Source organism: Lutjanus erythropterus, chromosome 4 (genome assembly GCF_056507025.1).
Source record: "Lutjanus erythropterus isolate fLutEry1 chromosome 4, fLutEry1.hap2, whole genome shotgun sequence".
Classification (NCBI taxonomy): domain Eukaryota; kingdom Metazoa; phylum Chordata; class Actinopteri; order Lutjaniformes; family Lutjanidae; genus Lutjanus; species Lutjanus erythropterus.
The window spans coordinates 33875249-33938043 of NC_139320.1; the positions used below are offsets into that span (position 1 = coordinate 33875249).

The 62795-nt window shown below is 38.0% G+C and overlaps 4 protein-coding genes across 7 annotated transcripts in view; 1 reads left to right on the forward strand and 3 right to left on the reverse strand.

The window, feature by feature from the left end:
* mrpl28 (mitochondrial ribosomal protein L28) overlaps positions 1-4471 on the forward strand; it is a 5121-nt gene extending 650 nt beyond the window's left edge. The window contains exons 2-6 of one of the 2 annotated variants that reach the window (XM_084717732.1): positions 712-1006; positions 2521-2673; positions 2758-2892; positions 3023-3109; positions 4000-4471. In XM_084717732.1, coding sequence (XP_084573858.1) covers positions 722-1006; positions 2521-2673; positions 2758-2892; positions 3023-3109; positions 4000-4095 — 756 coding nt within the window. In that variant the 5' untranslated portion in view covers positions 712-721 and the 3' untranslated portion in view covers positions 4096-4471. The remainder of the gene's footprint in view (positions 1-711; positions 1007-2520; positions 2674-2757; positions 2893-3022; positions 3110-3999) is intronic. The other variant, XM_084717733.1, reaches the window with a different exon arrangement.
* A 13195-nt stretch (positions 4472-17666) lies between these two features.
* On the reverse strand, positions 17667-33801 carry relb (RELB proto-oncogene, NF-kB subunit). Of its 3 annotated transcripts, none has more exons than XM_084717735.1 (11): positions 33532-33801; positions 33247-33267; positions 31446-31609; positions 25913-26242; positions 23638-23804; positions 23376-23467; positions 23133-23264; positions 22914-23018; positions 21714-21929; positions 21536-21607; positions 17667-18581 (listed from the first exon to the last, which is right to left on the reverse strand). In XM_084717735.1, the coding sequence occupies exons 1-11, from the start codon at positions 33563-33565 to the stop codon at positions 18154-18156; spliced, it is 1761 nt and encodes a 586-aa protein (XP_084573861.1). In that variant the 5' UTR covers positions 33566-33801; the 3' UTR covers positions 17667-18153. The 3 variants fall into 3 exon arrangements, with proteins under 3 accessions (XP_084573861.1, XP_084573860.1, XP_084573862.1); XM_084717734.1 differs by having other exon boundaries at positions 17667-18578; positions 33532-33593; XM_084717736.1 differs by lacking the exon at positions 33247-33267.
* A 2806-nt stretch (positions 33802-36607) lies between these two features.
* On the reverse strand, positions 36608-52192 carry clptm1 (CLPTM1 regulator of GABA type A receptor forward trafficking). Its single transcript, XM_084717737.1, has 14 exons — positions 52060-52192; positions 48311-48453; positions 45789-45912; positions 45408-45566; positions 45073-45190; positions 44877-44962; positions 43127-43247; positions 42703-42947; positions 41893-41986; positions 41609-41799; positions 41256-41351; positions 40980-41115; positions 39758-39925; positions 36608-37864 (listed from the first exon to the last, which is right to left on the reverse strand). Exons 1-14 carry the CDS (start codon positions 52108-52110, stop codon positions 37674-37676), a joined length of 1923 nt encoding a protein of 640 aa, XP_084573863.1. The 5' UTR covers positions 52111-52192; the 3' UTR covers positions 36608-37673.
* Positions 52193-55470: 3278 nt separating this feature from the next.
* tbcb (tubulin folding cofactor B) lies at positions 55471-60536 on the reverse strand. Its single transcript, XM_084717739.1, has 7 exons — positions 60086-60536; positions 59436-59591; positions 57985-58128; positions 57058-57154; positions 56631-56822; positions 56155-56227; positions 55471-56045 (listed from the first exon to the last, which is right to left on the reverse strand). The coding sequence occupies exons 2-7, from the start codon at positions 59553-59555 to the stop codon at positions 55931-55933; spliced, it is 741 nt and encodes a 246-aa protein (XP_084573865.1). The 5' UTR covers positions 59556-59591; positions 60086-60536; the 3' UTR covers positions 55471-55930.
* Between the last annotated feature and the right edge of the window lie 2259 nt (positions 60537-62795).

Here is a 62795-nt window from a genome sequence, read left to right on the forward strand (position 1 = left end):
ACAAACAGCAAACCAGTGGCTGGGTGGTATTCCAGTGTAGAAACACTGAATTAATATTATGGACAAAATTGGCAGGACGTTGTTTATTTGTGGGGTGTATAATAAAATAGCAACTTACTCTGGCTTTAATTTATTAGCAATATTTTGATGATTAAATATGATTAGACTATTCAAGTAGGTTACCAGGCATTTATTTCTTCAAACTTTTCTTATGTAAAGAAGATAAAATAAGCAGTTAATCAGTAATGAATATAACTTTTACTTAGAGACCCAGACTATGCTACTTGATCTGATCAGGAGATAAACTTTTCAGTGGATAGTGAATGAAACTGAGAAAATTGGAAAACTGTAAACATTTGTACAGCTGTGACCATAAATCTTGCTTGGTAAATGAGCAAGACGGTGTATTACTATAAATTATCTTCTGTCAATTACATCAGTTTATCATTTTGGTACAAATCTATAGTGTACAGAAATGTTTCAGCTCTGGACCAACTTAAAATTTCTCGGTATTTACACTTTTTCTGCATGTAGAAGAAAAGTGCAAGAGCTCTCTCACTTGCAGTAATGTTTAAACAAGTACAAAGATGTTTTAAATTGGTTCAAAGCTGAGTTTTGTTGTTAATGTTGTTGGGTTTCTTTGTTTGTTTTGTTTTATTGTGACATTTCCTTGTTCTGTCTTCTTATTCTGTATTCTGTCTGTCTTGAAAGACAGTCCGTCATGCCTCTTCACAAATACCCGCCCAAAATCTGGGATGCCCTGAAGCTGAAACAAGGCATCTACGCTCGTCTCCCTCAACACTACCTCAAGTCCCTCGAACAGAAGGAACCCACCCCTGTCCACTGGAGGCCTCTGGGAGTCCAGTACCGAGCCAACCCAAAGACAGGGCACAAGGAACGGGTGCAGGATGTCCCAATCCCCATCTACTACCCTCCACAGTCGCAGGACGGCCTGTGGGGCGGAGAGGGCTGGATATCAGGCTTCAGATATGCCAATAATGACAAGGTGAGTTTCCATAAAGATCATTTTCTTTCTTTAGTTCTGGTGTGCTGTAGATTTATATCCAGCTTCATCCTTAGTCACATGTCTCCCTCTGCTTGTTGCCAGCTTCCCTCTCTTCACAATAAACTAGAGATGGAATAATATATCAAATATCACAATAAAACAATGTGTATACTATGCCAGGCTGTGATGATATCTTTGATGGTTAATTATTGTATTTTATGTATTTTATTTTATTTTTTGAGAGGTCGACTACTGACTGCTGCATTGTTTTTGTTTCGCCATTTTACAAACATAAGTCAAACATTCAATGCTTAAGACAGTTCATGCCAAATTTTTGCACATGTTCATAGCTGGTTACTTGTATTTTATTTTGTTAAAGAAGGAAAGTAGAAGCACTTTACGTTAAAAGGAAAAACAAATTTTATATGCACAAGACATTCCGTACACACCAAATTTATTATTTAATAAAGGACATTTTTTCAAGTCATCATTTTTCTTTTGTTGCTAATGTTGTATTTAATATTGTTCTATGGACTTTTTATCGTGGTGTTATCATACAGCAGGTTTTTGATATCATTATATCCCTGTGGTAGACTCTTCAATAAAGCAGAGCGATCATAAAGATCTACTTTGGTCTTAGTGGGAATTCATGTGAAAGGATCATGGATTATGTTTGCAGCCAATATTATATTTTCCAGGTACTTTCATGGTATGTTACTATTTAAAACATGTTTTGAGTGTAAACTCTATCTTTAAATAAAAACTTTCTCAAAATATTATTATAAAATATAATTATCTGTTAAAAATGTGTCCATAAAAACACACTACAAGGTAGATTTAGTTTTCACTTTGTCACACTTTTTTATTACATTAAAGGCTATGTGCTCTACTGAATGTAAATATATAGATTAAAAGTGTGTCTGACAAAGTTAATTGCATATTTAATATATTTTGACAAATATGTATCTACATTGACATGTAGATACACAGGATTAGTTCAAAATATTGAAAGTTTGGAAAACTTGAACTTACGTAATGCTGGCTTTTTCACATAATGTGGTGTTTCATCTACACAATCACTCATGTAAACCAAAAATCTTTCAATATTTAAATTAAAGCAATCACATTGTCATATTTTTGTGTTGTCTCCTGGCGACTCTCACCACAAAAAAAGGGCTGTTTTTCTGTTTTTACAATCTGCCTGACATCACAATTTAGGTGTGATGATGAAGTCTTGAAAAGTCTTTAGAGATTCTTGGTTTAAGCACCATGAAACTGCTTGAAAAGTGGTTTAATTTTACTCTTAAAAAGTTGTGCGCACCTGTGATTCAGTATTACAAAATATTAGTTATTAATCTTTTTCCCTGAACTTCACATTGTCTTAGAGATTTTTCCAACATATTCTGTCTTAAAATAGTCTGAAAAAGTACTTCTTTTAGAATTAGTTCTAGACATCTTACTTAATTTTTTCTCCCTCATGTTTTTATTGATTTCTGACCTGTCTCTTTCTGTAGCTGTCGACTCGTCTGAGGAAGACGTGGAAACCGCAGGTGTTCAAGAGAGAGTTGTACAGCGAGATCCTCGACCACAAGTTCACCATCCCAGTCACAGCTCGCACACTGGACCTCATTGATGCTGCCTACGGATTTGACTTTTATATTCTTAAGGTAAGAGAACACCACCTCTCTTTGACAAACATTATATTTTCTTCAGGGCTGTTTATATGACTGTGATCATCCAACTCCTGCCAGACATCAAAGGAAAACCTGAACTCCAAGCTGGGGATGGACCTGAAGAGGGCCATGTTGCTTCGCCTGGCACGCCGAAACACAGAGCTTTACCCCGACAACCCTGTCAAGAGAGAGGTGGTCTACAACAAATACAAGGTAGGTGGGGCATGTTAGAAATGGAGTGACCTCTGGCCAAACTAACCCTGGTGTTTATCAGCGACAGTAAAAGAGAATGAGCTGTGACGGAAAGACAAACTTCTTTTTCTGCTTCTTTCTGTCCGAGCAGCAGTTTGAGATCCCAGAGGAGGAAGCAGAGTGGGTGGGCCTGAGTCTGGAGGAGGCTGTGGAGAAACAGAGACAGCTGGAGCACAAGGTAACAAAGTCCTCGAACACAACACAACAAGTCCGCTTTACCAGCCAGAGTTAAAGTGATAAATCTAATGCTCCTGTATCACAGGCTGCAAGATATTTAAAGGGACAGTTTAGATTATTTGAAGTGGGGTTGTATGAGGTACTTGTCCATATAAATCAGTTTAAGTTTCCTCTCTAGTTAGAATATTTTGACCACTTTAGCATCCAGTCAGGCAGCCTTTTGTGATATGAAACTTCTCTTATATGAGCCAAATATCGCTCTCTCCCTCAACCAGACTCCTTTTATAAAATCAGTAATTAGACCTTGCAGAATGCAGGAGTTGCTGAGTTCTACCACTGCCTCGATCGTGTTAATAATTGTGTTATTGTGTGACTTCTGTGAATCCAAACCAACCTTTTAAACAGAAGTCACACAATAACACAGACTAACCGATCGAGGCAGCAGTAGAGCAGCAAATCCTGTGTTCTATGAGGTGAAATCACTCTAAATGTGCCATCAAATATGTTTTAACTGTTTATACATATTTTGTGTTACTATAACACTATATATATTATATCTAGTTTTACACAAGATGTATATTTGTCTCTGCTGTACATATTACTGCTGTCTAACTGACTTTGTTACACTAATTGCGGTCTACTGTAGGTAATACAGTGACTATAAATAAGTGCCTCAAATAATCCGAACCATCCCTCTAAGAAACGTGTCAATAGGAATCCAGAGTGCAAACATTCAGTGTTTTCAGTGAGAATATATGCATTCAAATCAGAGAAATACTGTAGATTCTCCTCTGCTCCTCCTCAACCGAATCACAGACTCCTGAGTGATGTTAACACCATGTTTAGTCTGTGATCTGTCTGTCCTGACTCTTGTTTGTCCTTGTCTCTCAGGAGCCCGAGCCTCTGTTCAAGGAATGCGTGGACAAGCTGGTGGAGGAGCTGCGCATCCAGAAACTCTCAGAGCCTGTCCTCATAGAGAAGGAGTGACCACCTGAAGGGTCTCAGCGGGACCAGAGGGAGTTTTGTCAGACTTAACAGTTAAGTAGGTTGAACTGTCGAGCTTCTCCAGATGGTGGTGGGAGTCACCAAGTTTCTGAAACATGCTCAGTAACAACTGTGCACTCGGGAGAACTTCCTGCAGTTTCAACTTGGGATTAACACAAAGGTGGAAGTGAAACAACTGACGAGGTCGTGTTGGAGTAATGCTTATTTATTTCCTCTTGTGTTTAAGATCCATACATAAGACAATTTGGGAATTGAGGGAGAAGCTTCCATCAGTGTAAATACTCCCCATCCAGCTGTCATATAAGGACCTTATACAGGATATCTAAAGAATAAATAATTACCTTTTTTGTAAAAACTTGTTTCTGCTTATCTGTTGTCCAATAATTATTAAATAAGTTCAGTTATTCTATAAATCAGACTCACTGCATGATTTTAGGTGAGATGACTCCTGTCTTGTAAACAAAAACAAGTTAAAGGAAAAGTTTGACATTTTGGGGAAATGCACTTATTTGCTCTCTTCCTGTGAATCAGCTGAGACTGACACCACTCTCATGCCTGTGTGGTAATTATGAAGCCAGAGCTAGCAGCTAGTTAGCTTAGCTTAGCACAAAGTTTGGAAACTGCTAGCTAAAGTTCACTATTTGATATGTTAAATCTATTTTGTTTAATCTGCACAGACCTGGTAAGACTTGGTACTTAGTTCATGTTATTTTACTGTTAACAAACAAACATTTACTAAGTATTAGTAATGCTATAATTTGTGTTTTTTTATCATTAGTTTTTGTAATATAGAATAAAAATAAAATGTTATGTCATATCTGATAGGAGACCATAACAATTACTTTCAGATTACAGTAGCTAAGTATTTTATTGTTGCACACATAACAAAACAATGTCAATTATTGCATTACCAATTATCAGCAAACACATTTATCATTTTATTGCTTGTTAACACTGAAATGACAATTAACGTAAGTTTAATTAAATATTAAATAACTATTTATTGGTGATGGTTATTATTAAATGTTACTGACACAATAATAAATACATTCATCTGTGGGAAAGAGGATTAAAATACACTTAAAAAGGTGTAAACAGATACATATAATTTTGCACGTCCTGTGAGATAAAGATAGAAATACATAGATGTTTTAAAGAGCAATTAAATCATAAAAACATAACTAATGTAATGCAAAGAGATACTACATAAATGAGGGTTGTAATGAAACTAAGAAGAAAAGATTTGAAAGTTTGAAGCAGTTGCTGTGTCTTTGTTTCCTCAATAGATGGAGCCAAAATGCTTTAAATGAGTGAAGTCGCCATTTGATACAGTGAAAGGTTACCACTTGTTTGAATTATGGAGCCTGTTTGGTTTTACGAAAATCAAATTACATCTTTGAACTCCAGATATTAATCAAGACCATCCATTAAACCAAATTATAACATCATATACGTCCACCTCCAAACAACAGTTAAATTTGATTTAAAAAAAAAACCCTGAAAATATTGTGTTTTTCAGCATTTCCTGGTTCGAGATGATCAATGATTCTGCCATCAAAACAAACAGTGTTGTAATAAACCCCACATCTGTCCATGAGGATATTATTAATGCAGCTAAGTTCCTTATTTGGAGTTCAAGTTGATCAGTGGAAAAAAATACGAAGGGGTTTACAAAAACATAAAAACAGCGGTTTCTCGCCTGGTTTCACTTTCATCACTTCTCTCTGATCAGTGTCAGTTAGTTGTGTTTGGCGTTATGTCACTTTGTGGTTGCAGCTTGCTATTATGGTACGATGGGGAGTCCCTACTGGCGTGGGGACTCCCGTGGGTGTCGTAACCCAGCGACAGAGAAAATTATACCTGCCACCTGTAAACAGAAATATTCACCCCTTATATAGATACAACCTCGGTGTGGAATTACCCGTTCATAGAGTGTAAGGAAATCATCCATATTAACAAAAACAACCTCTGAGTGTGACATGCACCAAAGCACCAAATTTGGAGAGTTTTCTGTGCTGGCGCTGTTAAGACAGATGTTACAGGAACATCTGGCTAGTTCATCTTCACTCCCCCGAGCTAAATGAGGCTTACAAGTTAGTGATGTTTGACATCATTTTTTCCATAATGATAAATCTGTGTTTGATCTGATTAGTTCTTGAGAAAGTTCCATCTATGACCATGCATGAGCTGTCTGTGTCACATTTTTCCTACTAATCATTTTCTAACGACTCACATCTGTAGCCATTTGTCTCTCGGTCCTGTTTATCTTTACATATGTAAATATTTATTGTGGCAGGTGCCTCTTTACCGATGCCCTTTCCAGTCCACCTTTGGTCAAATATTGATGTTTTTATCACAGTCAGAGGTATCGATCTTTGAAAGAAACACACTCAGTGTGTCAAACTATGACTTTTAGCCTCACTGTCAGCTTTAAGGATGGAAATGTCGGTCCGTTTGTCAGTCTACCGTTTTGGTCTTTACTGAAATATCTCAACAACTATGAGATTGATTGCTATGAAATTTAATACAGACATTCAAAGTCCCCATATTTATGAATCCTAACGATTTTTGTCAGCCTCACACGTTTCCTTGTGAGGTTGACATCTGGACTGGGTTGCACCAACAAAGGTTAATCTAAGACTAGGTCAAATCACAGTTTAAACTAGGTTTAAAACATGTAAATTCAGATTTAAGATTAAGCAGAGCTCTGTTGTATAATTAAAAAAAAGCAATGTTGGTTTAATTCAAGTTTAGTGAGGTAAACCAAAATTAAATAGTTAAATCAATGTGGAGAGGCTTGCTTACCCAAATTAAAATAAATAAATAATTCAGGTGTTGAGCGAGTAAGTATAAAAGAGGAGAGGAAAGAGTTCACTTTCCACTGTTTTGTTTTCTTAATGTTGCATTGTTTGCTAGCTATCTGTAAGATAAAAATAAGAATAAGAATGTTGTTTTGTTTTGCCAGCTAGCTAAAAAGTTGGCTTACCCACTCATGATGACTCAGCTCTTATTTCCCCTCCTTTGAGAAAAAACTTGTTGACCGAATTATAAGCTGAAGTGAAAGACAGAAGAGAAACATCATAAAATTCACTTGGGTTGAGTTTGTCCTTCAACTGTCTCCAAAGAATTTAATTATTTTTGCTCAATCCATCACAAGAAGGCAGCTGTTTTAAAAGTTTAATGTTTTTGGGCATAAAGAGAATTAAATTTAATTTAGGTTCAGAGTAAAAAATAAAGTGAGGTTTAAATGTAATCTTTCTTAATTTTAAGCTAGTTTAAAAGTATGGTGCAAAAAAATTTAAAGTAAAACCATGATTTAATCTGGTTTAAAAATTAATCTTTGTTGGTGCAACACAGCCATAATGTTTGGAGTAGAATATCAAACATGGTAAACATTATACCTTCTTAACATCAGCATGTTATATTCAATTATACACCTTACTGAAGCCTGACAGTGTAAGAAAATTACACCCCATTTACACCTGGTATTTACACCTACCTAAGATCTGAACATAATAATATATCCAGATACAGATTGCATTTTAATACCAGGTGTAAATGGGGTGTTAGAAATGTTCTGATACCTGTTTTACTGTGTGTATATATAAATACATGTGTATGTATACATGTTTAATTTCATTGATCAGGCGTAACATTATGACCACTGACAGGTGACGTGAATAACACTGATTATCTCACACGTCATGCCACCTGTTAGTGGGTGGGATATATTAGGCAGCAAGTGAAAATTTTGTCCTCAAAGTTGATGGTGTTAGAAACAGGAAAAATGGGCAAGAGTAAGGATTTGAGCAAATTTGACAAGGGCCAAATTGCACCAACTAAAGCACCAACAATGCGCATGTGAGCATCAGAACTGGACCACGGAGCAGTGGAAGAACGTGGCCTGGCCAGCGGAGGCAGTGTGATGCTTTGGACAATGTTCTGCTGGTAAACCTTGGGTCCTTCCATCCATGTGGCTGTCACTTTGACACGTACCACCTACCTAAGCATTGTTGCAGACCATGTACACCCTTTCATGGAAACGATATTCCCTGATGGCTGTGGCCTCTTCCAGCAGGATAATGCGCCGTGCCACAAAGCAAAAATGTTTCAGGAATGGTTTGAGGAGCACAACAATGAGTTTGAGGTGTTGACCTGACCTCCAAATTCCCCAGATCTCAATCCAATGAGCACCTGTGGGATGTGCTGGACAAACAAGTCTGATCCATGGAGACCGCACCTCGCAACTTACAGGACTTAAAGGATCTGCTGCTAACATCTTGGAGCGAGATACCACAGCACACCTTCAGGGGTCTAGTGGAGTCCGTGCCTCGACAGGTGAGGGCTGTTTTTGCAGCAAAAGAGGGACCAACACAATATTAGGCAGGTAGTCATAATGTTATGCTTGATTGATGTATGTATGAATGTATAGTGGTATGTCTGTGTACCCATCGGTTGGTCTGTGTAGTTATCAGTTGGTTGAGCTTACCTGTAAATGTTTCTTTAAATTAGATATTGACATAAGATGAAGGTGTAACTGAAGGTTTTTTTTTTAACTAATGGAATACAGTTACAATGAGGACGAAATTAATAGCCCCCCTATGAAAATTTCTTTTTTTTTTCAAGTATTTCCCAAGTGATTTTAAACAGAGCAAGGATTTTTTTAACACAGGTTTTCCAAACATTCTAGTTTTATTTTGGATGCTTACGTTATTTTACTTTGCACACAGAAACGAAATAATTTCACAAAAACCAAAAATTACCAGGGTCAAAATTATTAGCCCCCTGATGCTGATAGTCAATTGTGTATCCTTTTTGCTGGATAACAGCCTGCAGTTGTTTGTTGTAGTTTTCTTCAAATCTCAGACACGACTCCTGAGGAATACCAGCCCATTCTTCTTTGGCGAATCTCTCAAGCTCCTCCAGATTTGATGGTCTTCTGGCATGGACCTCGGTCTTCAGTTCACCCCACAGATTTTCAGTGGGATTCATATCAGGGCTTTGTGCAGGTCAGTCAGTAACGTTCACTTTGGTCTTCTGGAGGTAGTTCTTCAGCAGGAGTGATGCATGTTTTTGGTCGTTGTCATGTTGGAAGACAAAGCGACGACCCAGACCCAGTTTTGCTGCTGACTGCTTGAGGTTTTCTTTCAAAATCTTCACATATCCTTCTTTCCTCATGATTCCTTCCATCTTGATGAGATTCCCAGTTCCAGACACACTGAAGCATCCCCACAGCATTATACTCCCACCACTGTGTTTCACTGTGGGGACGGTGTTCTTAGGGTTATACGTCTCACCCTTCTTTCTCCAAACACAAGCAGCGTCTCTCTGGCCCAAGAGCTCTAGTTTCGTCTCATCTGACCACAGGACACTCTCCCAGTATGTATAATCTTTCTCCCGGTTGTCCTTAGCATACTTCAGTCTGGCTTGAGGGTGTCTCTTCTGCAGAATTAGTGTTTTTCTTGGTCTGCAATCTCGCAGTCCATTTCTGTGCAGGGCTCTAGTGATTGTCTTCTTTGAGACTACAATTCCCGACTTGACTAAGTCATTCTCTAGTGTCTTGGCAGCTGTTCTGGGGTCATTAGACACATCTCTCGATAGTTTTCTGTCCAGAGTCCTTGAAATCCTTCACTTCCTACCTCTGCCAGCCTTGTTCTGTACTGTGTGGCTCTCTTTGAATTTCTTGATGATTCTTCTCACTCCAGATCTTGACACTTGGAAACGCTGTGATAACTTTGTTTATCCTTCTCCTGCTTTGTGAGCATCAACAATTTTTTTTCTCAAGTCTAAACAGATTTCTTTTGTTTTTGGCATCATGCTTTCTCAAGTGACAGCTCAAACCCTTACTGAAGTTTTTGTAAATTGGAAGATAACCCTCAATTTTAACTTGATTTTACAAGCTTTGAGCATTACAAAGTTAAAGCACATCATTGCACAACAGTGGTTTGTGCTATGACTCAATAAAAAGGTCTTAAGGCAGCTAATAATATTGACCCTGGTAATTTTTGTTTTTACTTAAATTATTTTGTTATTGTGTGCAAACAGAAATAATTTATGCTTTCTAAAGAACACTAGTATGTTTAGAAATGCTATGTTGAAAATTCCTTTCTCTGTTAAAAAAGCACTCGGGAAAATATTGGAAAAAAAAACTTTAAATTTCATAGGGGGACTAATAATTTTGTCCTCAGCTGTACCTTTTTTTGTATTGTTGTCTTTGCATCCCCTTGTTTGTGTCACACGATGCTGATAAATGTCATCCGTTACTCCCCCAGCCTGGGCCTGACTCACGTTTAAAAAAACTGCCGTACTGGGACACTTCTTGGAAGTAGCAGGTTCCTGTTTCAGAGTTTAAAAATGATGTGATATCGGATTGTGCATATTGTCATTCTGAGCATGTTAGCATGCTGATGTCAGCATTTAGACACGTACAGCTTCACCGAGCCTTTAACAGGTAAACTCATGTAAGAAAGTCAGTCATTTTCTTTCTTTTTGTCCTTCATCTACAGACGTCTTGTTAACTTTCAATGTGTTGGTGTAGATCTGGAGAGATATATTGTATTTGTGAAGATATTGAAAAACCAGAGACAACAGAATATCTGTGTCTTTAATGATAAAGGACATCGGGGTTGGGTAATTGATAATATAAATGTGTTAACAGTCGGAGATTCTGCCATACCAGTCAGTTGTTTTCCTGAAATCTGTGTGACTTCTCAGTGAGTGCCTGATTAACGGTCGTGATCACCTGACAGAGGGTGTGAGCTCCAGTTTTTATGGAGAACTGCTGTCAATTAATCTCGGTGAAAGTTACACCTCGTCTTCCCTGAGGGTATACATCTGAGTTTGAATCACCATTTCTATATTTGATTTGTTTCCACCACACATGACTCATCCTGTCTGCTCAGTATTCCCCAGAGTCCCCACAAACCAGCAAACTCCTCTGCAAACCATAAACCCGAGAGGTCAATGCAGTCTGAGACTGCTATTTAGTACATCAAGAAAAACTATTCAATTGTCTGAATACCAGAATCCAGTTTGTTTTACTTCCTAAAATTAATTTTAGCAAATATGATTAGAGAATTGTTTCCTAACTTGTTTTATCCTCCTGTCTAATTCTAATTCAGGGTCATTAGGTTGCTGTAACCTTTGGATATTTGTCCAGTTTAATATTGGGCAAGCACAGATCATGTCTGGACTTTCCAAGATTATGATGATTAAAACGACATTACAGTCCCTGACAGATAAACCTCCATGTGACCATTTTACTGCCTTTTTAAGCCCAGAGTCTTCTCATGTGCCGTCTCATGGAAACAATCCTTTTAATAATGAAGACACAAGTTCAAGTTCACAGTTGCTTTTGATCACATTTATCAAACTCATTGCAAACCAAACCTCATTTCCATGGAGATCATGTCAACACTGTTTTACTGCAGACTGTAATGTTCATACTTAATGAATAGTCTCACATATTGGGAAATACGCTAATTAGCTGTCTTGCTGAGATTAGAAAATTGATACCACTCTCATGTCTGTTAAAAATAAAGCTACAGGAAACGGTTAGCTTAGCTTAGCTTAAGACGGGACTGGAAACAGCTGGCCTGGCTCTCGGCAAAAATGAAAAACGAATCTACCAGCACCTCTAAAGTGTACTAATTAACATGGTGTTTGTTTAATCCGCACAAGTATATGATATGATATATGATATGATATGATATTATAACCATACTTAAGTCATGATTCAACATTTGTGGGATTTCAAAACATTTTGTGATATGCTGACCACACTGTAAAAAACAAACAATTTGTTTTAACTTAAAGGAGCAACATATAGCCATGGCCTGTATATTAAACAGGTTAAAATCATTTTTAATATATGATTAATGATTAAGGCACAATTTAACCTTTATGAATATTTATGGCTTCTATAACATTATTGATGATTTATTTATGATTACTAAACAGATACTAACTCATTCGGCAAACGTTCTTCATTAACTTGAACTTTAATTCATGTGAAATATAATAATATAAATAATAAACAAAAAGGTGTTCTGGTCCATGCTAGAAATTTCAAAGGGGGGTCGGAAGTTAACACCTTTCCTCTAATGACATATCATATTCATTTTATGATTTATCACAGTAAATATATTACAGATTCTCCTATTAAAAAAAGAATAGTGTCCAGGCTGTATTAAAATTTGGCTAAATTTGAAATGACAAGTTGAGGTAATTTTGTAATGATTCAAAATAAATAAACGTTTCTAGTCAAATAAACTTGATATTAATTCAGTTCAGATTTAAAAAAAGAAGGGTCTCTGGAACATTTTAACTCTAACACAATGCATGCTGGGAAGTCTGCTAATATGCTGATATGTTTCTTCATGAACGTAATTTAATGAGTTGGTTGATCTACAGTATAACTCATCATTTAAAGTCAAAAGACTCATGTTTATAAATTCTGAAAGTAAAATCTAAAAAAAATAAAAACATAAAACTTGTATAATTTCATTGACTTAATGATAAAAGATAAGTTGATTGCACTAAATACCTGTTTGATTTTTTTTTTGTGTACGGCATAACATATATTGTGATTTGTTGCCTTTTTTCAACTACAACTTCAACTTTGTGAACATGTAGCTTTATCTAATATTATGAAACTGTCTGTCTGTTTATGGCACTTTGATCATTTTTATTGCAGCAAAATTGGATTGTAAAGCAGACAGACCAATACTGTCATAAAAACCTGCCAGTCCCACCGACTGTGACCTCAGCTGACCTCACCAAGAAAAACCTCAGCACCATCTAGTGGACGGAAAAAAGCATTTATTTTATTATTCAGTTTATATAATAAAATATACTTGGCATGTATCAATACAATATTACAATGCTGTGTTGCTCTGATGCTGTATGGATTTTTCCCCTCACCTCTGTTAGCTTCCCACAGTACGTGGCAAGAAGATTTTGTTTCCTTTTGATAGAGTCAGACTAGCTGTTCCAGTTATTTCCAATCTTTATGCAAAGCTAAGCAAAACACCTACTGACAGCAGCTTCATTTCCTTACAGACATGAGAGATACGGATCTTCTCATCTAACTCTTGGCAAGAAGGTAAATAAGTGCATTTCCCAAAATGTTGAACAAGGCTTTTAAAATGTTGTTTATACCATAAACCCTGGTAACGTATTGAAGCAAAACTGATCTTTCATACACATAAACCTAAACCATAAATACACACGTCCAAAGTCTTTATTAAAACACCACTTCTCTGCCTTTAGACAGGGAAGATGACCTTGTGTGAAAGCCGATAGTGTGGACATGTCTAAACAAGTCTCACTAGCAGGGTGCTGTGGTACCATTTTACAGGAAATAATGTGCGTCTCTGTGTGTACACTAGATAAAAGGCCTTGGAAACCAGCCCAGTGTGGAGTTTCCCAGTGGCTGTGAGCCATGCGTGTTCAGGTCAAGTCAACAGTGACGGGCAGAGCCTGAAAAGTGACACCTGCTTTCACCAACACGGTCCCCGCAGCAGCACATGAGGTAACCGGGCACACACACGAGCGACTGAGGATGTTAAATATTGAGCTTGCTCTTCTGCCGCCAGCGTTTTGTTTGCTTCTAATTAGAAAGTGGTTTCTGGGTGTCACTCAGCGACAGACAAGCAGGTTAAACGGCAACAGTTTTGTTATGCATGATCTATGAAGCAAAACTACCAGAATTTACCGGTTTCAGCTGCTGAAATGTGACGATTTGCTGCTTTTTTTTCCCCTTTTTTATATAATTTTGAATAGTGTATCTTTGGTTTGTGGACTGTGAGTCAGACGAAACATTCACACTGAGGACGTCACCATGGACACTAAGAACTTATGATGAATATTTTTCCATTGTTTTTTGATATTGTATTGGCTGAACAATTAATGAATTAACTGATACCGAAAATAGTAATTGAAGTTAGAATTATTGCAGAATAGGGCTAACAATATATTTCATAATCAGTTAATATATTGATTAAATTGTGAATTGAAAAATGCTCATATAATCTCCCATGGCCCAAAGGGATGTCTTAAAATTACCCATTTTGTCCAATCAGCAGTCCAAAACCCAAAGACTGTACATTTACTATCATAAATGACAGAGAAAAGCAAAAAAATCCTCACGTGTAAGAAGCTGGAACCAGCAAAATATTTTACATTTTTGCTAGAAAAATGATTGAAATGATTAATGTATTATTAAAATAGTTGGCAACTTCTTTTTTTAAATAGACTAATCAACTAATCACAGCTCCATTGCCAAATAAATCTATCTAGCACTAGCAAACACTCCTCAGGCAGCTAATGTGTCAGAAAAGAAACTAGAGTATTTGTTGTGTAATGGCAGTTTGAGTCATGGCGGGAATTGCGGACTCTGCCACCAACGATAAAAACCACAATATAGAAAGGAAATTACTGAAAGTAAATTCAACTCACATTTGCTAACAAAAAACAAAAAAACAATGCCGACCATAAATTGTGTCCGACCACATTATGGAAATGATCTCTACAGAGACGGACATTTTTTTATCGACTAGAAACAGATTTATTACTGTCGCCAAACCCACAAGACCCCATTTACAGAAACAGTAATTTTATCACTGTAAAACACACTTTATTCAAACTTGAAAGAAAAAAACAATAAAACTAACTATAAACATCTTGTCCTGTCTTTCCACTGTTCCAACAATCACCGACTCTGATTTGGTCGAAACAAAAAACTAAATTTACAGAGTTAGATGTGAAAATATTGTGGCTGTTTCACCTGCTGCTTTTGCGACGTCCGACCTCCTTCTCACTCCTCTCCCAGTACTTTCACATCCAACACAGTGAATTAAGAGTTTATTTTGACCAAAACAGAATTAGTGATTGGTAGAACGGTGGAAACGAAGAGCCAAGGCAATTTTGCTGAGTTTTATTTTGTTTCTGTCAAGTTTGAATGAAGTGCGTTACGATTATAAAATCACTGTTTCTGTAAATGGAGTTTGGTGGCTTTGGCGAGAACAATTCATCAGCTGTGTTTGGTTAAACAAAAGGCACTTTTGTGTCTAGACCCTTTGAATTACAATCTGAGCCTGTCAGTGGCAAAAACACTTCTAGTGGACGTACTTTGATGGTTCGCGACTGTCCCCAGGGTTATACTGCAGCCTGTCCGCCCTGTGGGCGGAGCAGTCTTGCTCAATATTGGGCCAGTTTCAAAAGTTACTGTCCCCATTAGTCACTTCAACTCAAATCATGGGAAAAAAGTGTCCAGGTTGAAATATACAGATGTCACATTTTCAATTGGATGTTGACATTAATGTTGAGTAATAGTGTGTTTCCCAATCTGTCTCAATCTATGAAAATTTCTTCATCGGTGTTACAATTTTCCCAATAGGCCTTACAAAAGACTGAACAGTAACCACACAATGTAAAAGGAGAAACTGAGAATTTTTTCGGCCTGGATTACTGTAAAATGTGACAGCCAAGTTTTTGAGAATAAAAAGTCTTTGTGTTGCTTGTGAGAGGTTAAGACGCTGTGACTAAAACGGGTCAAGAGGTGTCTGATAACCACAAACAACAAAGGACACTTTTCATCCGAGTATTTCTCTGTTGATTTCTTTGGCGAAGAAGTCACTCATCATTGTCCTGTGACATTTGCTGGCATTTAAAGCTCAGATGTAAAAAGCATAAAACCATCTACTTGCTGTTTCCAAGAGTCACTGTTTTTGTAAGTGAGTGAGCAGGTTAGGAATGTGTGTAGGCCGGCAGCTGAACACAGGTCACACTCAAAACTGTCCTCTTCCCTTTTTTGCAAACGATTCACATCTAAAAAATCATCACAAAAGCAGTAGTCAGTTTCAGAGGAAGTAACCACATGACAAAAATAACACACTGACATTTTATTTTCATCTATTCTGACATGTTGACACTACAGCACTACAGCAAGGGGGCGGAGTTGGTCTTGTGACAAACCGTGAGTGGAAATTTGAATGCTTTGCACGAGAGTGAAACTGCAGAACAAAAGGAACTGACACAGACAGCACAGGGACTGGTTTCTATTGCATCTAAGTCGATTAAATATTAAACAAGCCAGCTGGTGTGGCGGCCACATCAACAGAGAAGAAAAAAAAAACAATGTGAAGAACAGATCTGAAACTACTCTACTTGACACTTTAAAACTACAATCCTTTCACACTGCCGACGACGCAAAGTAGGAAGTCAGGTCGTTTCCCCCAAATTCATGTGGAAGCAAACAAAACAGATCTTACACAAACGTAACATAGATAGATAGACAGGTATTTCAGCCTTACCCAATCAATGATTTACTACATTAGACAGCAATTTGTGGAAGGGTTTCTACTGTTCCCAAGTTAAATATGTTCAAGTTCCATGCAGACTGTGACAATCACCTTCTTCTGACCTTGAAGCAGTAGTTTGAATTATGTGAAGTGGGTTTGTATGAGGTACTTATCCATAGTCAGCGTATTACCTTACAGTTTCAAGCAAAACACATTTTAGCTACTTAACAACAGGCCTACTTAAAAATAAAAAAACTGAATAATAATTTCACCGCTTTACTTTTCTTTCTGACAGCCTTTACTGCTGCCTTGATCGGTTAGTTTGTTTCTATTATTGCGGCACTTTGGTACCTTTTCCAATGCGAAACTTAAGTTTTATCGTTTGTTATATTGCTCTCTCTAAAGCAATGCAGTGGGAAAATTATATGCTGAACTGGTTACTGTTGTTCCTCACAGTTGCTTCTCATGTTCTGTCAGGCACTAACTGGCTGCTCGTCCTTGAACACACAGCTGTCCCCTTTGAAATAACAATTTCTGATAACACAAGCACATCCTGACCCACCTGATAAGAACTTCAGATTCATCTCGCCCCGAGAAAACAGATGTACATTCTTGACTCATTATCAGTTCCTTTTACACTTTCTGTGTGACTGTGTACTGATCCTTTGCAAAGTCCACTGAAACACCACAAAGACAATTTTGGTCATTGTGTCGGTCTTTAGTTTCAGATTTTCCACCACAGCAACCAGACTCCTTTGAGAAAAACAGTAGTTTTAGTTTGCAGACCATGAGAGCTGCTGGTGTACTCTGTTATTGTGTGACTTTGGTGAATCCAAATAATTTTTTTAAACACATACGTCACACATTAACAAACTAACTATCAAGGCGGCAGTAAACCAGTAACTCCTGTGTTCTGTGAGGTAAAATGACTCTTTGCCAATGGAGTTTGGTTGATTTGGAGAGAGAGATATCTGGCTTATTTAATGGTAGCTTCCCATCAAATAAAGGCTGTCTGATGGCAAGGTATAGCGGTGAAAATATTCTAAATATAGCACTTAAACTGACTGTTTCTTTTTTTAGGTGGGACGTTTTTTAAGAATCCATTGATCCTATCCACAGCAGCACATTGCTTAGCTTCTTTTCTAAACCAGAAGTCATCTTCTGCAGAAAATACACCGACTGTGGATAAATACCTACACAACCTATACAACCCTACTTCAAAAAGTCCTAACTATCCCTTTAAGCCTGAAGATTAATGCTAGCAGCATCTAATATTTAGGAATGTTAACCTTCTCCTGGTTGCTAAAGCCTCGACCAGCAAGGCATCCAGACAGAGATAAGACGGGGGATTAGAGAGAGGGCAACAGTGCAGAGTTGTGAAACCAAATGAGTCGACAAACACATTTCACATTGCAGGCAGCCAGAGTGAAGGAAGCCTTTTGCTTCGTCTTGGACATAAAACAACACAATCTCGTTTGGCTCATACTCCTGAAGTGCTAAGGGGTGAGTTCAACATTTTTGGGGAAACATGCGTTTTTGCTTCCTTGCTGAGAGTTAGTTGAGAGGATCAATACCACTCTTGTGTCTGTATGCAAGCAGCTGGTTAGCTTAGCTTAGCACAAAGACTGGAAACAGCTAGCATGGCTCTGTCCAAAGGTAGAAAACATATTTCTCAAAATGTCCAATTATTCCTTTAAGTGGACAGATAATGTGTCACATGATTCTGGCTGTCCCGTCCTCATAAGTCCTCTTCTGTCTTCACCTGAACCATGCTGGAGGTGCTGTCCTGTGCTTCCGACTGCGGCGTCTGGTTCTCATTGACAAGCCTGTTAAACTGCAAGTCGTTGTACTGGGAAAAGTCCTGAGGGTACAAGTCAAAGTTCTGGTTAAAGTTCAGATCCATGTTGGTGGAGTTGATGTTGGGCCCCTGCGCATAGCCAGAGGCAATGGAATGGATCATTGCACATAATTCATCATTGTCTAGCAGCTGGTCAAAGATGGCTGTCACGTCATTGCCATTGGTTGAGTCCGGGAGCTCGTTGTAACACATTTCCCATGAAGCGGCGACCCCAGGCTGGGCAGCACAGAGCTGCTCGTTTGGAGACATCATGGGTTGAGGCTGCGGGAAGTGGAACGGCTGCTCCGCTGCAGGTGTGCTCTCTGCTGCTGCGGGAGAGGAAGGAGATCGTGTTACAGAGAAAATTAACACCTGGTTGAAATATAATGACAGGTCAGTTATTAGGTAGACGGATTATCACATGTGATTCTTGCACTTTGAACTTTGATGTTATTTAAATCTAGTAGTTTGTGGTGCCGTTCGACTGACCCTTCTTAAGTCCTGTACTCTTTTTCTCTGGAACCTCAGTCAACTTTCTCATTTTCTGTTTCCTGTACTCATGCTGCATTCATGTGCTCCTCAGATGGTCCCATTTCCTGAGTCATTTCTTCCAACTTCCAACTGAGTTTTTTGGACATAATGTGAAAACAACATGAACACTGCTTCCTTAAACCACTGAAATATTGTTTACCTGACTTGTTATCAGGGTTAATGCTAATAAAAAACTTTTCTAACAAATTTAAGCCACTCTACATGAATAGAAACTAATGGATACAACTTAATACCATAGGACAAATTACATGTGAAAAAGAAATGTATACGGTATACGTGAATTAATAGTTATGAAGTTACCAAGGAAACGTTTATTTTCATCCACCATGTTTCTGCGTATACATCATCAGCAGACAATGAGTAGGCAAGTCCTAAAACAAAATTTTCTCGACCATCCAAGTTGTTGTCCAGTTATTCTGACACCACATGGATGGAGGATTAGATATGCTATGGCTAGGCTTGTACATGCTGAAAAGAAAACCACTTTTCAACAGTGATGTTGCTGGGGAGTCTATAAAAGTATATGTTGCATCTCAAGTTAGCTAATGTTAGGAAAATGCTAGCTAAGTACATAGCTATGATTGATGTAGATGAGCTAGCTAGTTAGCTAGCTTTCTGCTAATATTAGCTATTTAATGTAACTAGTTAGCTAACGATTGATTAGAATTAGTCAACTAGTTAGCTAGAATTTTGCTAACATTAGCTAACTTAAAATATTACTATATGTCATTTTCACAGGTGACCCTGCGACAACTTTTATCCAGCTTCAAAATGTTGTTTTCTTTTCAACATAGACAAGACTAGCACATATCTAACCACAGGAAACAGGAAAGAAAATGTTGACTGAGGTTCTGCAGGATACAGAATATGCTCTAACTGTTATTTTAAAGAATAAATAAAAAGAGCTGGGACTTAGGAACACATGTACACAAATGACCCTTTCTGTTGTTTTGTCCATCCCATATGATCATGTCTAGAAGGGAACCAAAAACTCCTGTGAGCTCTCTTGTTTCCTCATATGTATGTATATAATTTATTTAAATTTCACACTGACGCACATTTTAGTAAGTTGCAACAGAAATTTGGATTTTCATACAGAAACTGAATTAACTTTCCCCATCTTCAGCAAGAAACAGATTATTGAGGTTGTCTGCGTGTCTGTGTCGACTATGGTGACATCATCTACAGACACGCCTCTTTCTCCACTCTGAAACCACTAGATTCAGTTTAGCGCTCCACCTTAAGCTTTATTGCGTGTGACAGTTACTCTACACATCACTGCACCCTGTATGAAAAGATGAGGTGGACATCTTTAACAGTTAGACCTGACAGACATTGGTTTCTCTTCACTTCTAAAGCCTTAATTGGAAATTCACCATCATATATCACTTCCTCATCACACTGGTCCAATAGTCAAAGTCGCCCGTGCCAGTACTTACACTGGAAAAACTGCTTTTATACACCTCAACACTTAACAACACACATGAAAACTGAACACTCTTGTACCCGTAGGTCAATTTAAATCCATGATTATAAACTATTCTGTTCTTGCATGTAACTGTGTTCTGCTGTTGTCTGTTAATTGTATTAACTGTTCATTGTATTTGTTTTGTTTTCTTGTTGAATTTATTCTGTTCAAAATGTACTCTCGACATCATTGTAAATGAAGGCACTCCCTCCAGATTAAATGAAGGTTGAATGAATGAAGGATTTATACTACTTTATATTTATTTCACTGTGTTTATCTTAGTAGTATCTTATCTAATTTTATCATGACAAACATAATCATGCACAGTATTTCATTCAGTCAACTACAACATTCAGCTACTTCATTAATATTTCTGTATATTCCAGCAGCCCGTCTGGTCAGTTTTGGTAAATGTCATGTTATCATCAGCTTACTGTTCTCTGGTTACTCATAATCACGTGACATGTGATCATATGATGACGAGTAGGGAGAAGAGTCTAAAACCACATAGTCATCCTCATGTCTAATTTACTTAAAAAAAAAAAAAAAAAAAAAGTAGGTCAATGCATCTGTGTGCCAAGTAGTGGTTATTTATCAGAATATTACTTTTAATTTGCCGTGGTTCCCTCCATTTAGTATCCTCAGTGAGTGAGCAACACATAAAATCACAGGCGTAAATGATAAAATGAATGATGACTGAATCCCATTTGGCTGTTTCAGTTTCAGTGTCCTGGTATTTTGCATGATGGCTCACTGCGGCTCCATCATGGCTTACTAAGACACTTGAAACCAGGCAGACACTGTATGGATAACATGAATTTTGCCCAAAATTGGTTCATAGTCTGATTTCCCACAAAAGATCAGTTATAAACATGAGTAAGCTTGTTTAAATATTACCTATACTGCTGCGGATGCAGTCATCTTGTTTGATTAAACTTTATTGGAACTCTCAATGGACAAAACTGATCTGGGACTCTGTGATTACTTCAGTGTAGCTGATTAATTTATCTGTACAGTGTGAGGACAAATGTTGCAGGTCCTGGCAGATTAAAGCAAATAAAATCTGTCAAGCTTTAATATAACAGAATTTTTAATTTTATGAATGTTAATATTTGTGCTTTTCCTGCTATGACAAGTCAAAACGTCAGACTGCTTCTGTCACTGAATCAGTTTATTGTCTCACCGCCTCTACATACCAGAAAAAGGAAAAAAAAAAAAGAATTCATGAAAAAAGAAAGAAAAATGTCAAGGTTCAGGTCTCACCTGTCGCACAAGGTTTGTCTCTGACGCTGATGTCTGACTTGATCTTTCTCTTGCGCTTCACATCATATGGATCTGAAATGAGAACAGAAATACTTCAAATTAAAATTATCTACAAGTAAGCGTTAATTTCGCCCCGTTAAGCTGCCATCAGTAACCCCTCAGTACAGTCCTGACTGACCTGGGTCGTGCGGCAGGTACGTGAAGCTGACAGGCTCGCTCTCCATCTGGTCTGACAGCCGACGCAGGCTGACGCTGACTTCGACTTCCTCCGTGATGTCCTGGTCCTGGTAGGGCGGCGTCTTAAACACGATGGCGATCTGCCGGTGCACGTCTGTCTGGGCAAACTCCCCGTTCGCCTTCCAGGACCCTCGCCTGAAGATGATTTCTATGTCATCTGTGGATCAATGAGAACACACACAGCCATGTTAATCTGGAAAAATTAGAAAACTACCTCAGAATTAAGGATTATTTTTTATCATATCATATCATCTATTATCCTAACAAAGTATTGTGTGTGTCTTCCTTAGCTTCAAGTTGAATTCATGATATTTAACATCTATTTATGATGTTAATTTCTGTCTACAGGGTGAAGAAAATAAGAAACACTACAGAATCTCAGCAGTAAACAAGTCGAATTCTAGTTCTGCTGGATAACAAACACCGTTTTACATAAGGAAGCACAAGGTAGTTTACAGAGAAACCAAACAGCTGCTGCCTGAATTGCTGATTTATCAGTCGCAAATACTGCTAAAATCATGATGTAGCAGTTAAAAAATAACTCAAAGTATGAACAGTGTGCTAAATACAGGGAAAAAAAACATGTCAAAGGGGAAACTGTGGTCAAAAGATGATGCTCTTCAAGAACAAGTGATATTAAATTAGATATATGCTGTGGCTGTAAAAATAACATCTGAGATAAATCAAAAGTCAACAAAAACACCCACACAATAAGTCACAGGAGTACGCCTCTCTACATCAACAGTACATTGTTCAGCTGCTAATTAAATTTGTGGACATAGAGAGCGAGGGTCACAACATCATCATCCTCCTTCAAATGTCTCTAAATGTTTGGTCTGGTATATATCTGACCCAACAGAGGACGTTTTACTCACTTAAAGGGATAGTTCAGGTTATTTGAGGTGAGGTTGTGTGAGGTACTTATCCATAGTCAGTGGGTTACCTACAGTAGATGGGGGCTGGCCTCTGTGGAGTTAACCTCCCTCCCATGGTTTTCGTCATGCTGGGCTAGCTAACTGGCTAACCTCGCTATTTAGAAACGCCTGTGTGATTATCAAAATACTAACACTAATACACACTGTATACAAAGCAGTGAAACAGTAAAATATTAACAATATGAACAGATCAAACTCCCTCTTACCTTTCTGCACTTTGTCACACAGCATGTAGATTTCTGTCTTGCCAACACAGGAGCCTCTGTACAGGTTCAAACAGCTGATCTTCAGCTGCGATGTCGTCGTGGCCTCTGTGAGCAAAACAAAACAAAGCATACAACAACAACGTGTGAGAACCAGGAAACGCATTTGCATATTTTTAACGCATGGTTACACCGAGGGCAGGAGACGCAAGTTTGTCTCACTCTTGTCGTAGATGGGGTTGGACACCACCGGGCTGAGACAGTCCTTTCTGCCGTCGTCCCACTCGAGCTCACACTGAAAACACAGGCGGACAGCGTTCATGTCCATGTCTTCAATGCCCTTTGTGTCACCAGCTGAAAAGACAGAAAAGACAGGAGGAGTCATGATGGATTTTAACTGTATCATCTGCTATACTTTAGTGTAAGAAGATGATCATATTAATTGTGTGTCAGGATGCATCTTACTTTGAAAGGGGTCGATATTTTGGTTTCTTCTCTTCTGAAGTGAAACATCCAGCTCTTTCCTCCTCACACACTGAATACCAAGGTTAGCAAAGCTGCAAGTCCACAAAAACAAATTTTGTCAGGCCATGTTGTGTGTTCAGTGGTGGAATATAGAAAGGATTAATGGGCAAAATGCAAAAGTATGACATATTATGATTTCAAGTATCTATGGAAAAGAAAGTTTTGGTTTGTCAGAAGAGATAAATAAGCGATGTATGCGCACCTGTGACGTCGGTTGCTGTGAGGATTAAAAGAGACCACGCAGATTCCCGAACCGGTCGGGCAGTCTTTACCCACAAGGCAGTGGGGGTGAGGCCGGTGTGGGAGGTCTTTGGTCACCAGGGAGGCGGTGACTGTGACTCTCTTTATGTGGTCAATGGGACCTTGAATCTGAAAAACAGAACAGGACAGAAAAATGAAAGACAGAAGTAGGACGATGACAGAAAAATACAGTTGACACACAGTCTCATATGCATAATTAATATGCAACGTCCTGTTAAGAGAGAGTGGAATTAAAGCTTGCTGAGAAACATTTCAGGTCACAGTTGTAGTTTGCTTAGATTTAGGCACCAAAACTACTCGGTTATTTTCAGGAGGAAATCATGGGTTTGACCCATCCAACCACCCCAACCTGCTCCCTGTGTGGACCTTCTTGCTCTTTATACTACATTCATTCAAGACTGTTTGGGAAAAATGGAAAATAAATCTATAGATTATATTTCACAGACAGCGATAAGGGACTCAATATACACATACACACAAAAACATGGCAGGCTAAGTGATTTTTTGGTATTCTGAAAGTGTTGCAACATGGTGATGTTGGGAGCTGTCAAACTTTTTATGAACTAATAAATATTAAAATATGCAGCAGAGGCTCCTCGAGGAAGAGCAACAAGTTGATGCCATTCACACTTGCTGCCAATCCAAACCTTTTTTTTGTTCTTCATGCTGTATTTGTGAATATATTTAGCATATTAAATGTTCATTTTTCTGCATTTGACAGCCCTCGCCTCTCCTTTTTCCTCTCTGTAATGTCACTGACCCTTTGGGAAGCCTTCTTCACCTGTTTCCAATGGATAAGAATAATATTTGAGAAAACTGGGTAAGCAATTCTGTATCTTCTTTTAAATCACTCCTCGAAACTTACTTTTATAAGAATGCTTTTTTAAAAGTAAATATGTTGTATGCTGTCTAAGTTTTAGCCCTCTTTTATAATTAAAAATTATTACTTTACCATTTTTGGCACATTCTGTTTAATTGGGTCCATATTATTATGTTTTTTGTTGTTATTACTTGGCCTATGTGTACTATGCTATATAAGTGCTACACAAATTATTATACTATTATTATTATTATTATTATTATTATTATTATTATTATTATTATTATTATTATTATCATCATTATCATCATCATCATCATCATCATTATTATTATTATTATTATTATTTCCTGAGGATTAAAAAAAAATCTGACCACCAGTGCCCATGGTACCAATTTCATCAGTAAGAATGAAAGATGGACAAAAAGCAAACATGGCAAAAAAGCAATCCAGCCATGTTAATCTGAATATTAAGCACAAAATGCAGAGCTGCTTAGAATTGTATTTATTTATTCCTGTATTTGTAACTACGTCTGTTCTACACCAATTATTTCACTATTTCTGTGTTTATCACTATTAGTTTTTGTCAATTTTCATTTACAGCTAGGCCGGGATCAGGAATAGTTTGGGGGTTCTGTCTCTCCTCATCTGCTACTCCAAATATTAAAAATGTTTTTCGGTATATGCTTATTGTATGTATGTATATTGTATTTAATATCTATTTACTTTGTAAACAGATGCAAGTGAATGTAGTCCATGTTTTAGATTGGTGCGGTGGATGGGTAACTCACTGCATAGTAAAAAAAAAAAAAAAACAAAGATTATTTTTGGGGCTTTTGCCTTTATTTGTATAGTGACAGCTGAGGATATGACAGGAAGGGGGACAGAGAAAGGGGGAATGACGTGCAACAAATGGGCCACAGGCAGGAATCAAACCAGCGACCGCTGCAGAAGACCAACAGCCTCAGTATATGAAGTTAAAATATTACTCTGAGTACATACTTGCTGTATGTTAGCCTTATAAATATTTCCAAATAAAAAAAAAAAAACATAAAAATTAAAAAAATGACAAAGACATCAATCCCCTCGCAGCTCAAGTTTCATCCTTGCTGCGTGATGGTGTTTGTATAAGAGGTGAAGATGACGTGTGGGAGTGTTTGTTAGCATGCAGGCAGGGGATAAACCGCCTGTCTTGACCACACTCAAGTTGGGATTTGTGGGGACTTTCTAATTGACTCTAACAACCCACATCCTCCTAGCTCCACCCGTCTTCACTGGGGGTTCAAGTCTACACACCAAAGAAAGTCAACTGTGGTTAAAACCTCTCCAACTGCCTCTGAGAGTGAGTAAACCCCCTTGAAGGTGCAAAACAAAGCACAAATCTAAGTGTGTGTACCTCTATGGCAGGTTGAGTCTTGTTGGTTTCAGTGCTGGATGTCCCCAGGATGCTTCCGGCCGAGCGTCCCTCACACTCATAGCGAAACCTCATGCCTCTCTCCTTGGGCTCCTCCACCACCACCAGTTTGGGCTTCTGCAGAATCCGCTCCAGCATATCGGTCTCGCCTCCCCGCGTCTGAGAGGAGACGCCGCCGGAGCTCTTGGAGGCCAGCAGACACGAGGAGCCTCGACTGCGGCGAGAGGAACCGGCTGGAGAAGTGGCTCCCCGAGAAGGATGAGCCATCTCTCTGGGAGACTGCTGCAGAGGCTGAGGGAAGTTGAGGGTCGGCTGTGGTGGAGAAAAAATACGACAACCTTATTAACCAGCAAAGTCCCACTGAGGTTTGCTTCAAAAGATAAACTCTTCTGTTAGCAAGAAACAGAAACATGATGTTGCTTAAGAGAAATATCAAGCCAAATACAAGGTATCATCACCATTTATTATCATTACTCAACACAGGGTTGCACAACAAAACGAGAGATATTTGTAACTTTGTAAAGCAACTTCTATTGTCTTTTCTTGAGCGGTAGCAATGTCCACAATATCGACAGACAGCAGCGGTGCGGACTTGAGCCGAGCCAGACTCCATTCACTAATTCAATTACTTCAGACTTGACGAAATCAAAAAGGACCAATGACTCCTTGGAGACTTTACTTGGACGCAGGGCTTTCGAAAATACTTTCCCCCAAACTCAAAGATCAAAAAGTCTGTTACTTAAAAAGTGTCGCTCCATGAATCAATTCATTTACCATCATTTCCTGAATCAACTCATGCTATCACTTTTCATTCTCACCAAGCCGACAGATCCGCTTTCTATGAAACAGCAGCATTCAATCAAGTTGCAGGAGAGAACCATGAAGACGTAATGTGATGTTACATATAAATGTTTATTGATGATGCCATTGATCTTACTATTTTATAAATAGCATCTACATGATTCCTACTGTTTGCCATTATTAACCCATAAAGCACCTTGTAAACACCTTGTATTATTATTATCATCATTGTTATTATTATTATTATTACTGAGCTCCAGTTGGAAAAAAAATATTTAAAAAATAATTTCATTTTAAACCCACATGTTTTGCCTACTGCAATTAGTTTTTTTTTCCATTGACCATCGCATAGTTTTTGTATATGAATTAGATATGGAACCACAACAATTTCCAACTGTGTTTGACATTTTAGGTTGCACAAAGAATAGTACATCTTTATTGTTAAAATGACATTGCATTTGATGATAGTGCATTATGACTTGCTTAGGACTCGAAACTCAAAGTTTAGGACTTGGGACTTGACAAACGACTTGGTCCCACCTCTTGTTAGACAGTGGTGTAAATTTTAATTATGAGCTACTTAATATTTATACGGCACTACATTTATCTAACAGCTATAGCCACTAGTTACTTTCCATATTAATTTCATATAACCTTATAAAACCCATTATTCAAAATTCAAAGTCTTTTTGTCTTGTGACCCCAGAAGAAACCCGTGTCTTGTTGGGGTCTCTTGTCATAATTCAGGTGTCTACGGGTTATTAGCAGTTTCACCAAAGATGGATGTCCCCTCTAACTATACCTTTGAGGCCCAAACAAGTAAAATGATCCGAAAATTTCACTAAAAAGATAGAAACAGATAATTTCAACTCCCCCTCCCTGTTGTTTCCAAGTCACAGAGTCAACACCTGTCCTGTACACACCAGACAAATGACCAACACCTTTTTGGAAATACGAAAGAAGAAATAAGCATATTCACCAAAGAGGTAAATTTAAAGCTACTGTAATGATGTGCAATATGTTAGTCTGGCTAACATTTATCTACTGCTTCGCACAAACAAGAAACTACAACAGGTGCTAATGTCGGGGGACAGAGGAGGAATAACGTCAGAAGAAAACATCAGGAGAAGAAAGTGCTTGTTCATTAATTAAGTTTATAATGGAGACATAATTTTCCAAGGAAAAATCGAGCCTGGTGGCAAACAAATGAAAACGAGGCTTATAAGGAAGCACTCTAAACATGGCTGGTGTCTTGAGCCAATACACTGTACAATCAATATTTACTTTATAACAAAAACCTAAAGCAAACAAGCTTATTTCCAGTTTAATCATCTCATGCCCCTTCAGATTTATCCTGGGCCTGGAAACCCCTAGACTGAAATACCAGACTGTATATAAAGTACTTCAGACTAGCCTGACCTAACTTGACCTGCAACAACAATAAAATACTACTTACACATTAATAAATCAGAACTTACAACCTAATACAACCTTTTGTTATTGATATTATTACTTAAGTCAAAGATATGGATACTTCTAGTGTCTATATGGTTCCCCATAGCATGAGAACAGGTTGTCAAAAGTATAGAAGCTATAAGAAAAAATGATGTACGTGTTCATTCAAGACTTCAATTCAGTTGAGTTTTGATTGTCGTGCCTGAAATTTGGCTTACAGCGCAAAAAAAAAAAAAAAAAAAATTCACAGACTTTTACTGATAATACTCGCCATGATTTGGTGCAAAAAATAAGATTCAAAAGTTATTTTATTTTACTTTTTTTTTGCAGTATTAACCTATTGAACTGTTTCCTGAGTTATTGCATTTGGCAACACTTTCATTAAATTAAGTAAAGTGGTGGTCAGTTTACCCTGTCAGCTGTTTATGTAATGTATAAAAATATCAATACCAGAACGGTTTTCAGAACTCATCGATATTTTGGTACTGACCAATCGGGAACCGGTACTGCTTTAATATCAGTTTTCAATAATCCAAAAATCCTATTTTTCATGCCTATGACTTTTTTCTTTTTGTCACAGTATCAGAAGAGTTATCTAGTATTGTATCTTTATACTAGTATTGCATTAAAGTTTAAAATTCTGCTATCCTACAAATAGAATACAACATCAACATACAGCAATAATAATAACAACAATAATAAACAGTCACAGACATGTTTTTAAAGTGTGAAACAGAACCAGATGTCTGTCGTCCATTACAGCAGAAGTAGATGAAGCATCCTGCATCAGACTGCATCAGTCAAACTGAGTCACTGCATGATTTCTCTTCATACATGTGCTTTCTATCAGCGCACAAAGTTAACCATGTGCTCATTTGACTCCTCCTCTTGCAGCCTAATGTCTTTTATTTTTTGCATTAAACCACAGACCACCGAGCTCTTTCCGTTCCCACTCAGACTTGTTGTTGAATAACTCCATTTCTGTGCTGCTTTTACTTTCTCTATCCACAACACGCTGTCTTCTCTCGTCAAATTCTGACCAGTAAGGCCTCTGACTGGCTTCCCATGTGATGTAAAACAAAGACAAAGCATCACAAACAAAACATATAAACCTCACGAACCTCACTCAAGTTATAGTCTGAAGTTTAACGAGAAATGAATCATCAAACCTGCAGGGAACAAAGACGTAAAGGAGTTGACCCCTCTGTCTGTCGCCTGTGTAACGGTTAATCAGACTCGGGGCGCATTAAGGCGTTGCTGCAGATATCTGGGTGATGCGTCTGCATGAGATCATGTTTCACAATATCCTGTCGAGCCACAGATGTCGCGTTAGCCTCCAAACCCCAGGGCTAAACAAAAGCCTGGCGGATTCAGCCAGCGAGCAGGAAACAGGAAGTCAGCTCAACCTGACGTGGAGGATCCACCAATTGGAGGAGTGGCATGAGGTGAAGAATGTGACCTTCCACCCGCCTGTAGGGTTTGGCTTGTAAACAGAAAGGCCGGCAAACTGAAAGTAGGAGTCAGATTACACTCCTCCTTCCTCTCTCGCAGCCTCCTCTCACAGGAAAGCATGCTGAGGAGGTGTGTCAGCCTCCATCACAGGCCACAAAGACTCAATGTGCAATGTGTATTCACACACAAAAATCCCCACATTTAGCAATCTCACACGCACGTTATTTGCTAATAACAAGTTTCAGCTACTTTCTTGTGCTCTGCTTTATGACCTGTCTGTGCAGGCTGCAGCATCACTACACAGTCTAATCAGATTACAGCACTTCTGATCTCCCCGCTGTCTGTAAACCACGTGCTTTATGGGAAGAGCTCGACCTGCCTGGCTGACTAACTACTACTCTGTACAACAATAAAACAGCCAGCCGTCTGCAGGCTACACACACTGCAGTTTATTCAACCAATGTTTAGTCCTCACTAAAGCTGCACAGTCGCCTCCTTTTACAGCAAAACAGAGGAGAAGTATGACTGAAGCTTTCTTTGTCAAGTCTTTATTATTTCAATTAATTCTCTAAAAATGTTAAAAAAAATAGTGAAAAATGTTCATTACAAATTTCAAGAGCCCAAAGTGACGTCTTCAAATTGCTTCTTGTGTCCAACCAACAGTCAAAAACCCAAAGACTCTTCATTCATGATCATAAATGACAAAGAAAAGCATCAGATTCTTTCATTTAAGAAGCTGGAACCAGTCGATGTTTGACATTTTTGCTTGAAAAATTACTGAAATGATTATCAAACTAGTTGGCACCTAATCTTCTTTTGATCAATTAATCGTCGATCATTGCAGCTCTGATTAAGATGCTTTCAATAACAACATGGATGCAATATGGACAAATTAACTGACTGTGTAACACTGATATATAAACATTTATCTGTGACTGCATGGATCAATGTTTGTGTACTTCATCCTTATAGTCTAGAGCTGCAACAAACAATTATTTTCATTATTTTCATTATCTGCTGATTTTTTTGATTCATTGTTGAGTAAATAAAATGTCAGAAAATCGTGACAAATTCCCACAGACCAAGGGCAAAGTCTTTAAAATGGTTTGTCTGACTGAATGTTCAGTCTGACCAACAGTCCAAAACCCTAAAATATTAACTTAACAATGACCCAGAACTGAAAAAGCTGCAGAATTGTCATTTTTGTTTGGTAATTAACATAAACAGTTAAATCACCAAACTAGACTTATTGGTTAATGGGCTATTTCTTTTCAGTTAGATGATTTAACGTGGGGTTTCATGAGGTATTTATCAGTGTACTGCCTACCACAGGTGGAGGTGTGTTGTGCAAGGTTAATTTACTGTTTTTGCAAAAGGAGTCTTGTGGCTTTGGTTAGAGTAAAATTTGGCTTATGTAATGGTGGTTTCCAGTCAAAAAAAAAAAAAGGCTGTCTGATGGCGAGATAAAGCAGTGAAAATATTCTATAACTATAATGTGCATTTAAACTGATATTGATTTTTCAAGGTGGAGCTTTTTTGTTTTTCAGCACATAATCATTAAGAAAGTCCTCTATTGTAGGTTATGAAATTTTATCTGTGTTTGTCATAACTTGCTGCCACCCCACGGTGGCTTTCTTTGAAATCACAACCCACAACTGACAGAAACAACTTCATGCTCGCCATCTGGGTGTTGCCAACAGTCATGCTAGGAAGCAGCTCTCGGTGGCAACAATCAGACAAAGTAAAACAACACAGATGACTACACTGTGAGGGCACACCCGGTTATCTTCTCTTTGATCCCGCTCACCTGACATCTGGTGCCTCTCGCCAACAGCACGGGCCGTGGTGGCGGTGAGGAGCTCTGCTGGAGCATCCCGTGGTTCTCGAGGAGGTCAACAGGAGGGCGAGGAGGTCCAGGGAGGGGGACAACTGGCTGGCCACTGTCTGCCGTGATAATTTCATTGATAAGATCTATTAAAAAATGTTGATGACAAACAGAGCGTGTCTCAGATGGCAAACCAGTGCTGAAGCAATGTAACTGAAATGGTGAAAAACTCATATTTTAATTAAAACTTCTATATCAGAACACCTGAAAGTGCATTTTCATGTTAATAAAATGACAAATTACCAGAAATATAGAATATGTTGTGCAAAAAAGGTTAGTTAGTTAGTTGGTTGATTTCATAGTTTAGTGTTGTCACGGTCGTCTCACCAGTCAAACTAACTCAAATGCTGTTGCCATGGTTACCAACAGTGAAGGATACTGACTGATTTACACACCTGTGGTTGAGTTATACTCGTCTGACACTTACCAACCAAACAGAAACTACAGTTTCCGGCAGCCACGGTGCATAAAATGTCAACAAAGCGGTTGCAAAACATGTAATAATATTATGGCAGAAACAATTAATCCGTTAGGCGATCGACATAAAATTAATCTGCAAGATTTTTTATAAGTGAGCAATCATTTAAGTAGTTTTAAAAAAGAGAATGTTCCGGCTTCTCAAATGTGAATATTTGTTGGTTTTCTTTATTCCTCTACACAGAGCCCCACTAATATTATCAGGCCCACAGTGGACTATCACAACTATATTGATGTTTACTGGTTCTGGCATGAATGTTGTCCGCACCAAAATGAAAACTTTTTTTCTAACAGAACATAATGCACATTTTTTTATTTGTTAGCTTTATAGGCAGCATTTTATGTATATATTCATAGTTATTTATAATTATTAAAACTTCTGGTGAAAGTCTACTCTGTCAGTGCTCTGTATATTATTATTATGACACTTGAGTTTGTTAAACTGTAAAACATCCTGCCTTCATTAAATATGTTTTTCACAAGGGTTAAACCCTTTAGAGGGATCATTGCTGAGATTGAGATTACAAGTGAGACCTGAGTACAGAATAAAAAGTAGGGTAAAATTATAGCAAAGCACATTGGATATATAAAAAGACAGCCCCTACTTCTACAGTAAACTCTGAATGTTTTAGCAACATACAATATACAAGTTTTTTTGGCATTTTTCATAATTTTCTAACATTTTCTCTAATTTTATTATTCATAGACAATAACTCAAGAAAATAATAGGAAATCAATAAAAAATGAAAATAAGGTGCAACCTTAAACGCAATAAATATACTGACATTAATACATAGAAGGCCTAATAAAGTTTGAGTGGGGCTGCAACTGATTGTTTTCACTGATGGATCAGTTGATTATTTTTTTCAGTTATTTTATTAGCTGTTTGGTCTATAAAATGTCAGAAAAAAGTGTTGATCAGTGTCTCCCATGGCCCAAACATTTTGTTTAGCCCACAACTCAAAGACATTCAGTTTACTGTCATAGAGGAGTAAAGAAACCCGAAAATATTCACACTTGAGAAGCTGAAATTTGACTTTGATTTTGAAATGTTTGGCTTTGCACCTCGGCGCCACCGAGCTAACCAGAGAGCATGTGAGAAACTGAGCAACACAAGAAGAGGAAGCAGAAATACTAATTTTAATTCTGCTTCTGCATGAGGGCTCCTCGGGCCACATGCATGAGAGAAACAGTTATGTCTCTTTGGCAAAAAAAGGTACAAGCGCAAAGAAAAGTCCACACTCACCAAACTCTATCTGTCCTCGTTCTGCAGGAGACAAAGAGACAGAGAGCAAAGTGTCGGTGAACACACAGTAATGGAAATGCAGCTGAGGAGTGATTTTAAGTGTTAAAGCTGCACAGAGCAGCAGTAAAGCAGTACAAGCCGGGCAGCACAGCTCATACCCCGGGAAAGGGTGTTGGCCCTCTGCTCTGACAAATCACATGCCTGGAGATGATGTCAGCTCTCACACACACACACAAACACACCCTCTCACACACACAAACATGAAAATTAACCATTAAAACTTACCAGAGGTACCGTTGAAAACGTCCATGTCTTTCATCGCAGTGTGAGGAGTCTTTAAACACCATTAAAACTCCGCCGTCGTGTCCTTGAACTCTTTCCAACCCGGATATTTCCCGGGACTGGGTCTTCACTTTAAGCTCAAAACGCGTCGCTCTGGTTATAAAAACAGCTCAGGGGAACGTCTCGTCGGGATATGAACCAACTCTGGCCGCTGACGAGGTGTCAAACCGATGTAAAGCCATGTGAGGAATGATTTCTGTTGAGTAGTTTGGATCAGTTTTGTGTTTCCGTAGAGCTTCGCTCTGATTGGCTGCTGCAGCCCGTGGAAATCCCCTCAGAGTCACGTCACCTCCCAGGACGGGAAACCCCCCCCCCGGGACAGCAGGTACCGCTTTAAACTCAATATAAAGTCTCACTGATTTGAATATGCATCACCTTCAGCTAAAGACACCACCGTGACCCAAAAAGGATAACTTTCCCCCCCAATTATGTCATCTGTTTTGTTCTTTCTACCCCACCTAATTATATACGCAAAATCATGTATTTAAATGAGGCTCCATCCAAGCTCGCACACACTAACGCCACTTATTTACAAGCCAAATCTGATCCAGTCAAAGCCACCTATTCCCACTTGGAAAAAAACAGACCTAAGTTTGGAAATGTGTATCCTAGCTGCAGGTTCCCTTGGTTGCATCATGCCACCATCCTGCTGCAGCTCCTGTTTCCTCCAAACTGAGGCGGAGGTGGGAAATCTTTGATTTCATCTTCAATACTAGGAGCCGTCAAACTGCACCAATAACCTCTTTGCACGTTTTTGTAACTGCTCTTAGAAAAGAGTGACGTATTGCAATCCTTTTTTTTTTTTTTTTTACCATCGCCTCATAACTTGAGCAAAAAGCCAAAGTAGGCTTTTTTTTTGCTCAAGTTATGAGGCGCAACGATGACGCCTGCTGGTCAGACAGAGGAGGACAGGCGATTTAAAGGAAACGAAAAGCGAAAGTTGAGTCGTTTAGAGGAAGCTGTGACTCAAGATTTAAAGAAAGAAGAAAACAGATAACCGTTGAGCTGCAGCGGTGTTGCAGATAAGAAAGCTGCAAGCGTGAGAAAAAAAAAATGTCTATAGATGTTCTAAACTTTTACAAAAATCAGTCTGGAGTTGGTCACTGTCTGGATGAATCTTCAAGAGAATCAAATCAGTGTTTCACAACCAGGGAGATGATTCATATGATAGAAAAAACAATTCTGCAACAGATTTCAACGGTCTTGTGAAATTCAGGACAGTTTTACCATTTTAGGGCTTAAGAAGCTACAGTCACACGTGTCTCTTGATTCAGCTCATGCTCACACCCAGGCTGCATGTCCTGAGGATGAAGAGTGGTTGGGAACCAGTGGGTTCAGGGTTAAACACAGCATCAGGTCTGGGTTCAAGGCACTGCAGTGTTTGATGAAGGCAAGTGGAACTATCTTAAATATCTATTCTTTGCCCCTCTGCATAGATCCTCCATATTAGCAATGTAAAAAAAAAAAAAAAAAAAAATGGATAGACTTGGGTAACACAGTGTTATGTGATTATCTATCAATTCTCAAAAACACTATAGAATTTAATTAGTTAATAGTTTACATGCTATGATTCATGGCAGTGTTATGATCTGTCTTCAGCCATTTGACTCTTCCACTTTTAATATAACAATGCAAACTGAGACAGGAAGTAAACTTATTTATCCTTTGCTCAGATTGCACAAAATGTGGTGATATGTTGAACGCTTCAAGGACTGTGATTAATACAACTGCAGATCCCACTACTTCTTTATACTATGACAGTTTTCCTATATTTAGTTTTAAAAAATTATTGCCTTGTTTTAAAGCGATAGTTCACCCAAAAATTAAATTTAAAATTTGAATGTTGCAGCTTACAGACACTTGGATTACACCACATGAGCAGTAAGGAGACATTTTGTGCATGTTATTTTTTTACATTTTAAAACTGGTCACCATTTACTTCAATTGTACTGGATTTGGCTGCAACACTGTTTTCCACTGAAGCTCCCAAGAGTGTTTCGTGAACTGAAGATCTTCACCCATCCTCACATCAGCACAGAGGTGAGTAGATACTGAGTGAAATTTCATTTTTGGGTGAACTATTGCTTTAAGTATTGCAATACATTTAATCTTAACTCCTATATCATAATATTGTATCGCCAGATTTTTGCCACAGACCTGTTATGTATAAGCAAATGCCACCACCGCATTTTAGCTTTACATCACTCAGCCACCAGCATGATACTGACTGACTACATTTCTAGTTTTTGCTATTAACCATTTGGATAACAGAAGAAAAGAAAATTGTAGATTTGGGCAGAAATTAAGAGGTCTGAGACAAGGCTACTCTCTCTGAGGATCAAACTGACTTAAGTATAGTTTGATTTCTAGAAAGGGCCAGCTGAAGTTACAACAAAGTATATATTCTGCAATATTTTCACTGTTATATTACAAACACATACTGTATAAAGTATTTTGTGACAGCATGTATCCAACTTGCTTGTTTCCACAAATACACGAGAAAGAAGTGATGGCTGTTCCTCTGTCAACATTACCCAAGCTTTGCTATTTTAATTTAAAAGTGACTGACAATCAGACTGAAGTGCAGCAGCTATTTTCATAATTGAAACAACAGTTTCACTTTTCTAAACAGCATGAACAAGCATTTGCTGGTTTCAATCTCTTGAATTCAATTATTATCACTGCTCTCATTTTACTTCTTTGTAAATTAAAATATTTTTGAGTTTCTGGTCTTATGTTTGGACAAAGCAAGCAAGAAAAGTCATCTGCTTTGGCTCTGGAAAACTGTGATGATCATTCAGTTTTCTGTCAGAACAAAAACTCTTCATCAGGGGAAATAGAATAATCAATAATGAAAGCAACCCTTAGTTGTAATCTATAAACCAAGCCAACAGAAATTAGTGTGGAAAAATGAAGTTTCATGCAAAAATACTGTTCTTGAAAGCAGAGCAGCAAGTTGAGTAAAATCAAAAAGCTCTGTTTAGACATTTTAAATCACACAGAAGTTTTACTATAAACATGAATGAATCAAAATTTAATATGTACCAACATGGAACCTTCTTTGTTTCAACATTTTACAGCACTCGAAATGAAAACAAGAGACACTGTAATTCTTCCAGCACACACCTGACACCCATTTGCCTCCACTGTGTCTGTCTGTCAAGGTGATCTGGTTTGGAGCGTCAACGTGAAACAATCTGAAAACCCAGACCTCTGGCTGAGGGGGGAAAATAAAAATTAGACTTGCAAATTAGCTATTGCTAGACAGTTCTGACATCGGTATTATTAACATGACAAGCTGAGATTCTGTACAGTTTGAGGACATACAAAATAATGTTTCAGTGACTGAAAAACAAAAATTAAGTCATTGACAATATTAATATATTTATATTAATACCAACAAGGCTGTTATTTTTTAATGTTCAAGTTTAGAACATTAACCATTTGTTTAAAATTGAGGGTAGTAGTCACTGTCTTGTGGGTAGTGTCTTGTAGGGTCCTCCATCTTGTCTCCAGTCACCACCTCTTTTTGTTTGAGCTTTCTACTTCTGCCGTGACTCAGGATCTTTCCAGTTTCCCCCAGCACTACTCACCAGTTTCCAGGCAATCCGAAACATGGTGCTCACATGGAATGAAAAGAAAAATTCACAAGGAATCTACACAAAGAACAAAAGTTGCACTTGGCCTCTTTCTTCCCTGTATATATATATATATATATTAAAAAAAAATGTAGTGCAACTGCAACCGGTTCCCCTCCCACCCTCTACTCCAAGACATTGTTACCCTCTGAGAAATCATACAGAATACAGTACATCACGTTTTGTTTTACTTCACTTGAACTGCAAAACAAGAGGGCGGGGAACAGAAAGAAGAATTTACCAAGTCTACACTGAACATGATTCTCTGTGGGCCCACACAGGAATCAGAGGGAACAGTTGAACTGCATTTTTTTTTTCTTTCTTTTTTTTTTTTTTGTGTGGCGTCCATGACAGCTAAACGACAACTTCCCTCCTTGCTTAATTTCCACGAGTCCTCTTTGCCCCCAGCAGGGAGGGCCAGGGAGGAAGACAGGGGCGTGGTCTTGCTTAATCGTTCTTCTTCTCCCCCTCTGGTTTGTCTGTGATTGCAGTGGCTGCGGCGGGAACAGCATCTTCTGCTGCTTCTGCTGCTGTGTCTTTCTGGGCGTGGTCCACTCCGCTGGTGCCAAACTCGTTGACCCTGTTGGGATCTACCCGATAGATCCAGCGCTGGTAAAGGTAGATGAAGAACACCACATCTGCAAGAGAGGAGACGAGTTAGTCCAGTCAGAAATTAGCGTTCTAATGCATTATTCCCCTGATAACCATTAGCCATCAAGTACAACTTAGTTATAGTGATTTTTTAACTTTTTACACTACATACCACCTTGTTTGGTGCTATCAAATGTTGTTGACGCTACACGTATGATCAGGACTATGTACCAAGTCATACTGATATTGAAATAAAAATACAGGACAAACAAAACTTATTTTAAATTACATTCCAGTTATCTCATATTTTGCATATTTTTGATTTGATGTTTTGTAGTATTCATAGTATTACATGTTTAGAAATTAATGTATTTTATTTTTCCTCCACGTACCATTAGAGGCTGCTTGTACCACCAGTGCTACTTGTACCAGTTTGAGAATCTAGGTTGTATTGTTTGCAAAGAATGCAACAAAATATTTAAATTATTTTGGGTCTATTAGTTTATGAAATTGTTCTAGTAATGCATGTAGGTATAAAAGGCAGCATCCTCTTGATATTTTATTGCAAACTTAAAATGAATGTTAAAGTTTCTTGACTCATTCATTTTCAACATGGACAGTCTAAGGAGAACTGCACTTGCTGTATCCCTTGTTTATGTTGCTCCTCCAAAATTATTAGCTTCTCCTTGTCTAGATCGCCCTTTTGGATGTAAATTCCATCAGACAACAGTAAAAAGTTGAACTTAGGATGGCAATGCCATCTACCTTTGCTGTTGCTAGTACTTTCTGCCAGCCCCACCAAATAATACTGCCCTGCTCTTGTCCACTCAAATGATATCCTGTTTACTGTCTAGTGCAGCGTAAGAGTGATTACAAATAGGACACCAGTAATTACAGTCACTCCGGCATGACATGAATGCAGCATGAACCCACTAAAATCATTCAGCAGCATCAACTAGTCAGTGAAATCTTCTTTTCAAACTAACTGTAGAAGAAGCATTGTTGTGCAACGAGAAGCAGTATCCTCAGCATGTATATAACCTGTCAAGGCCGACCGATAACTATATTCAATAGTCCAAATCAGCCTGACATCACAACACATCTAGCCGTCACATCTGGGTCAACAACTGGAAGTTCATTTGAAATGTGGAAATATGTAAAATTGGCAAACTTGCTTATTTCTTTTGTCATTTTCAGCTGTAACTGACACATTAAACAAGCTCGTCTGCCCCATGTGACATTTCTGCTGTGTTTACTTTATGGACTTTGAAAAAACAAAGAAAAAAAGAAAATATTCAACATTTTGCTGCCATGAAATTGTCTGTATGTGATGCAGGAATTTTCTCCCCGCAAGTTATTGTAAACAAACACTGTGATTAGTTCTATGGCTTACTCACTTTAAAAACAACATATCATTATCAAGAATGACAAACTGTGCACACTTCACTAACTATTGCATAAAAGAAAACATTTACAACTGCTTGCAACTCATTTAAGGGAGTCTTGTAGTTGCCTGTGAGCTGATGTGTCAAGCCATGGGATAAAAAGGGTCAAATCCTCTAGATATGCTGATGGTGCCAGTGGTCTTGAGCTTGCTCTTCATATTTAATTACAATAAAATAGTCCCTCATGAATAAGCTGGCAATAGGGCATAATGCAAATCAGTGTGTGATTTAGTGAACTGACATTAGGTGCAGTTGGATGATTAATTATAAGAGAGGCTATGACAGATCAGGCTGATGGTAATTTCGACAGTTCCTGCGTGGTTATAGGGAAATAAACACAATGCCATGATCCTACACTTCCTCTAGTGTTGGTATGCTAAAGTCAAAACAGAACACCTGTCCAACAAATCTGTCTTTAACTCATTTAATGTACTCTGATTGTGGTAAATTAATCAAAAATACAAAATATCAACATCTAGATGAGGGATGACATACCATCTCTGAGGCATCCTATCCTGTACATCATCGGCATCTTGATGACAAAGGCAAACAGGTCATCAATAAAGGTATTGAGAGCCTTGTAGGTGAGCATCCTCCACGGGAGGTGGGCCACAGACTTCATTTTGTAGTTGATGAAGAGCTGTGGCGTCATTGTAATGAAACCTAAAGACAAAAAACAGAAAGAAAGGAAGGCAGGCACCAGTTATAAACAATTTCACACAGAGACAGTAAATTAGACAGCAGGCAACATAACTGCCCTCATGAAACTGCCTATTAATACACAGCACATTAGAGGCTGCTGGGAATTGGATATGTAACCATGATGCAAGTATGAAAACATTAGCTGTATATACATCCAGTTGGAGACAAGATAATTAAGAGAGATGATAATAACTGGCCAAATCTCTGGCCTATAAAATAGATTTACAAACAGGAACAAACCCAGCTGGACACAATGTGTCAGCAGAGAGTAAAATCAATAATACATTTAGAGAATAAAATAAATATAGCTCCAGGGAAAGCATCAAAAACAAAAGAGGTTGAGTTTTAACTAACACTAAAACTTAGATGGGTGGCTGGGTGGACATCTATTACAATATTACATGGTTAATTACTTGTTTTGAATATTTTATTTTAGAAAAGGTCTGCTACTGACTGTTGCATTATTTAGTTTTGCAATTGTATATATATAATTCAAACATTAATTGCCAAAGACAATTCATCACAAATTTTGCACATGCTTAGGTCAGACTGGATACTTTTATTTTATTAAAGAATGAAGGCATAAGCACTTCGAGTTAGGGGGGGAAGGCAAATGTTACATAATATTTATTATTTAATTAAGGACATTTTTCAAGTAATCATTTTTCTTTGTTTTTATTATCTGGATAAATATTGTATCATTTAAACCGTTTCATATGGTTACATGCCCAGTAATTACTGCTCTGTACAAGAAAAACATGAGCAGTGTGTGGATTCATGATGCTCCCCTGTGTTCCCTGCATCATTTCATGTTCATTAGCTAAGTAAGGCTCTTCTTATATTTCTTTTAATTGTTACTCTAAAATTTCTATTTTACAATTTTAAAAAAATGAGTACAGTTAGTCCTGTTTGTCCTGTTTATGTGTCAGCTGATGTATAAAGTTCCAATACTTAATACAAAAAAGGACATAAAATGAGAAGTAGTGGAGTATATAAATGCTTCAGATGAACTTACCAAAGGTTAACAAGAAGCCATAGAGCATGCTGAGTACCCATGAGTACCAGCCTTTGTGCTCTACGTACAATAAACTGTAGACCGCATAGCAGCCAAACAGAGGGTAGAGCAGCCACGACAAGTACTTGAAGGCCATCTGTTCACAGTCCAAGAGAGAAAAGCAATTATCAGAAAAATCAGAAGCAATTTTATAAGATGTTTGTAATATTTTACACATCAAAACAGAGAAATGTGTATTTAGGCTTGCCCTTGCAGTCGAGTATTGGTTTGACTTACGTCGTCGTAGATTTTGGTTGAAGACTCCACATATGTTGACTTGTCTGTGAATACCAATCTTGGGAATATTCCTGCAATTTTGTTCTCTCTGTCCAACTAGAAACAGACAAAAATAGATGATTACTGGAAGAACAAGATGCACATATGCAGAAAGTAATGTGCAGATACAATAGGTCAGCATTTGAATTAACAGAAAGGAAGACAAGGAAAATTGGACAACAATGTGTGACTGGATATCATCAAATGTAATAGGTAAAGCCAATACTGTGCTCATCATATTTGCACATTCACCAGAAGCTCCCACTTTTTTGGCTGAAGGTGAACTGTGCAGGAAAATAAGTGTTGGGACTTACTCTGACGTCCATGACCTTGGTGATTTTCCACAGGTCGATAAGAAGGCCGATGAAGACGCTGACCTGCACCACAAAGTTGGTCTCATTGTCCAGAATGTACAGCAGCACCACCAGAGACTGAAAAACTCCAAATATGATGGAGCGCACGGACAGACCTTCTAGAGACTGTCTGCTGTTCCAGAACTGGATATCTGAGGAGAAGACAGTGATGAATTGAAGCCAAGGGGTAAACAGCCACCGTGCAAACTTTTGTTGTCAATGTAAGCCGTCTGGTGTGAGCTTACCATTCTTGAAGGCGAGAAACTCAAAGATGCTGTGCACGATGGAGACAACAATGGTGAGACCCAGAAGGTATGGGTTGGTTTCCAAAAGGGCCACCTATACAAGTTACAGAGGTGACACAACCACCATTTTTAATGGTTGATCAGAAGTTGCACAGGTTACATTTTGCAACTGCTGTTGCCACATAACTAGAAAATTGCCAACACAACAGTTTGTCCAAGTATGTGGGATGAGAATTGTAAGAAAATCGCCATAATAATACTGAAGTGATGGTGTGTTAATACAGGCTACACTGAAAAGGTGCATTACATTTTAAATCAATCAAATATCACGACACAACATGTAACTGAAAAGCCGGTGTCAAACTATTTTTCCTCTGCATTGAGTATCCCACTATGTTCCATAACATCTGCAATGGCTAGATGGCTAAGGCTACTATGTTTAGGCTACTGAAATGTAACCATAACTCACAGTATTAGGCTACCATCCCAACTCCTTACAGTTCAGTCAGTGTCATTTGTTATCAAAATATGTACTTTGGATTTACTGTTATGTTGTTTTGTTTTTTAACCATGGTATCAAATGGGTATTGAGGATCACAGAATTTAAAAAAAAAGTAAATCACCATATTCACAAGAAGATTCTCTTTTGATATATCATAATATCTAAATAACAGCCATTATTACTGCAACTCAACTTGAAGGAACCCAAATTCAAACCTGCATAAAAGAATCAAAAATTCTTCCATCTCATCACATCTAATACAATACTTTTCTTTCAGTTTTCTGTCTCTGTGACTCTTGACCTCTCACCTTGACAGAGTCCTGGTCTTCATCAGACTGCTCGTAGGTGTCCTCAGGTAGGAAGTTCCACGGTGAGCGGGCGTTTTGGGCAGCGTACAGCTGCCAACGCCACAGGGACAGTGGGCAGTAAGAGAGGCGCAGTGGGAGTGTTTTCAGGGTCTCGTTGATGGGATAGTAGTCCTTCTGAAGGTTCCAGTAGTCATTGAAGTACACAATGGGATAGTAGTCGCCACTTACTGCATCGAACTTGACATCTATGGACAGACAGGGTAGAAAAGTAATGGAAATGTCAAAGATGGTTTGTCATTAAAAAAAATTATATGAAAATGACAAGACTCATTAGCTGGGACATTAAGCAGCTGTTGTAGTGGGGACCTTTAAAATGTACAGCATTGTGCAGTAAACGACAAAGAGGTGAGTGGAAGGAACTTACGTTGGTCTAGAGGAGGGGGAACAGAGCCTTTGACCCAGGCAGTGTGGTCATCTACCATGTTGATGGTTAGGTTGGGGTGCCAATGAGAGATTATCTCCACTGGACCGTGGCTCTCTGCCCGCTGCGAGGAAACACATTTCATTAGACATGTCTGTGATGAGCTTTTCAGTTTTAATTTGTAAAATTAATGTGGGTTCTCTCCTCGCAGCCTTTTCCACGATTAGCTACAATAGATGTTACTGTAAGATTTACTTGGAAGCCAATGTCATAAGATGAGGTTAACCTTTACTGATCAAAAAGATCATGAAATGAAATTTCACTCTTAAAATCTTTCTTGAGGGGTATGTTGCACAGTAGTCACTTTAAATAGATATATGAAAACAAAATTATAAGACAAAGTCAAAAATCCTTTACCAGGAAATCAAGTACATCAAGGAAAAGTTAGTGCTTGATCAAAGTTCTGCATCAATAAAGTAAGTCTGTTTCAACTACATCAGAAATCCAAACATAGTAGAATAAACCATAATTACAAACTTAGGTTTTGTAGTGTTCAAGATGCAACTTGAAACACTACTATGAAGTTATCTACATTTGGTGCAGTCCAGAGGCCATGAAGCACAGAGATCCATTCAAAAGACAGTGTACTATAGCCTGACCGACACTGCATTTCTTAGGCCGATACAAATTGTTATTTTAGTCTTTTAAAAATCTGTTAACAATATAACAAACAATAGTTATTTGAAAAAATATAACAAGAAACCATCATCAATTATTGTGACTAAGATATACACTAAATAGGACATTTTTCAGTTGGAAAAAAAAATCAACTCATCATTGCTCTCTGATGGACAAACTACTATAATAATGACACTTGGGCTACAACTAACAATTATCTTCATTGTTTATTAATCTGTTAATTTTCTTAATTAACAGATTAGCAGTTTGGTTTATAAAATGTTAGAAAACCATAAAAAAATTTGATCAGTATTTCCCAAAGCTCGAGGTGACATCCCTGTTTTTTTTGTTCACAACCCAAAGACAGTTTACTGTCAAAGAGGAGTTAATACACCAGGAAATAATCACATATAAGAAATTGAAATGAGAGACTTTTGACTTTTTTTTCTAAAAAAAAAAAAAAAAAAAAAAAAAAAAGGTCTCAAAACGATTAATCGATTATTATATAGCTGACAACTACTAATTAATCATTGCAGTTCTAATGACACTGCTTCTAAATCACATTCAGCCTCAAGTGCAGCATTTCTGTACTGCAATTTCTTGACTTATCAGCCGACACAGACCAATATGACATCTGTGCTATAAGGCACGGAGCCTCATCACAGTCTCCAACTCATCAAAGCTAGGACTGACAACCTATAATTTCTTGCCCATTTGCAAGCTAGCCAGAGACAAGTGAAGTGAGACAGCCATTGTCAGCAAAACAAGCAATCTCATTTACATTCTTAACTGAGATACAGGCCTGACAGGATGAGTACCGATTGAGGAATTAAGTTTTAAGCTCTAGTTGGGATTTCCCAAGTTAAGACAAGATACAAGGTTTGAGATAGGAGAGGACACAGCCATGAGTTTAGGAAGTGCTTCTGTAGTAGGAAAACAGGATTTTTTTCTCCTATCTTGGAAACTTAAGATAGGACAAGAGCTTTGATTTTTTTTTCCATAATGAGAGCCCTGGATTAATGGTCTGGCTCTACAGTGAACAACTTAAAAAAAAAAAAAAAAAAAAAAAATCAACCTTGATCATTTCCGGATCTGCTTCTGTCTCTCCTGTTAGCAGATTCTTGGTCTTCAGAAACTTTCTTCGCTTGAATTTATTCAGCACTGAAAGAGTAGACAAGTAAAAGTTACCACAAAGATGAATGATTACATATATATATATATTACTGTAATATTACAGCTTATGTTTAAGTGTGTTTTCCACATGCACTCACTTCGTGTTGCATGAACTGTTGCCAGTCTGCGATACTGCCCCTTGCGTTTAGGATCTGGGTGGAATCCACTTTTAGTGAAGTAGACATGCATGTACAGGGAACCGTTCTGCTGCACTTTCTGCAAATACATACCAAACAGGAAGTTGCATCAGTCAGACAAACATAACTGCAGTAAAAATCAGTCAACTTCATTACTAACCTGTCTTCCCTGCCCTCCACCTATATACAAGTCATTTCCTAAATGAATCCTATCACCTGTTCCTTCTCACCATCCATCTACTGTCTGTCACATCTCCGTCTTCACACATTGCACCTCCATCCTCAGTCATCCTCACCTCTGGGATGTCCATCTCCTTATAGTGCTCGTAACAGCCGTCCCCATTCTCCCCCGTGGTCCAGTCTCCATAAACCAGGTCCCTGTGGAACCAGAACAGGGCCTCTGTGTTGTTGAAGTCAGAGAACACCTCCTCTTGGGACACGTACACATAGAGGTCCTGCAGGGATGGTGAGAAAATAAAGGTGTTTATGATATTACAGCATCAAGGGAGAGCAAGCCAGTTAGTCTGAAGGGGAGACTTCACTGCTGTCAAATACTTGAGGGGATCAGAGTATAAGGGGTGTTAAAGAATCAACAGCATCAATTCAATTAAAACATGTTTAATGAAACAGCTGGCTGTGCAGATAACACAACAGGACAGAGGGGATAGGTGTAATACCATGAGGGTGTCCTTGGGGAAGAGGTTCCTGCTGGGTACTCTGGGTGCCCCGGCTGGCGTGTTGGGGTCAGGCGTGGATGGCCCTCGACGGAACCAGCTACTGATCGCCCAGATTATAAAGATTCTGAGGGATTAAGCGCAAACAAAATCAGAGGAAAATATTTGGTCAATAAGGGAATTAAAGTCAAATATGAGATGAAAACAAAAATATAAAAGGAGGAGAGCAGCGGAGTCATGATTTGGATTAATACTTGAAAAATACTTGGAAATTTGATTGTAAATGGACTCATACTGGGTAAACTACCATAACAAACTCCTTATCTGATGAGCTACTAGTGGAGAGTGGAACCACAAGGAAGCTAATCTGATTTAACTGTTTCCAGTCAAACTGCATTACATTCAGACTTTAAGACGCATGCCTGTCCTCCATCATAAATCACTGATAGATCAAAAGATACAAAATTAGATGTGCAAGAAGAACACAGGGTACAAGGGAAATATTCAAAAATATCAAGAACTGACAAAGCTCTTTCATTTTAAGACTATCTTCCAAACTCCCTCTGTGTGCTTGTGTTACTTCCCTCCTTGGTCTGTATGGGTTAAACTACAATACATATGCAACACATTTTCTGTCCAATATCATAGTTAAACTTATGATGACATATTCTTTGCTACATTTTTGTTAACCCATAGATGAGTGGTTTTGTGCCGTGCAGAATGTGTGTAATTAGATTAGTTTGGCATTCCTCAGTTCAATGAGATTAAAATGATTTAAAACCATCAAGTGACTTTTCATTAACCAAATAGTCTGTCTTATCAAAGGCTACTACTTCCCCTGCCTTATGCAAGATGTTAAAACTAAAAGCAATCACAGCAAAGCAAACTGACCAAAGCAAGTCACTGATTCATTCATTCACACTTTGACTGCCATCTGTTTTATTGTTAGTTTTCATGACTGTATTGAAATCTTGTGTTTTATCCTTTAAAAGCCTAACCAGGGACAAGGACTACAAATTAGCAATGGCTAGAGGTCCTATGTACATTGCACTGGTTGGATTTTTTTTTATTTAAATGTAACAATGCCTACATGTATTGTCCCTGTCAAATAAATAAATACATATTTAAAAAAAACTATTTCTGAGCTCGGTTGTCATAAATGCACCATTGTTTTCTGAGAAATATTTCAGATGTGTAGTGGTAGATGGGGATATTTTAATTCTTATTGTATTGCAGCAGACGTTAGTGCTGGGATCCATCATACAATCAGTGACAGAGTACTGTAGTTTAGAAATAATTAGAGAATTGTGCAGTAATTATTTTGGTGATCTGGCTGAACAATGAATGGTTGTTATAATAAATTTACAATTCTCTGTCACTGATGGCAATTTTACATTACAACAGCTGTAAACAGGGATGTGTACTAATGAAAGATGACACTTTTCCAGCACACACACTTCTCCACAGCACGATATTGAAATCTATTTAAAGACTAGTATTTTAAATGGTTAATGCAATATGATCTTTTTAATCTAATAAATGGACCTGTTCTTCTACTTGAGTGGCTGCTGATTGGCTGGCAAAGTAACTGCTTGCTTCAAGCAGGGAAAACCAGCCAACGGATTTTTATTAAACTAGGTGCCAAAAAAGTACCACACTTACACCAGCGCCACACATGCTGCATTTTGCATGAGCATTTCAATGCAAAATTACCCTTGGAACACAACCCTAAATATTAACTGGCTACTGAATCTGCAAAACATATAAAAATAACTGTTAAAATGCCTTGAAACTTCTGCAACCTACAACCATTAGGCAGCAACACTTTCCTCTCTTTTTTGGTACCAGTGTTGTTTATATGAATTTTATCTAATGAGAGTTAATAATTAACCAAAACATCAATAATAAAGTGAGTGATCCATATTACAGGTTTTGTTCATCCCCTACAGTCAGGAGGTAGCACTTGTGGACCAGAGCTAGTGAGTAAATGCAGTGAACAGAGCACTGAACATTAAGCAGACCATAATTAGACATCTGATCAACCAACCAAGCCCAGCCAGAAATAAAAAATCCCTCATGACTATACCAAAACAGAGACGGACATTCATCAATAAACTATTTGTTCTGCCTGTCTGGGCTGCCATTTGCACAAAAAAGAAACAGATTTTAAAAAGCCCAAATTTGGATAAAATGGCAGATGGAGAGGCAATACAGACTATAAATTCTGCACAGAGATCTGGAGCAGGGTAAATTTTGTAGGAGTAAGGTGAACTCAAGCTGAATTTTCCACCAGCCAAATAGCTAGTCTATATTCAAGTTTTATCAGCCAATAAAATATTACCATTGTTTTTTTGGCTGGTGAGTTAAGCAAATCTACCAGCCACTTGCATATTTTACCAGCACTTGGCTGGTGGATGGTGGTAATATTGAGCCCTGATTGTGACACCATCGCTATACATCATATTATGTTTTTTGTAAAGAATGAGTGAGCTTACAACATTAAAAAGTCAAAAACAAAAACTCACCTGAAGAGTACTCCTTTAATGACCTGCCATGCATTTGGCGCTTGTTGCTGCTGCTGTTGCTGCTGCTGCTGAGGGTCCTGTGCATTTCCAGCTGTCTGCACAGTCTGGCCATCTGTTGTTGCAGCAGTTCCATTGCTGCTCACCTACAACCATACAGGCACAGGGTCAGTGCAGCCCAAGAAAACCACAATGATTGAGCAGTGATTTAATGAAGTACCCCATCAAACCAGAACAGCTTTAGTGGCAGCAAAAGGCACTCATGTACTTTATGCCTGATGTAACCACTGTGCTTAAATGAAAGCCTACCATGATACAGTATAATCTAGAGGGCACCGATTCATCCTCAATCTTCAATCAAAACAGGGAGCATATAGTACGTCTTTAAGGTCTGAAGGTACGTCCCAGACTTTATGTTTTAAGAAGTTCATTTCACACTTGTCATCTCATGAAAGTAAGGTAATAATTGCAAACACTTTTTTCTCTACAAAATTCTAGCTGGAGGTTTGTAATGAAATGCTTGGCAAATGTGCCAGATTAGAAAATTAACAGCAACCATTTTAATAATTAGATAATTATTGAAATCACATAAAGCAAAAATGACAAACATCCTCTCAATCTAGCTGACAAATCAATCAAAATGAAAATTCTAACTGCACTATACCACCTAATCAATCTGTCAAAACTGATAATTACAGGTTACTCTTTAATGTAACTAACATAATATTAGCAGAGCTTTTGTAGTTTTGCATGGTTTAAGTCACTCTTCTGAGATCAAATTTGAGTACCAGTATGCATATTTGCATATTAAAGACCAGTAAAAATCTGTCATTAGTTTGCTTCAGAGTGTCGATGTGACCCCCCCTTCCCTCCAGCAAGGCCACATTCTATTCAAGTGACACAATACACAAGCGCATGCCAAGTCATGAGACTCATTCACTATCTAAATGTCTAATCTCCCCCCATTGTCATCAACACAAGGGAGACCAGAGGTTGGCCTCTAGAAACAAACAACACTTGAGGGGGGAAAAATGCTTTCCGCTGAGCAGATTATTATCATTTTTCAGGGTGTCATGAAGGCCTAGAAATGAATCTGACAGTGGAAAATAGTTTGTGATAAGCCACTGGGCCAGCAGCACCAATACAAACAGAGCATTTCAAGGCCAAAGTGGCTCAAAATAGAGCTTTTTCATCCTTGCTGCCATGTCCTGTTGTGTTAAAATAGAAGCAATTCTATTATCAGAGACATGGATCTCTGTCTCTTGGAGGGATCAGCGATGTAATAACCATTACACAGACGGATCACCAACACACTAACCAACAAAAGCAGGTTATCCGTTTCAGCTTAAGATAATAATTTACAAATTACACACTCTGAACACAGATTAACAATTAACCGCCTAGTCGGGGTGCAGAGTAAATGCTTGACGCTGGATTGTCACTGCATGTGTGTATATGACAGGAAGAGGGCAAAAAGTTCAGAACAAGTTAGTCTTTCACAGAAAAAGTGGAGATTGTTCTGATAATATTTAGTCTGCATGGTGACCATGTCTTCTCCGGGAAGGAAACGAGATAATATATATAAATTACAATACTAAGCGTATAAATATGGATGTAAAAGACATGTTTGGTTGTATGTGTGTCAGTTAATAATTAATAAAAAATGCTATCTATCTCTGCTACAATGCTTATTTGTTAATGTTAAAGACAGCCTTTCCACATTTAGAGGACATGTAGCACAAGATTAATTCAAATGGCTATAATTTAAGGAATGAAAATGCTTACTTCAGCATATGTCTTACACCTGTATTCGTCAGAAAATTAAATAAAAACTGAGAAAACGAAAAGCACAGCAAACACCTTTGACTGTATCTGGCTTCAAGCCACTTAGTGTTTTCCCTAGATTAATACTGCTGAAACTTCTTTAAACTGATTCACCAGCAGTGGGCCTCGAGAGCAGCAGCATAAGTGCCTCATCCACAACTAATAGCGCATTTATCCTGACAGAGCAATTTTATTACAAGAGACACTAGAAGCACATTGTACCCTTGCCCTCGTTTCTACCACTTGTGTATTACCATTAAAATCACAGAACTAGGCATCTGTTATTCTTGGAAGATAAATCCAAGAATAACAAAAAAATAAAAAAAATTTAAATGCTTAATATTCAACAAATGTTTAATAGTCCTCAAAAGACACTTCTAACTGTATGGATAAAAAATATTTTGTCCCCTGAACAACACAGGCTGTTACCAAAATTGCAACTACTTTTTACCCAGATGGTTGTACAAGACATTGAGGAATCTGGACCACACCTTCAAACCAAAGTTAAATGTTAACAACTCGAGCTGCAACTATTAGTTGATGAACAGATATAAAATTAGTTGCCCATTTTGGTAACTGATTAATAGTTTCAGACATTTGCTTCTTAAATATGACGATTTGCTGGTTTTTGCTGTTGTTTATGATAGTAAATGAATAATCTTTGGGTTTTGTTGGTCAGACGACAGAAACAATCTGAAGATGTCACCTTGGGTTCTGGGAAGTTATGAGCATTTTTATTTATTTATTTATTTTTATTTAAAAACATGACATTGTATCTTATTTGCCCTGGCCAAGTGGGCAATCCTTACTGTTGAACCTTGAAAAACTTACTAGTAAACTCTCTTGGTCTAAAACTAGTTGATTCATTATATCCGTGTTTGTAATGATGATAAATGAGAGGTCTAAACTGGAGTGAAGAATATCCTAGAATTAAAACTGAAACCTAAAAAAAGACAAAAAAAAAAAAAAAAAAAAAAAAACTTACAAAACTACAGTTACACCCAATCCTGAAATGATTCAAACAAGACAAAAATGACCAAAAATACAAGTTAAGTGAGTGTCTTGGTCTTAAATAAAGAAAACATATATGCTTGTTTTTTGATATCAATATTTTGTATCACTAGAAATCTGTTCATTTGGTCCGAGACTAACAGATTTGGATTAAGAACGAGGGAGACCAGTGATTCGCCTCTGGAGAGCTATGATTCACGTTGACCTCTGGTAACTTGTGACAGACGTGTGTCACTCCGGAAGTAATTATTAGTTGGCTAGATACCACCATAATTACTTCCAAAAACTGCTATTATAACAATTTAAGATGCATTTCCCGACGTTAGCCATACTTGACGATGGCTTCACCTGATTCATCTACCTAACCTGTCAATGTTAACAAGCTGAGCTGCCAGGTGAACGGTTACCGCGAGGCTTACAAAATTCACGTTAAGCCTGAAGTTTTTCCCGAGAATTACTGTAAATAAAAGGCAGGCGACATCAGGTTTAACAGTTAGGCAAGAAATGTGTGTGAGCTGCTTGAGACTGGCCTGGTTAGTGAAGCCAAGCTGCGTTGCTCAGGTTCAGGCCTTGTGATAGCTAACTGACACACTGCAGCAGTCAGCTGGCTCACACTATCACACTCGGAGTCAAGTCATTATCTCGTTACGGTTATGTGACTGTGTATCTCACGGTGAGATCTGACCGTTGAAACCGCTACCAGTCGCCAACAGTCAGGATTTCTCAACACGTCGTTAACGGCAGGAGGGGGTCGTTTTAAAACCAACCGGCACTGACAACGTCACTGGGGCTCATGTAACGATCGGTAACACGTTTAAACGCTAACGGTCGTACACTCAACAGTCAAACAAGCAAAGCGGCCACCTTCACTTGGACGTGAAAAGTGAATAATGTAATCAGAGTGTCATTCATTTTACCTCGCCGTTGCTCACGGTAGCTTTGGTTGCTTCGCTCTCCTGCGTCGCCATCTTTCCTTGTCTCTGTCGCGCACACACCACACCAGACCACACTGCTGGCTGGGAAACCGCGCTCCGTCTCGCGAGAGTTCCGTTGTAGCGTCACTGGAGTGACGTGGTCTTCAGGGGAGTGATGAAAATTGTGAGGCCGATAAATATTGTAAGCTGCTTTTTGTGACAAGGCTGATGAAACAGCATGAAACACCGTGCTTAGTCATGCATGTTCGGATGTATGACTGAAAATTAAAGCTTACTAAAAACTAATACTGGAATTTTATCTACTTGGTGTTTGTTACACGTTTTATGGTGATGTGAATAAAATGCACACAGTATATGTTGCTTTATAATATTACTCCACTGCATTTCAAAAGCAAATACCAACACAGATGGATGGTTTCTTAAAACAAATAATTATTAAAGAATATTATATATTTTATCTAACACACTAAATAATATAAAATACACATGCCATTTATCTGTAGAAAGGAACACTGAGGCTAAACGATTTAGTGTTATTCATGATCAGTCAACTTCTGAATATTCTAATACTGTCAGTCAATTAGGGGCAGGCTATAAAACAAGGAGCATAAGTTGCATAATATAGTAATGAGATTTGATATATTACAGTAATGATAATCAATCACCCACTTCCAAGGTGCATGAAGAGGAGAAAAGTCTGAAAAGGGCAAAAACTCCAGTGAAACACATAGTAAACAGACTGCAGAATACCATGAATGTACTGCATACTGTCAATACTCACTGTAGTGCTTTGTCCTACTGTCTTGAATGCAATATGTCCAGGGAGTGTATGTTTTTGTATGTGTTTTTAGTTTTTCACAAATCCATTCAAAATGCATTGTTCTCATTGACCTCTCAGCAAAGGAAGTACTATAGAGTGGGTAAGGAATCAAGTAAACAATTCTCCTTCAAGATGTTTTTCATTATTGCACTAGAGATTTGTGGCATAATGTTCTTTCCGCACAGTCTGTTTTATTAATTTAGGCAAAATAACAAAACACAAATTTGCCTCAAGAGGGCTTGACATCCTCTACAGTAACCCCTTAATTCAGACAAGGAAGAACTCGACAAAAAAACTCCTTTAAGAGGAAGAAACCTCAGGGACAGACAAGTACAGACAAATCTACTCACTACTTGTACTGGCAAATCATTTTTATTATGCGTTACCCTTTGGCACATAGTAACACCAGCACCTTAGAGATAAATTTTTTTTGTTTTGTTTTTTTAAAGGAAAAGTGAACACCACTACACTTCTGTATTTGTGGTAATAACATTTCATTGAAAAGAAACCACAAAAATAATTAATTTACATTTCTTTCTGTAAACTTCAGAGGATGACAAAAAACATGTTAACAGATTTGCTATGGTAACATAAAGCAAAGCATAAATAAGGCATATTCATTTCAAATCCTCAAAAGCTGAGTGTGATGGTGACTATAATGGAGAGAGGCAGTTAACTGGAGAGTGACTTATGGAGCCGTAAACTGTAATGATGATTCAAAGACAGAACACAAGACGATGTACTGCATCATACAGATACCAGCAGCAACAAACGTAAAATCAAACTTTTGTAGTTTTTGATGTTCCTTGTGTTTTGAAATATTACTTTAATGGTCAACTTGGTATCAATGGTAATAAAAATATACATCTAATGGTACATTGCAAATCTCAGATACATTTTGTGCGCTACAAATGGGAAACACAGGTTTCACAATTTAACATCTCCAATAAATTACCTATTAACGCCCCACCCGAACAAAAAACTGAATTAAATGATGAAAGAAGGAAATGCTAACACAGATTGAACAACTACATAAAATTTAATGTGTCGTGCTTATATGGAACTGCAAGAATAAAAAAACATGCATATTAAATCACCAATTAGATATGAGTGAATGTTATTTTGAGTATTTAGTGCATTTTAGTCTTTAAATAAGACTGAGTCCTCTGAGACACACCAAAGGACTTGGACTGAGAAAATAAAACACAAATCTGTATGCAGTTCAACAATCTTGGACGTTGTATCCAAGCTACAAAACTTCACAGGACATTTTCCAATATACACTTTTCATAATTATTGGGTTTATTTATCCAGGATAAGCTGTATATCTAATGGATGGATTTAGTCATACATTTGTACACAAGAGAGTGCAGATCAAAATAAGCAGTTAAATTTGTTTGATCACATGTAATTTAAAAAAGTAAAATTTCAAGTTTTAAACTTGAAACATTCTTTTTTTTATTTCAGCGTTTCAATATAAGCAGGACACATTCAAGTGCAGACAATTCAATTTTTAACAAGATGAATTCAGACAGAAAAATTAAAGGGAAATTACATCTTACATCCGCTTGGTAAACTACAAATGGGACTGGTTTGCATACAACAAAAACAAAATGAAACTGAAGGAATTTAGAGTCGGTTAAAGGAAACATCCAACCTTGTATACTTTCAAACTCCTATTCCAGGTATGTAGATGCATGTAGACAGCAACATCTGCAAGTATAGCAAATAGGAAAACAAGCTTTCACCCATAAAAGGTGAGGGTGTAGCCCCTGACTCAACTATTGAGGCTACTTTTGGTTAGGATTAAAAGGGACAGTTAACCCCCAAATCAAAAATACATATTTTTCCCTCTGGCCTGTATTGCTGTTTGTACATCTAGATTTTTTGGTGTAAGTTAAACAAAAAAAAACAACTCACTACCAATGTCTCTTTCCACAAATCATGACCCAGTCACTCAAGATAATCCAGACCTTGTTTGAGCAGTTTCAAGTAGGAACTACATTCTCTCTGCAGTAGAATCTACCAGAACTACTTTACAATCTGCACAACCTACATGAAACTGAACACAACAAGGTCTGTGAATTATTTTGAGCAACCAGGTCATGATTTCTGGAAAGAGACACTGCTGCTGACTTTTTCAAATGTATTTTTTTGGCGCTTTGAACACCACCAAAACGATCTATATGGATAAAAAGCAATGCAAGCCAGGAGAAAAATATGTCCCTTTACTTTTCTTTCTTGTCTGTCAATCATGAGTGAAATATGGTGGAATGAGCTTGACAATTAAACATTAATTTTAATCGAGGATGGGGAAACATTTGTCTAGTCTGTGCACAGTATGTGACATCATGTTAGTCAGGAATACAAGGTACAATTTCACTTTTTATTATAGTGACAAAGTATTTTATGGGGAGTTTTTCCTTCAACAGACAGTTGTCCACTCCTTGGACCACCCTCAGCAATTTACAGTCTTCACAAAATGCTAAAACTACAGCTGTAACTATAAACAGTTATATACAATCATCTCAGTACAAACTGATATAAACTAATTGAGGGGAGATGAAGTTATCTTAACTGTCAGAACAGACTTTTAGATTACACAGAAGACTCCCGTGTTGAAAAAGCCTGGGAACAACAAGTACTGCTGAAGCAACTAAATTAAATTGAACAGAAGTGCATGAAGTGAAGGACTACATATTAACCTTCTTTATGCTGCCTAACATGCAACCAAAACCCTCTCCTTTATCAAACCATGTTGGTATGATTATCCTGTATTATTATCATACCCAGCACACCCAGAGATGTGCTACCTTACGTTCGGTGTTAGTGATCGAGAACTTGAACCTACGAGACCTTTAGACGCTGCTCTTTGGATCATGCCTTCCAGAGAAGCAAAACAAAACCAAGAATTTGTTACAATGACAATGACTGTCCGTCATCTCCGGTTGGTGAATGGATAGCAGCTTGAGGTTGACGCTCAAATTTCAGGGCAGAAATCACTCTACGCCTTTGTTACAAGTTATTACAGTCCTACATCTCATCTAAACCGAAATCCTCCTCTGGAAAGTCTCCCACAATCACACTCAAGGGCTTCACAAACGCACCATATTTGTTCTCACATTCAAAGTACTGCTTCCCATCAACACTGTGGAGACACAATTTATAAAAAGACAGGGTCAAATGCAAAATCAAGACCAACATCATCAGAATTGTGCATTGCAAAAAAAAAAATAATAAAAGGATCATGCTCTTACGTTCCATTGTGCTTTCCCAGGGGCTCATCATACTTCACACCAACCCAGTGTCCTGGCTTGAAATCTGCCGTACCTGCAATGAACACAACACTGATCTTTACACAAGATACTCCTACTCTTATTGTTGTTTGCTTAGTTATGATCCTAAATTCTCAGTCTTCATCATAAAGGTTCAAGGTACAAGACAGATTTATCATTTTACAATGTGGGGTTGCATAATGAGATCAAACAGACAAAAAAACAAAACAAAACACACCAGCACCAGGAACACTTCAGCAGCCAATCCAGCATTTTACTTTTGGTCCTGAAACTAGCATAGGAATGTGTACTAAGTACAATCCTCCTACGTTGCTTCACTGTGTAATAGCCACCAAAAATAACAAAATCTGCACTGTTGAAGAGAAAATCCTCAGTGGCACAGGACTTAAACCAAAGTCCTGAAGAAAATAAACAAGCCTGGCTTTATCCACACTTACCAACATACATGACTGTGCCAAGCTTCGTGGGTTGCCCAGGGACCTGCACTTTGCATCTGCTGCCAACAGAAATGGCATCAGCAGCAGCCTTCTGTTCTTCCTCCCGAGCAGCAAGCTCCGCTTTCTTCTTGGCGGTCTCTTCCTCATTGAAGTGACCAATGCGATGTTTTTTCATGAATGACCGTGCTGAATCTAAGAAAGAAAGTTAAACTTCTACTGAACAAACAATTCTTAAAAACAGACTGTGAATGCTGCAAATTGTTATATGAAGTTCGTACTGTATTTTTTTGTCTATGACTGTGATGACTGACATAATTTTCAACTATTTAATTGAGTCAAATTCCTACATACTGTGTTCATTGTGTAGCTATGTGACTTTAATGTGATCCTTTGCGGCTGAGGGAAGCTTGAACATGTCAGACCATACCTGTTCTCTTATCATAAGCTGCATCTGAGAGTTCAAACTTCTCCACTTTGGAAACATCAGTGAACTCGCCCATCTGGCTTCCACTCTTGTCAATAACCTGTGATGCAGAATAATACACAGACACTTCTAATACTCCACAATAGTAGTTATGCATGTTTAGCCCAAAACTGCAATTAACAGTTTATCAGCTTTTTCTTTTAGTCGTTGTTGCTGCATAATAATACAGGTTTGAGTTGCAACAATTCTAAAAAAAAAACTCACTTGATGTGAGACAAGTGAAAAGCAGAATTATTATTAACTATTAGCCACTATCTACACAGCAGGGTTCTCATTTTCAAACCAGTTTGCAAGGTTTTACCGCCAACTTTGGACCATGAAAAGTTTCCAGGCATGTTTCGAGAAAACATGCAATATCACATAATTTGTTGTGCTAAAAATACATGTTATCTTATCTGAAGCTAATTTGTATTTACAGCAAGACAGAAATGGATTTTCTGATCTGAAAACGTGTTTCTTTTGGTATTTTCCTATAATTTATTACACAGCTTTGTTGAATGCTTTGTTCTGATTGAGTAACACAGTGGTTAGCAATTTCTTCTCAAAGCAATAAGGTCTAGAGTTAATACCCCTGACCAAGTTGCTGGTGAGGAATTTGAGTTGGTCCCCAGGTGCTGCTCAGCAGCTGCCCACTGCTTGTAATACTGGGATGGATTAAATGCAAAGCATGCATTTGACTGCATTATTATACTCTGTATGATCACAATGAAGTTTGCCTTTTACCCAACTGGTCAATTATTCCATTCTGAATTCTTATTTCTGAATAACAGACAGCTGTATGCCTAACAGACTGTTGCTATAAACACAGTTCTGATAACAGACTCTGTAGAACTGAGCATGAGCAGGATGATGTACCAAGCAGCTACTTACATGTATTCTGCATTCATTGTCCACAGGATAGGAGCCCAGCAAAGCATCATTATCGTCCATTTTCTGCAGAAACTTGTCAGAGGTACCGTACAACTCCAGGTCCATGCTAGACGCAAGCACACCCACAGCCATCTCCAACTTTCCCTAATTATAATTCAAACAAAATAGTGCATGCATTACAATTATTTTTTGACATACTGTTAGGTCTCTGAAGGCAGAATTTGAAGGGCCAGCTCACCTCAAAATCGCCTCAAGTTTTTCCTCTGACCTGTAGTACTATTTAACTATCAAGATAGTTTTGGGATGAGTTGCAGAGTTTTGGGGATATCAGCTGTGAAAATGTCTGCATTCTTTCCAATATAATGGAATTAGATAGCACTTGTTTGGTGAGGCTTAAAAAGCAAAAAAAAAATAAATAAATAAAAAAACACAATACAAAAAAAAACTTTGGGAAAACTTCTTAGCAATGTCTTTTTCCACAAATGATGACCAGGTTACTCGAGATAATTCCACAGACCTTGTTACGAGCAGTTCCACGTAGGAACTATTTTCTTTATACGGTCAGAGCCTACAGCTCACCCGAGGAGGGCACCATTAATGTGTACATCATTCACTGTCACAAGCACAAGCCTCTCGTCCATGAGTAAACGCTTTTTTGTGCGCTGACATGAAATTGCTCACACCAAGGTCTGTGGATTATCTTGAATAACTAAGTCATGATTTCTGGGAAGAGATATTTCTGCTCAGTTTAACAAAGTGCCAAGTGCCATCTACTCTCATGATATTTAAGAGAAGCTAGACATCTCTACAGCCAATATTTCCAAAACTCAGCAACTCACACCAAAACAATCTAGATGGATAGACAGCACTACAGGTAAGAGGAAAATATGTATTTTGATTTTCACGAACTGTTCCTTTAAACAATATGAATTGTATTGTGCATGTTGGGTCTGGCAGAACTCCACAGTAAAGCCATTTTGATTGATTTTTTTTACTTTATTGTCTATCTCAGGGAGAATTTGTCTTTGACTTCTCACAAGGTAAAACAAATACATACATAGACGACACCTATTACACATCATTACGAATGTACAAAATATACAACATACAGCACTGAAATGGCCAGGTAGCAGCAAATAGGCCATATATAAATAATACAAGAGATCAAAAAATTGTGTCCTCGATGCAGCCATTCTTTCTTCAATGCCTGTATGGCATATGGAACAAAAGATGTGCTGTATATGTTCCAGCTGACCCATGGAACCCTCAATCAGGAGCAGCTCAAAGTCTGAATGTAATGGGTGTGGGGGATCTGACAATATATATCTAGCCTAGAGCACCATCTAATATATTACAAAGTTGTTTTCACGCCAAATCTGGACAGCTTGTTTTTGCTCTTTGGGGAAAGAGGCATCATTTGGAGGAGTATAATATTTGATGTGGGGTCTCACCTTTAGTTCTGCTATAGTGATCCCTCTGTTGAACCGCTGCAGAACCTCAAAGGAGGAGATGGTGCTTGTTAGGCGCACACTCACAACGGGATTGGTAATTACTGTCACTCCGCCGTTCATTATGCCGAAGGTAGGGACACAGCTGATGGTCAAATACTGTAAACAATAGACAAACAATCTGACATATTAGCCAACAGGAATGAAACCAAAACACAGTCTCACAATTGTTCACAAATCATTTCCTGATGTCATGTTGCCGGGTTTCAAATATTAATACCTGACAGTGACTTAAGTTGGCTGGAGCTATTTTCTTTCAAGGCAATTATGATTAAAAAGTCTACGAAGACCCACCCACTCCCAAGTCGTACTCAGTTGTTCCCCTAACACCGTTATAACTTACTCTCACACGGTTACTAAGCAGATTCAAGTGTTGAAATGAATGTTTATGTTTAGCTGGATAAGTTATCATCTCTTATGTCTGCAAACTTTATAACTGCGATCATTCGAGTTTCACGTTACATTTTCCTGTGTTAGCTAGCCAGCCACAGACTGCTAGCTGTTTGGGTGGCTAGCAACAGCAGCAGAGTCACGTTGGATACACTGAGGACCATCGGCTACGCTGCAAGGTTGATATAACGTTAGTTACTTACGAAACGTGAATTTTCTAGTGATCCTGAGCTCGGAGCAGACCACTCGACACAATATCCACCTGTCAAAGTAGAAGTATCACAGCAAGATGTTTCGAATCGTTGCTTCGCCACCAACCGCCACGCCAAAAATCACGTGATCCATCCACTGACCCCACCTCCTTACGTCACCCTCGTATCAGAGGCGTCGCGCTGGTTTTGCAGAATGTTCTTGTCAATCTTCTCCCACGGAACAATATTGATATATTAACTATATGGCGCAAAATTACAATAATAAAAGCAAAACACTTGTATTGCGATCGTTTCTGAGATCTGAGATTAATATATCATGCATGGCAGAACCACTCTGATGTCACCAGCAGATGGCGCCATTTTTTCACTATACCAAATGCTTCGAAACAATGAACTATTTTCAACAGCTGTAGCAGTTGTATTGCTACCATGCTTCAGGAAGCTCCGCCTCCGCCATCATTTCGTTTTTTGTTTCACCACATAATCTGATGAATCTATGACTTCCGCGTTATAAAATAAAATAATGTCTAAACTGTACGCATGTTTATATCACATTACGTCAATCCCACCTACGCCCAGCTCTGGAACGTTCTACCCGCCCCCACACTGGAAACACCAATCACATCAGGGAGCAAATTAATTCAACCAATAGGATTACAAAATTAATTAAAAGGGGCTGAGGCACCGCCTACTTTGCAGTAGATTGACACGATTGGTACCCAATCATAATACACAAGTGAATGCAACCGTTGAAGCAGACGCAGAGTGGCGCTGTCGTCCAGTCTAAACCATACACGTGAATTATGAGCACTGAACTATTTTTTTGTTAGGAATATTTTAAACATGATAAAGGCATTTTGCCTGTTGTTTGGTAGTTAACGACTCAGCAATAAGAAAGACCTGTACTATATATGAATTACTCAAGTTTAACCTAATCTTGATCTCTAGCCACAGAATCTCACTCTCAATAATGTCCAGCACAACCACAACAAGATTAGGTTCAGTTTGACCTCCACTTTAATGTTGGGTAAATCTGAACCATAATTCATGATTTTGCATGTAACATTAATCTATAGAATAAAACAAAATTTATGCTATGGTTATGAAATCAAATTCCTGCAATTTTTTTTGCAGTACAAAATCTATTTAATCTGAGATTTGTTAATCCTTCATTCCTCTGAAAAATTTCTTATTTTGTCCTGCTGCAGTTTGACAGAAATCTTTACATATTAGGAAACACTCTCCCTGCCGGAAAACAAGTCTTTTTTTTAATCATGTTAACAGTGAACCAGACTATTCCTCCAACACAGATAACAGACTCGAGCATGTATGGGCAGAAAAGAGAAGATCAAAGACGGCAGAAATGCTACAAGGAAACCCCAGGCAGGGAGAAGCAGAGGGGGGTTGAGACAAGCCCGCAGTCCCCCAGTGAAGCTTTAGATTCCTATGGGTGTTGATGGAGATGGAAGTCTGCAAACCTGCCTGGCTTCATTCACACCTCTTCTGCTGGTCATATACAGTATGTGTGTCATGTCTTGAAAATATGCCACTGTCTGTATCTGACACACATTTTCTCATTAATGTCTGAGGTTCAGGGTGAGGCCTGTGTAACAATATAAGCTTCAGATTTTTTGCTGTTGTAACAGAAAGCAAATATCTGGGTAAGTTATTTATTTTCAGAACTTATCCTAAGAGCTTTACCTGATATGCAGAGGAGCAGGTTTGGTTTCACATATTCAACTGCAGAGATATTGCCTTTGCATTGGCACAACTTAAGTAGTCTAAATCATGTTTGGATGTTTTCGACTTTTAACAAGCATGATGCACACCTGCTGCAAAAACATTCAGCATGTCACAAATGCAAATTAGACCTGCTGAGTTAGTGTAGACTTAATTGTGTGTGTTTGTACTGACAGTATTTGCGTTAGGAAACCACCTCAGACACGCCAAACCCTAGGATCCGGTTGTAAAACTGAAATGTCAACAAGTCTCATCAGGACAAGCACTGTTGTGCAAAGGCCAAGGTCTCAAATTCTTCAGGGATATATTATTAATTAGAATTGTGGATAATATGATATTTTGAACAATCTGTATGGTCTGAATTAACTGTCACATATACCAATACTCTTTTACAAACTACAGGATGAACAGAGCTATCAAAGCTCATTTTTTTTAACTATGTCATGTATTTCACAGGAATCTAGACATTTGCCATTGAAAAGAACCATAGTGATTCTTAAACATACACAAATTGGTATAAGATAATCGTGGCGTATTTGAACCTCTTCAAAGGGACAGTTCATGATGATATGGACTCCATATCTCCATTTTTTAAATTCCACAGTGGCGTCAACACTTGTAAGCATTCCCCTTGACTAATTATGGACCCCTAATCTGTACCTTGTTTGTAACACTAATTGTAATGTCCCATTTTCATCTTAGCTTTTATTTTTATATCTTGGCTTTTATATTTATTTAAAATGTATGTCACTGCTATTCATTCTGATTGTGTTGACCAATGTTGTGCTGAGCTCTTGTTTTATTGGAGCATGTGTACAAAAAGGAAGACAAAGAAAGAAAACCATTAAAAATACTTGGGGAAAACAACATACAGATATGTCTGTCTGGCTACACAGAATCCCCAGAGATGCTATTAAAAATAAACAAAAGTTTTGATTATCATCAAGTCACTACTGTAACA

Coding starts and splice junctions, on each gene's coding strand:
- relb (XM_084717735.1), bottom strand. CDS start 33,565: ATGAAAGACATGGACGTTTTCAACGGTACCTCTG. Junction 33,268..33,531: donor CGTTTTCAACGGTACCTCTG/GTAAGTTTTAAT, acceptor TGTCTCCTGCAG/AACGAGGACAGATAGAGTTT. Junction 23,468..23,637: donor CACAGCAACCGACGTCACAG/GTGCGCATACAT, acceptor GTGGACTTGCAG/CTTTGCTAACCTTGGTATTC.
- clptm1 (XM_084717737.1), bottom strand. CDS start 52,110: ATGGCGACGCAGGAGAGCGAAGCAACCAAAGCTACCGTGAGCAACGGC. Junction 44,963..45,072: donor AACAGTTCATGCAACACGAA/GTGAGTGCATGT, acceptor CTACTCTTTCAG/TGCTGAATAAATTCAAGCGA. Junction 42,948..43,126: donor TCCCCCTCCTCTAGACCAAC/GTAAGTTCCTTC, acceptor GTCTGTCCATAG/ATGTCAAGTTCGATGCAGTA.
- tbcb (XM_084717739.1), bottom strand. CDS start 59,555: ATGAACGGCGGAGTGACAGTAATTACCAATCCCGTTGTGAGTGTGCGC. Junction 57,155..57,984: donor ACAATGAATGCAGAATACAT/GTAAGTAGCTGC, acceptor TCTGCATCACAG/GTTATTGACAAGAGTGGAAG. Junction 56,823..57,057: donor AGCTTATGATAAGAGAACAG/GTATGGTCTGAC, acceptor TTTCTTTCTTAG/ATTCAGCACGGTCATTCATG.